At 31.8% G+C, this 71,244-nt stretch overlaps 8 protein-coding genes, 1 non-coding gene and 2 pseudogenes across 10 annotated transcripts; 6 read left to right on the top strand and 5 right to left on the bottom strand.

Annotated features, from left to right (window-relative positions):
- The first annotated feature begins 7,529 nt into the window (after positions 1 to 7,529).
- SPX6 (SPX domain-containing 6) lies at positions 7,530 to 10,888 on the top strand. Of its 2 annotated transcripts, XM_014765189.3 has the most exons (4): positions 7,530 to 7,988; positions 8,902 to 8,979; positions 9,862 to 10,027; positions 10,214 to 10,888. In XM_014765189.3, the coding sequence occupies exons 1-4, from the start codon at positions 7,704 to 7,706 to the stop codon at positions 10,696 to 10,698; spliced, it is 1,014 nt and encodes a 337-aa protein (XP_014620675.1). In that variant the 5' UTR covers positions 7,530 to 7,703; the 3' UTR covers positions 10,699 to 10,888. The 2 variants fall into 2 exon arrangements, with proteins under 2 accessions (XP_014620675.1, NP_001241021.1); NM_001254092.3 differs by lacking the exon at positions 8,902 to 8,979 and having other exon boundaries at positions 7,593 to 7,988.
- Positions 10,889 to 15,072: 4,184 nt separating this feature from the next.
- Positions 15,073 to 19,521, top strand: LOC100782463 (phosphate transporter PHO1 homolog 9-like; annotated as a pseudogene).
- A 295-nt stretch (positions 19,522 to 19,816) lies between these two features.
- LOC100783007 (UDP-glycosyltransferase 74E1) lies at positions 19,817 to 21,985 on the bottom strand. The gene is made up of 2 exons (XM_003543809.3): positions 21,338 to 21,985; positions 19,817 to 20,573 (listed from the first exon to the last, which is right to left on the bottom strand). The coding sequence occupies exons 1-2, from the start codon at positions 21,983 to 21,985 to the stop codon at positions 19,848 to 19,850; spliced, it is 1,374 nt and encodes a 457-aa protein (XP_003543857.1). The 3' UTR covers positions 19,817 to 19,847.
- Positions 21,986 to 25,257: 3,272 nt separating this feature from the next.
- Positions 25,258 to 27,100, bottom strand: LOC100783544 (mogroside IE synthase). The gene is made up of 2 exons (XM_003543810.4): positions 26,328 to 27,100; positions 25,258 to 26,015 (listed from the first exon to the last, which is right to left on the bottom strand). Exons 1-2 carry the CDS (start codon positions 26,970 to 26,972, stop codon positions 25,311 to 25,313), a joined length of 1,350 nt encoding a protein of 449 aa, XP_003543858.1. The 5' UTR covers positions 26,973 to 27,100; the 3' UTR covers positions 25,258 to 25,310.
- A 1,466-nt stretch (positions 27,101 to 28,566) lies between these two features.
- Positions 28,567 to 29,120, bottom strand: LOC106795620 (UDP glycosyltransferase 9-like; annotated as a pseudogene).
- A 6,106-nt stretch (positions 29,121 to 35,226) lies between these two features.
- Positions 35,227 to 40,344, top strand: LOC100527303 (emp24/gp25L/p24 family/GOLD domain-containing protein). Its single transcript, NM_001250916.3, has 4 exons — positions 35,227 to 35,541; positions 35,907 to 36,119; positions 38,261 to 38,337; positions 39,985 to 40,344. The coding sequence occupies exons 1-4, from the start codon at positions 35,326 to 35,328 to the stop codon at positions 40,127 to 40,129; spliced, it is 651 nt and encodes a 216-aa protein (NP_001237845.2). The 5' UTR covers positions 35,227 to 35,325; the 3' UTR covers positions 40,130 to 40,344.
- A 1,326-nt stretch (positions 40,345 to 41,670) lies between these two features.
- On the bottom strand, positions 41,671 to 45,438 carry LOC100785134 (uncharacterized protein At5g39570). Its single transcript, XM_003543811.5, has 2 exons — positions 44,118 to 45,438; positions 41,671 to 41,959 (listed from the first exon to the last, which is right to left on the bottom strand). Exons 1-2 carry the CDS (start codon positions 45,294 to 45,296, stop codon positions 41,879 to 41,881), a joined length of 1,260 nt encoding a protein of 419 aa, XP_003543859.4. The 5' UTR covers positions 45,297 to 45,438; the 3' UTR covers positions 41,671 to 41,878.
- Positions 45,439 to 46,607: 1,169 nt separating this feature from the next.
- Positions 46,608 to 46,680, bottom strand: TRNAA-UGC (transfer RNA alanine (anticodon UGC)). The gene has a single exon. It is a non-coding gene; the product is annotated as a tRNA-Ala (tRNA).
- Positions 46,681 to 51,221: 4,541 nt separating this feature from the next.
- LOC102667965 (plastidial pyruvate kinase 2) lies at positions 51,222 to 52,061 on the top strand. Its single transcript, XM_006595183.1, has one exon. It carries the CDS (start codon positions 51,222 to 51,224, stop codon positions 52,059 to 52,061), a length of 840 nt encoding a protein of 279 aa, XP_006595246.1.
- A 1,588-nt stretch (positions 52,062 to 53,649) lies between these two features.
- On the top strand, positions 53,650 to 57,530 carry LOC100810259 (pectinesterase 31). Its single transcript, XM_003543786.5, has 6 exons — positions 53,650 to 53,967; positions 54,265 to 54,369; positions 54,858 to 54,935; positions 55,497 to 55,684; positions 56,515 to 56,688; positions 57,149 to 57,530. The coding sequence occupies exons 1-6, from the start codon at positions 53,725 to 53,727 to the stop codon at positions 57,309 to 57,311; spliced, it is 951 nt and encodes a 316-aa protein (XP_003543834.1). The 5' UTR covers positions 53,650 to 53,724; the 3' UTR covers positions 57,312 to 57,530.
- Positions 57,531 to 64,467: 6,937 nt separating this feature from the next.
- Positions 64,468 to 66,087, top strand: LOC106794137 (uncharacterized). Its single transcript, XM_041008693.1, has 5 exons — positions 64,468 to 64,799; positions 64,883 to 64,972; positions 65,076 to 65,225; positions 65,563 to 65,763; positions 65,851 to 66,087. Exons 1-5 carry the CDS (start codon positions 64,641 to 64,643, stop codon positions 65,953 to 65,955), a joined length of 705 nt encoding a protein of 234 aa, XP_040864627.1. The 5' UTR covers positions 64,468 to 64,640; the 3' UTR covers positions 65,956 to 66,087.
- Positions 66,088 to 71,244: the final 5,157 nt, after the last annotated feature.

Raw genomic sequence — 71,244 nt, 5'->3', positions numbered from 1 at the left:
TTTAATTAGATTTAAATTTAATTTTATTTTAAATATAAAATAAATTATATCAAAAAATACTCATATTATTTATTATCATAATCTCTAATAAAAATTAATCACAACTCTTTTCACATATTCTTCTTAAAAAAAATTCACTTAAACGACAAATTAAAGTGTTTAAGCACGTGCTTGGGAGGACACTGACTGATGGCGCGCCACGCTAAAATTATGATAAGGGATGATGCGTCGGAGAAAGAAAGAAAAAAAATTAGATAGATGTGTATTTTCATATAATACTACAAATATTTGATAAGATATTTAAATTAATTTTTAATTTTTTTATTGATTAAAAAATTTACTTAATTATTTAGTAAATGAAAATTTTAATAATTTTTATTATTTTTTGAAACGAAATAGTATTTTTTAAAATATTATATTTTTTTAATATTTATTATATTTTCTTTTTTATTTTTTCTATTTAAAACAAAGTTTTATTATTTTTATTCTTTATGTAGTTTTATATTTTTTTTCTATTTCAATATATTATTTTACTAAACACTTAAGATTTAATAAAAAAATTTCACTTTCGGTAAATAGTTATTATTTATTTTTCTTTTCCTTATTATATTATATCTTATTATTTATTACTCTTATGTTTTTTTTTCCTCTACTTTTCTCGCTAATAAAAAGAAAAAGAAATTTTTGTTAAATAAATAAGAAGCTTCAATAAATCATTTTTGTAAAAAACACTACAATAATTCATTTTTGTTTGTATTGCATTGTGACCTACTTTTGTACGCTTTGATCTATGTACTTTTGAATCATAATGTCGGATATCATAACAGCACCATGAAGTATATTGTACCTGCAGAGGACCCTCGCTCTCATCAGAATAAGGCAGCATTTGAGAACGTGATTAATTATTTTCCCATACTTGATTTATTGAACATATTATACAACATTTCATATAGACATGGCAAGAAAATTCATATTTGTGGTTATCCGTTCGAATCCGTCTCGACTTTGATGAATAATACTCGAGTTGATCGGGTATGGGTTCGGGTTCGGGTTCAGGTTTTCCTCGATAACTAAAAGTCGGGTATGGGTATGGGATTACTAGACTCGTCCCGACCTCGAACCCGAACCCGCCCCGTCACTTAAAATCTTTAGAATTTTTGTATAATTTAATCAAAAGACATATAATTTTTATTACTAGTTAATTTTATTTTAAAATTTTTACATAATTTAATATTATTTTCTTAACTATTTATGTAGACACACGCGTTATAATAAATTTATTGATATATAAGTAGTTAAAAATAAATGTTTAACAATCAATTTATTTTTTTTCTAAAATCAAATTTTTAATATTTTTTTATAAAAAAAATATTTTTCTAAATGGTGTGTGGAACGGGGTTGGGGATACCCGATGGGTACGGGGATGGGACAATAAACTCAAACCCGTCGGGTATCGGGTACGGGTATGAGGATATATTGAGGAGTCGGGGTAAGGGATTGAGGAGACAATACCCGTACCTGACCCGCCCCATTGTCATGTCTAATTTCATACGAACCAGCAAAGCTAACGTAAAAAAATTCTTCAAAAATTAGTTAGCTATGTGATTCATCATTTGAATCGTGATTTTTTAACCTTTATATACTAGATAGGTATTCGATAAGGTTAATAGTTCCTATTCGATTTCATTGAATACCTATTCGATAATAAGAGAACCTCAACCACCCCGCCGACAAGATAATTAAACCCTTGATAAAGTAGGACAACTTAGTTAAGAAAAAGGAAAGATTTAGTCTACCTAGTAAACCTCATTTATGAAAGAATCACCTAGATGGTAATTCTTGCATGAAGGTCCAGATTCTAAAGCCCACGAAGGTTTATATAAAAAGAGAAAAATCTCCTTGGTAAAAACATTGTTAAACTCTTAAGCATTATGTGTACTCTTGACTAATTGTACATATTGTTCTCAATTGAATCCTGATTGGGCGTCGGAGTGCCTTTTACAGGTATCTCCCCCTTTGTTTGGCTACCTTATTCGAATCAGATAAGAGAAAAGGACAAGTGTAACAGCCCCTCGATAGAAGAGATATAATTCAATCATCATTTGACAAAAATATTTTGGTGCTGCACATCGTGGGATTGAGTAATATATTCCACTACTCCAAGAGTTATGGCAATCATGCGTGCGAGAATCAACACGACAACGACAAATCTACCTAGAAATCAACGTGAGGAACCATATGTTGAGGATCAGACTAATTTATCCTCCATGGTCAGGATACTCTAGGCCAAAGTGTCAGAAATGCATTGGCATCATATTGAAGAAATCATCACCCTTCGGCAGGAGAACTCACAACTGTGAGAGGCCAACCACAACTGAAACCTAAAGGTGACCCACTTGTGGGAGCAAAGGCAAAGTTGACGGCGTGTCAAATTTCAAAGGCCACCAAAGCTTGTGTGCAACAAGACCACACCCACAGCCTGTGAATATGTTGGGAAGACAATTACAATAGTTCAAAAATCATTTCATATTCAGCATCATGGAAGCCACTCTCCCTTCCAATTGGAAGAACCTTAACATTGAAAAGTACGATGGCACTACTGACCCAGACAAACACCTTGATGTATACATCACGCAAGTCAACTTGTACACTACAAATGATGTTGTATTATGTTGACTATTTCACACCTCCCTGAAGGGCCAAGCCCTCCAATGGTTCACCCATCTCCCTCCCAATAAAGTTGACTCCTTTGATATGTTGGCGACTCGATTTGGAATGCAATTTAAAACCAACCGACCTCTTCATCTGGCATTAATAGCTTTGGTCAATATTTGACAGTACAAGAGAGAGTCACTTCGAACGTTCAAGGAACATTTTGGAAAAATTGCATTGAATATCCGAAACTTGGATTCGACAGTTTCCATGCACCACCTCATAATGACACTCGGGCTAGGTCCTTTTGTGAACAGTCTATGCAAAAAGTCTACGTCTAACATGGATGAGCTGCTTAGGAGAGCATCCAAGTACATGCAAATGGAGGAATTGGCTAAGTACAAGAACCAGGCACGAACTGAGGCTACCTCAACCAAAAAGAAAGCCGACAAGCCAAACATCGGTAGGGAAAGAGACAACAGGCGATGGGATTGACAACCTCGAGAACCTCACTACGCTCATTATACCCCATCTCATCGTAAGTAAATCTCAGATCCTGGATCAAGCTCTGGCCAACAAGATCCTCGTTATGCCAAAAAGGGAAAACACCCCACCCTAGGCCGACTTTTCCCAACATCGTTGATACCATTGCAAACGAGGAAACTGCACTGAGGAATGTAGTGTTTTAAAAGACAAGATTGAAGACCTTATCAAATTCAGATACCTGAAGGATTTATTCACAAACCTTAATCCTAGTGGCCTAATAATACTTACAGGCAGGTCCTTGACAAGGGAAGGGAGGAAAGTTTCACTTGTCATATACCAAAGTCTAACAATCCATTTCCATCCTTCAATGGTGCATGCGGTCGGTCCCAAAGCCTTATATTTCCTTGCTGTGCAAAATAATCGAAGTTTTTAAACAAAAGCAAAGGGACGAACCCTAGGATCAATATTTCAGTTAATTGATTAAATGTCAAATGACTCCACTGTTGTCATCCAAAATTGTCAAGTGATTAAATCAAACAAAACATACACTCTAAGGGAGTCTTCGAAGAGATATGCAAAAGATAGGATGAAGTTGCATGAATTATCACATCTTTTAGAAAGAGACAGTCAATTTAGGTTTTTCACACAAAAAAAAAGAGTATAATAAGAAAGAAAGAATATCTTGAACATTGCACACTTTTCATGATTCAAAAACCTTTTGTGTTGCATTGTTGGGTACAAAGCCTACATTTACTCCGCTTCAGGGCAAAGTTTGACACATACATGTCACATGTGTGAATAAACGTATCATGTATATGTTCGTGTGAATGATACAAATATTTTGACACAAATTTCAGTCTCTGATGTAAACATTCTTACCAGGCAGAGTCGCAAGAACCATTTCCGGTTCCTTGTTGAGGGTGCTTAACCGTGATGGCCATGGAGCAGAGCCTACACTCCGAACAAACCCACCGTTGGGAATTTCAAAATCATATCTGACCTTAGAGGAAAACCCTTCGCATTGTAGCATTTTAATTTCCCGCAGAAACCCAAAACTGTCTCGGTAAAACTATGATCTCGGTTTCGTTAACCGTTGCATTTTCATGCAATTTGGATATGTTGTTAGAAATTCAATTTTTCACAATTCCACCGTTGGGATTTTTGAAATAATATTCGTGAAGGAGAAAAAGAAATCGCATGAAGACAGTACAAGTGGAGGTTTAAATCTCTTCTCCGTCTCTCTGACGTTTGGGAACTCTATCGGAGCAATCGGAGGAATAACTGAAGGAATCTCAGGTAACCGCTAGAGATGTTACTATCGCTGGCTGAAGACACGTGACTCCGCTCAGAGGTAAGGGATGAGTTATTCACAGTTGGGGATTAGTGAGAACATGTGTAGGGATCCTTAGAGGATTAAATTTGGGTTTTATTTTGGGATGTTTGTTAAATTGCAATTTTTCCTTTATGATTATAAATAAAATATTGATGTCCTAATGAAAATTGCTTGATAAATTGTGCTCTTGATATTTGTATATTTCGACCTATGATTTTGATATAATTGTGTAATATTATTTGAGGGGTTTTAGTCCCCATGTTGTGATAGTCTTTTATATAAATTGTTATATTGAGGATATGAAATGATGATTCAAATTGTGAGTATGTGATGAATTGTAGAATAACATGTTGCTTTGAGATTATAATATTGTTATTGAGATTGAGTATAAGTGTAAAGTTGAACATGTGTTAATTTGTGAGATACGTGTAAACATGTGATGGTGGATTGTGACACTATGAGATGTGAAATTGTGAATGAGTTTTAGTTGTGGATAAGTGTGTAGTTAACACTTGATGTGAAATTACTTGTGTTGTAAGCTATGAATTGTACAATAACCCGACCAGCGTTATCTTGAGAAAAGCGTTGATGCGCAGTGTTAAAAAGAAAATGTAGGTTTCCTATTTAGGAACCAGTGTTAAATCGTAGCGCAATTGTGTTGAACGTGTTTAAAACACGAGTGTAAGGTCGTGGGTATTGTATAATTCATGAGCAGTGTTTGCATGCAAAAATTATTTTAGGGGTTGGACCTGAATCAGGAGGGAGAGGCCCTGACGGACTCTTCGGAGTGTAGGCCTTGGGGGTCACTGGATTTGAGTGCTCCTTTAAGCCTATGCTGATCCTATATGGTTGGAGCATTCTCGCAAAACATCGTGACCCTGACTGGTCTCCCTATGATCTTACTTAGTGAGAGTGACTTGACAAACCCATTGTGTGGTGTGTCTTGTTATGTACTCCTAAGCGCCCCAGGATGGTTTTTCACTGACATGGTACCACATTGCATATATGATTGAGTCTTAGCATAATTGTTGCATATGCTTGCTAATTGATGTGTTATTATATCTTGATCGGAGCGTGGGATTCTTGTGTAATGTGATTGATGATTGAAAAGTGAATTTTGAATGATGAAGTGGTGAAGTTACGTGAGCTATGTTTAAGCAAGTGGTATCTCATTTATATAATATGTATATTTAATTGTCTTGTTTTCTCTATTAGCTAGGAATGTGATAACTCATTCCTTGTGTGTTGTTGTGTTTTGATCCTGTGATGATCTTGAACTTGTATTCGGGGGAGCAGATGAATAGGTGGATGACTATGAAGAACCTCATGCTAGAGGACACGGGAACACAACGCTCTGATAGGATGTGACATTAGGATATAAGTTCCATATTAATTGTATGAAGCTTAGACGACCTTGTTGAGTCGAGAATACTTTATTATTTATTTGGACAAGTTTGAATATGGTGTAAAAGAAAATGAATGTGAGCCTTTTTCCTCTTCGAAAGGCTTGTAAAAAAAATGTTTTAAAAATACTTTTAATTAATATTTGAATTTTTTTTATTCCTTATTAGTATATATGTGAGGGGTAGAGGGTGTCACATGGGCCATATGGATCAATACGAATTGTTGATCCGTATGGGTTTTTCCCACAAAAATTGCGTTTTTGGAAGCCAATTCAGAACACATCAAACAAATACTTTGATTAAATACAACGAAGCAACACATTGATTCATTCAATCAACCAAAACAATGAATCAAGCAAAGTGCATGACAAAAACAAGCAGAAAATGAAGGATATACAAGATGAAGAAGAAGAAGATGAACTAGGAAGAAGAAGAAGAACCAGAGGAAGCAGCAACGACCGTGAGAAGAACCACGTGTGCGAAGCGGAGGAAGAAGAACCAGACGACTAAGAAGAAGCAGAAACAATGTGCGAAAGGCAATGACTTGTACAAACAAGTCACCATTCCTATTTATATTAAATAGGTGAAGGGTATTTTAGTCCTTTCACCTAAGTTGCTGGGTGTCCCAGTAAAAATGTTAGGTGTCCAAAGCAACCGCCGAGAAATAATTGATCAAAGACTCTGATTCTCCTACTAGAATGTAACTATCTCATCATATGGAAGATAATTACACTATTTTAACTTAAATTCTATATTAGAAAGGGCCTATAAAAGGTAATAAGACTCCACATTTTAGGTATAACCGGAATCTTAGCCACCCTTTATCTTTGACTCAAACTAACTTGAGCGTTAAGAATCTTTGCATATAATTTCCCCCATTGGAAATCCCTTGCTCTTTTTACTATCACCCAATCCAATAGAGCAATCGACTAGACTCTAATTTAAACGTCTATGAAAAACATGTATGGACTAACTAAAATAAATAAATAAATAACATTGATCAATAGAAAAAGAAAATAACAATTATTAACTAAGGTTACAAATACAACACCTATGTTATTATTAGTAACATGTACACAAAAAGAAAATCTTCTTAATAATATAGTTAAAACACTTTTCTTTCATCCATTATATTTTTGAGTCTATGAAATTATGATTTGATGTCACTTTAATTTTTAAAATTAACAAAATTAAAAAAGTCTTTAAAATTGTAATTCATCACTTATTTTAGTCCAAAATTACATAAAACATAAGATTTAAATGTCTTTAGAAAGACATTTAAGAAGCTTATAAACTTGTTTCACTAAATTTATAAACTAGTTTGATTAAATATATGTTCATGTGATCAAAATGATATTAATTTAAATAATTAAATTTAGAGAATTACAATTTCAAAAACATCCTAAGATTTCATTAAATTCAAGGACTTTAAATCACAATAAAATCACAATTTCAAAGACTAATTTAACCATTTATCCTATAACTTATTTATGAAACTTCCATTCACAAAAATATTTTAGTCCAACCGCTAAACCGGCCGTCAAACGTTCAAACCTAGCGTCTAGGTTACCCTGTTCTGTTGTGTCCACATCGGACTTGGTGTCGTGTTAAGTGTCATCATTATGGGCAGAAAAACCAATTCATTTCCACCGTTAGATTCCATTAAACATTCACATAAAAAAAAAAAAAGAAAACAACACATTCTATAGATTCCTTCGCACTCACAAAACATTCTTAAATAAATATGCAAACTCAAACCCAAATCCAATCGTGGAACTTTCAACTGTGATCATCATAACATCACAATCAATTCATCACTCACCCCAGCAATGAAATTTGGGAAAGAGTTCAAGACCCATTTGGAAGACACCATCCCTGAGTGGAGGGACAAGTTCCTTTGCTACAAACCATTGAAGAAGCTTCTCAAACAGAACCTTCCTTCAATCACTACCGCCATCACTGATATACCCATCAATCTCCCTCTTCACCTTCTCCAACAACCCTCTTCGCCACAACTTCTTCAGGCTTGGTTCGTGAGGATTCTCAATGAAGAGCTTGAAAAGTTCAATGATTTCTATGTGGACAAAGAGGAAGAGTTTGTTATTCGCTTCCAGGTTCTTCCCCACTTTTTCTTTTTTGCTTTGAACTTTTTTTTTTGTTCTTGTTGGTTTCTGTTCAAATGGATAACTAGTAAATTGCGAAGGTTTTAAATTGCGGTTGCGGTCGCAGTTTCATTGCCGTCCTTGATATCTAGGAAACGGAATTGTACCTAAAAACCTTGAAATTATGTTTGCACAATTGGGTATTTGAGAAAGCTCTTGGCTTGATCAAACCCTAATTTTTATTTGGTATATGTATAGGCACGCGTTGTTATGGGTATATGGTATGTTGGAATACTAAGTGCCCCTTTGTTTTAAAGTTGTAAAGAATTCATTTTTAAACTGTTTAACCTAATTAGAATATGTGTGTAACTTAATCTCAACCATGAATTTTATATGGGTACATGTGCAGAGTGTGGAGAATTGTTTTTTTTTATGTAAAACAAACTGACCCCAAACCACTCTTGTTGATTTCAATCAAAATGGGTAATTGGTAGTTAGAAAATCGTGTTTGCACAATTGGGTATTGAGAAAGGTCTTGGTTTGATGAAGTTTTAGGTAGATACACTGCAAAAACTCCGAAGTTTCTGACTAAATTAATATGAAACTCTGAAATTAGTTTTGTTGGGTGTTCTCCTGTGCAGCATGCTTACGGATGTCTGGTACCATGTGGGTTATTTGAGTTTTTTTAAGAAATATACAAAATAACCTAGTATGAGCATAACCTTGGTAAAGGTTCAATAGAATCAATAGCTTCCATCTGTCTGTTTGTAATCCTACTATACATGAATACAATAGTCTGTCATTTTTTAGGTTTTATTATGATATTATCCTAGCCATCCAATATGTTCCTATATCCAGTTGCTGAATCAATCTATTAGTAAATTGAGTCTGTTAGATTTGAATTTAACTCAAATTGCTGGGACAGGGAGTAGTAGATGAAAATGATATGGTTTTGCAATTAAGACTTATGAGAGGCACTCTTGTGGCACTGACAACTTTCAAGGTATACTTATATGGGCTGTTGCTCATTGTATAAGCTCAAACTGCCTGTTGAAAAGGAATGCTTCATGTGTGATAAATTTATCCAAATCTGATGATTTATAAAACTTGTAGCTATGTGAGACCAAGAGTCCATACTCCTAGCTGCTAACTAACTAACTCATTGGAGTCCAAACTACATCAAGGAATGTAATTAGGCTTCCAAGTTTTGCCCAAGGTGTGACATTCATCATAAGGCACTCTTGGTGATTAATTTATGATGTCGGTAAATGATAAGTATGTGCCTTCATGGATGGGTTAGAATTGAGATTCATTCTCTGTTTTCTCTTTAAAGTCTTATGCAGCTCCTTACCAATTAGAGTGATTTTTCCACAAACAATTTGATTCTCAAGTTTTGATTAATATGATGAATAATAAAATGGCATAAAAAACTGTTAGGAATTAATGTGACAAATAGATATATTCTTCTTCTACAATGTAGCAGATCTAAATTTACTCAATTTAGTCAGTTATAATGTTATTAGTACAAGATTCCTCTATATGTTCTCCCTGCAAGCTGGATAAAACCTCTTTTCTAGTGCAAAATTTATCCTAGTGTTAATGTGAGACACGGAATCTGCAATGGCATAGCTCACTCACAAAATTTGATTGATGATGTTCAAGAGTGGATCTAGCTATTGTTGTCTGTTTTTCCTACTCTAGGGAATTAATTATTGACATTTCAGTCATGTATTGTATACTGAATCCAACTGTTAAAGTGCATGGATAATAGATCGATATAAAGTATATTGCCTAATGCCTGGAGAATATCTTTCAATTATAATACCATTGAGTGACAAAACATAGCTCTATTTCCTCCCTGATTTTTGCCTGAAACTTTGAACAGGAGCTGAAGGAGAGAATTGAGTGTCTTAAAGAAAAAAGCAGCCAGGGTGAAGTGTACACTTCTGACTGTGAATTCAGTGAAGAAATGATGGACATCAGGAAGGACTTGGTCACCATCCATGGAGAGATGGTGCTCCTCAAAAACTACAGTTCATTAAACTTTGCAGGTACATCATCTAATTAATCTAATCTTTTCTTTTGATCTAAAGTATGGCTGTCGTGGAAGTGTCATTTCTGTAAGGTTTCTTGATATTGCCTAAAAAGATTATATGATTCATATATTTCACACCTGATGGGGTTTCAGTTAGCTAATTGTTAAGTCTCAAGACATTAACCTATTTCCATTTCAACAGGACTAGTTAAAATTTTGAAGAAGTATGATAAAAGAACTGGTGGGTTGTTGCGTCTGCCTTTTACACAACTTGTTCTTCGTCAACCTTTTTTCACGACTGAACCTCTCACAAGGTTAGTCCATGAATGTGAGGAAAATCTAGAGCTGCTCTTTCCCCTGCAAGCAGAAGTAATCCAATCTACTCCCCCTCCAGAAAATCAGTCTAGACCACCGGTAGATAGCGCAACAAATGCCTTACCTGAGGCATCCTCAACTCTTGGGGATGAAACTGTGTACATATATCGTAGCACTCTTGCTGCTATGAGAGCCATAAAGGGTCTTCAGAAAGCAAGCTCCACCTCCAATCCATTTTCGTTTTCATCCCTTTTTAGCAACCAAGATGGTGATGGTACTGGTGCTGTAACTGCTGAAAACTCTGCCGCAAATTCTCCAGCTACCTTGCAGAATGAAGAAAGCGTTGGTAAAGAGGAAACTGATTCTGTGTAGGAAAATTTTTCTTTTATATCTGCTTCCTGTATCTTCTTCTGGGTTTCTGTTTCAGCCTTGTTGGTTGAAACTAAATGAAATGTAATCTTTTTGTTCGTATATACAATCAATAAATACAAGTCAACTAGTAAGATGTACTTTCTTTAACATTTAACTTGGGAAATAATACCTGAGCATTGCCTTTTTCTTACCTTTCACTTTTATATCACTATGCTCCCTTGTAAGGCTTGCTGTTTTAAGTTTTAAATTGTGACGACTGACGATAAGTGATAACATTAATATATAATAGAGTAAATTACACTGTTATTATTTCTTGAGGATGTTTTAGATTGCATATGACCCCTCCTGCTTTTTCAACGTATATAGCAACTCCCTTATAGTGATACATAATATAATGTTTTTTTTTTGGGTAATAAGGGGTGAGTGTAATGTATTGAATATCAATGTAATATATTTCAAACAATTAAGGGAGGTTCTAGGGATGAAAAAGGGAGAGGTATCTGGGGAAATTTGACGAATCCTCATAAAGTGTTAATCAAATTTAATCTATATAACAAATTAGATGCAAGTATGAGGAACAGAGGAAGTATGCTTAACATTCAACTTTACAATATGATATTTCACCACTGTTTTTTACCTTCCAATTTTACATGGGACCTCTCTATGCTTCCTTGTACCTCTTGCTATTTTATGTTAATTGAGTTTGAAATTGTAATGGCAAGAAGCTGGCGTTACTAAAGGGTAATAAGTAGCATCAGTGTCTAGTGTAACATTAAAATTGGATGTGCAAAATATTGCTTAACAATGCTTCTGGATTATGCTGTTAAAATTATGGGACTTCTGAACTATATAGTATGTGTTAACCGTTTGGTAAGTATACCAAATATTTAAGTAGTAAAGACTCGAAAGTTTGAGTATCGATTTTCACTAGGACTTTGTTTTGTACTTGTGTTGGATAATTTTTAATTTATAAAAGAAAAAGATAAGATGAGGTATAAAAGATGAATTTAAAAGAACAACAACTAAATAATAGATATTAATAGAAAACAAAAAGAAATAATAGAGAATTCAATGAGAAAGGAATATTAGGATCTAATATGCCTTATTTGTCTAAGATGTATTAATTGAGATTTTTCTAAATCAATTAGCTGAATTTTTTCTACCCACATCTATTAGAATACTTGTCCCTGATGTCTTACGATGACAATCTTACCTATCTATCTCCCAAATGTCTTTGCAAAGATTCAATAGATAAAATGCATGAAGTTCTAATTCTAGATGCTTGCTTTGATGCATGGGCACAATGCAATCTATCTATGTGTAACATTCCATTTTTCGTAGACTAATTTGAAAGGAGTTGTTATTTGTAAATAAATAGAGTTTTATGATAAGGTTTTTGTAATTAAATAAATAAAGAGAAATAAGTGTATTAAAATAATAGTTTGAGAGAAAATAAAAAGGTATTTTATTTATGCATTTGATAACAAATAAAATAGAGTTTGTTTTATAAAATAATAAAAATAAATAAAATAATAGGTTGTGAGTATCTTAGGTATAAATAGCGATATGTTAGGTCAGACGGTAGCTTTTACGACTGTTCATCTTTTCAATTTCGTTTTCCCTTTCCTTTTTCCCAAAAACTCTTTCTTTTTCCCGCAGCCCACCAAATCTGTCTCAGAAAAACGACGATCTCGGACTCCGTTGGATCGTCGTGAAATTTGAGCACCATATTCGCAACCCAATTCCGAGCATTCTCACCATTGTGAATTGCAAAAAGACATTTCGGAGCTAAGAGAAATACCCTTCGCATCGTAGTTTTCTCTTTTCCCGCAGAAATCCAAAATAGTCTCAGTAAAACTACGATCGCGGTTTCGTTAACCGTTGGATTTTCATGAAATCTTGATATGTAGTTTGCAATTCAATTCTGCACACTTTCACCATTGGGATTTACGAGATAATATTCATGGAGAGAGAAAAAGGAATCACACGAAGACAATACATATGGAGGCTTCAATCCTTTCTCCGTCTCTCTCACGTTTGTGAACTCTATCGGAGTAGTCGAAGGAAAAACTGGAGGAATCTTAGAGAACCGCTAGAGATGCCACTATCGCTGTCGGAAGACACGTGAGTCCGCTTAGAGGTAAGGGATGAGTTATTCACAATTGGGGGTTAGTGAGAACATATGTAGGGATCCTTAGAGGATTAAATTAGGGTTTTATTTTGGGATGTTTATTAAATTGCAATTTTTCCTTTACTATTATAAATAAAATATTGATGTTCTGATGAGAATTGCTTGATAAATTGTGCTCTTGATATTTGTATATTTTGGCCTATGATTTTGATAAATTGCGCTCTAGTCGCTTGGTGCGAGTGTCTGTATTCGCGTTTAGCACGCCTCTTCCTTGCTTAGCGCCAGTTCTTGTTTTCGCGCTGAGCGTGTCTTGGGTTGGTCATTTTTTAAATTTTTGCTATTTTCTTCATCTTTTAGGTTTTTAATCCCTTCTTTTCATATCTGCAAGCCATGAATAGGAAAAACATCAATTCTTAACAATTAAGCATGAATAACTGCTAAATAATCATTTTAAAGGATACTTTCATTATGGAAAACAACTAATATTTAGCAATTATCAAAATCCCCCAAATTAAGAACTTTGCTTGTCCCCAAGCAAAAATAAAGATGAAAGGAGGCTCTATATGCTCCAACACTTTCAATAGCTGCAATTTTTCAAATTCCCTCAACTGGACCTTCTTGCGTTTGCCATGATTTTGCAATGGAAGCATAGATAAACATTGAGATAGAATTGGTCAGTAGTAGAAATCAATTAGGTCGGCTTGCCTCACTTTTCCTCACAAGGTTTTAGTGTTTCTCTCTACACACAAGTGTCTTGGATGAGTGTTTAAAATTCCTACGACCTGCGATTAATGTTCCCAATTTTGCACTTCATCTTAGTTAAAGTTATCTTGCTTACACTTGGTGGATCACTAAGGACTTTTATTGACTAGTAATGTGGCCTGGCTAATCAAAGAAATTATGATTTTTTTGGGATTTAAAAAATTAGGATTATAAGATAGCATTTATCTTAGAAAAATTTCTACTTATTTAGCCTAGGCTTATTTGTTTTTCAGTCTCAATTTATTGTTCTAACAACACTTATGACACCTATTTATTTTCTGCCCTTATCTTTACCCTAGACCTCCCCCAAATTAGGGGCATATCATGACTAAAACCCTTATGCTCTCTTAAATCCTAAAATAAGGTAGGAGATAATTAAAAATAGGCTTAGGGGTTTTTAGAAAAACATTATCATTTTTTGGCTCAAATAAGGTGCATGGGATAATTTCTTATCAAAGGTTGGCTTTTTGGCTAAGAATAAAAAGAAACAAGGCCTTGATTATTTCCATCTTATGTAATTAATATAACAGTTTAAGAATGATGCAAAATCAGGAAATTAAAAACAGACGTTCTCTCACAAGCAAGTTTCACACAACTCACTGGGACAAGACAAAGTTGTTGGCTTATCGCACCATGATTTCTTTCAGACAGACTAACATTTTCTCTCTTTGTTGTGATTCATACTCAACTACTTGGACTGACGCTTACCTTCGTGGAACCAATATTTTCACAAAATTGGTAATGAGCATTTCAAGTATATGAGTCATTTCAGAAAAAACCTTAGCAACAACAACTTCATACATATTATGCAATTATTTGAGAGAGAGCAAATAAAATAAAATAAAATAAAACTAAAGACATAATGACTGAATTTAAATATCAATTATTTATAGACCAAGTTCTTAAAAAAATAAAACATAAAAATAAAATCCTACTTCTTCAATCCAAGTCTGGCCATGTGCCAAAACCAACTCAACATAATATATTAAATGTTACCTCAAATATTTCTATCACATCACTTTAGAATAATAATCAATTCTTATCCTTAAAAAAATCATCAAAGTATGATACACACTTAAATCAAGATACCAATCCATGTAGGGGATATGAATTTTGTAGCATAACAGGTAATATAACACAATGTTTTATATTAATATATAACAAGTTCCCAATGTAACACAATTCAAGTCACATTAACAAATTAAATTCAAATAAAGTTATCAAACCACATTCAGTTATAATGATAAACAAAAATTCACCGCAGCATTATCAATCAACGTATAAGCTAACATGCAGCAAGTGGATTATTCAATATATATATCCATTGAAATTGGTTGCCAGCGAAGCACCATGAAATACTCATTTTACCAATAGTAACACAATTATTTATTCGAAGATACTCAATCAATTGCTTGTCACTAGCTACCTCCTCGTAGCATTTTTCTCACTTAAAGCATCTCCTCAAAAGCAAATAAACGAAAATGCTAATTGTCAAACCAAGTATGTGGTAGCAAAATTGTGAGAAAACTTTGAAACCCATATCTCCAAAACATAGAACTGATATGCTTAACACCTCATAAGGTGATGGATACTAAGATAAAAACATATTGGTCCAAAAGTGAGTCTCATCTCATTTCAAAGAGCTAGTATTCTCGCTATTAAAAAAAAATATATTAGTTCTCCTAAAAGGCTTTCAATCAACGCACATATAAATCCTCTCTCTCAATGCCATTCACAAATGCCACAACAATGCTTTCGGAACCTTTCTATCCAAGCATTTTCAAGACAATTAATTTATCTAGTCCAATCTAATTCCAACATCCACAAATCATGAAATGTGGTATCAAAAGGTGGAACTGCAGTAGAGGGTTACGAATTTTAATTGCGTATTGTTAGGTTCAATCCCCACAACTGTAACTCCTCTATTTTTCTTTATAAAGTTAATTTTTTTCACATGTACTTAAAAAAAGAAAAAATACATACGCATATACTATGTGCATACTGTAGGTAAAGATCTTTTATAATTGCATAATCATATATATGGACCCACACGTTGGTCTTAAGCACTTGTAAGAAGACCCGCTTTAGAAAAACAAAGATCAAAGGTCTCTTCATTAGCAAGTAAGCTTATATTTTGTATTCTCCATTGATAAGCACTCAAAAACCATGATCTTATAAATTAATATACGATTCACCAAACACAAAAAAAAAAAAAAAATCACAGCAAACATTGTTATTTAGTGTCCTCAAGCTTCTCTTTCATCCTATTAAAAAACTTTCAATTCTATTTAAGAGAGGCTGAGACAGCTCATATAATAGGTTCTTCCCAAGAACTTATCCGTCAAATATGTCCAAGTCTCCCAGAATATAATAGATTCTTCCCAAAATGATTTTTGGGACAACAAAACTGACAAGTAGTTTTGTGAGACTAACCTAGGAACTCGCAGGAAAAAAAATAAAGGTTCTGAAAAAGATATTTCCCTCGTGATTGACTGAACCTTGTTTTATAATCAGGTTAATCAATCAAAATAAATATTGATTAATACTATATATTAAAATAGGTAACAATACCAATTAAAGTATGATACTAATACACATTACAACAGGAAATAAAACTAATTAAAATATGACATTAATATATGTCATTAATACAGAAATAATTTTATATAATAATTTAAGATTTTAACTTTTTAAAATATTTAATTTAATAAAAAATATACAACAGGATTCATAAGAGTTTTAGTGTTTTACCAAACCATGTTCCTCAAGTATGTTGAAGAAGGGGGAGAAAAAGATTTTGTGTTCTTTAAGAAGCTTGATAGTGAGTTTAACAAGGTCAATGCCTTCTACAGAAAGAAGGTGAATTAAGTCATGGAGGAGGCTGATGATTTGAGGAAGCAAAGGAATGCTTAGATTGCTCAGAGAAAAGGTGGTGGTAGGGTTCAAGAGTTCAGCTACCACCAACGATTCATTTGCTAGCACAACTTCAGCTTCATATAAATGATGCCAGGCCTCGTTAGTATAAATGTCGAGCAAATTAATCCTTCTAGCTCTCTCAACATTTAGTCATTTAATACTCTAAATTGTATAATTTTCTCTTTTTGATTTTTTCTCTCTAAAACACAAAACTTTACAATAACAATTTATTTGGGTATGACATCGGATACATGAATCGTATAATATCATCAGGTATAGTTAAAGACCAAATTCTCAAAAGTATTTTTTGTAAGATACTTTTCAAATTTTTCCTTTCTTCCTTGGTTTTCCTTTCCTCCGGTTATGAAATCATAGAGAGTCGCCCAAGAAAAAATTAGAAGAGAGGAAAAAAGACAACGATATTTAGATTTTTTTATTTTAAATACCTCATCAACACTCACTTCTTTTTTTTTATGTCTTTCTTCCTTAATGTCAATATTTTAAACAAACTTATCTTCATTTATCCAACTCACTAAATTATTTAGATATTATGAATTGTTATATAATTAATTTTTTTATTTTATAATCATTATTTTAGAAGTCATATCTAAGATTTTACTTAATTTCATGGTGTAAAAATTTAAATTAACATTGTACCAAAATTAAACTCTTATTTTAATATGGATATTTTATTAATATATAGTCTTTATACGATGAGTATGTAACATAAAAATTAGATGATGAATCATGATGTTGAAGAAACTATGGAACAGATTATGAGAAGAAAAGCACACTTTGGTTTCTTTAGAAGGGAATGCCATTTTACAATCTACATTCTAATGCATATATGTTACTGTTTTGAAGGTCGCTCAAGTTTACTGATGGATTTGATTCATGAAATTGAGATGAGCAGTGAAAGTCATTTGAAAGATGGAAGTGGTACTGTGGTAGTCATGTGAAACAACCCAATTCTACAGCAACATCCTTTCAGGGCTTTAGACCAGCACATTTGGAGATCCTTTTCTATGTAAAGATCAATGTGGTCACACTTGAAACTCCAGTATCAACATTAAGAGGCTTGCTCTTGGCTTCAAATCATGATCACTTGTCTTTCAGCAAGAAAGAGCTGTGGAAGGTAGAGGAACAAATGAGCAAAGTCTTGAAGGAATTCTATCACAAGCTTCGACTTGTGAAACGCTATAGGAAACTTGGCTCCCTCTTTCACTTTTTAACTTAAAATTGGACAAAGCATGATTATCGTTACAAAACTAACGAAGATATTCTCAATTGATTTGCAGCTTCTTGAACTTGATGGCATTCTCAAAAATCATGAGGAAGTATGACAAGGTCTCATATTTGGTTCTGAAAGATTATATATGGAAGCAATCTTTTCAGTTATGTTCTTCAGTACTGACTATTAATTACCATTTACCACTTCAGGTCACTGCAAGAAATGCATCAAAGGAGTACTTAAAGGTGGTTGGTATTTCATACTTTGGCAACACAGATGAGGTTCTACCTTCAAAACATATGCTCTCATCTTTCAATTCATCAAAACTAACTGTTTTCCAATACTAAATTGCTTCCTGCTACATCATGTTTTGTACAGGTTAATAGACTCATGGATAAGGTGGAATCAGCCTTCATTAAGCACTTTGGAAATGGAAATCGCAGAAAAGGAATGTAACCATTGAGACCAACTTCTAAAAGGGAACGACACAAGGTTACATTCTTATTAGGTGAGGACTGAGCTCCAATAAGTGGTTGATTTTTTTAAGAAATTGTAGTGATATCTACGTAACTCCGTATCTGTAACAATAATTTGTTTATAAAGAAAAACAACATTCTGTTTACTTTCTCTCATAAGCATTTAACTGTTTCTTATGCTATAGGACTGCTGACTGGCTGCTCACTTGCTCTCATTGTGACCCTTATGGTACCCATAAATTCAAGAAAACTTCTAAATACAAATAGCGCGGATCGTTTTAGATATATGGAAAATATATTCCCTCTACAGGTAGAAGTTCATCTGAATCTTTATTGCATGGTCACATGTTTCTGTTATGTGTGTTTGTAAGTGATGCAGCCTACTTGATGGGAAAAGAAACGAGGATTTCACCATCTCGTAAGAATATCTAGAGTAATTTGTTAATTGCTAAGAATGTCATGAGATTGAGATAGGATTGAACTATTCATTGATTCAAGAAAATATCAAGAGTTGAGAAAATGAAAAAATCTCAATTTTTAATTCAATAATAATCTTTCTCTTTTGATCAGTACATATGTTTTCTCTATGTATAAGAAAAACTAAAACTTCCTAGAATCTAAATAAAAGGAAACAAGAAAATATTATTTATTCCAAATATCACTAATTAACTTATTCGTAAATTAATACTATAAATATGATAAAAATATATGATATCTTTATTAAAAAAAAAAATATATTAATATTTCTAATTTTTCTAATAAATCATAACTAATTTTGGAATGACACATTCTTTAAGTGATTTCTTCATTTTTAAACTTTATATGAATATTTTGGGATATTGAATTCGATATTAAATTCCTAACCGCCTCCTCTTTCACACCTTAATCATGTTTAGTCCATGGTTGCGTCACACTTCTACATCAGTAAGCAACTTAAAAATTTGAGTTTCCATAATAAATAGTAGTTAAGATGATTATTGACTACTTGGAAGACCTATTTTGGCAAAATGATGTCAAGAAATATGATTAATGAACTTCATGCATGTGTTTTACTGTTTATTTGGATTCATCATCTTGCATATGATCATGTACTCAGAAAACATGTACTTCTGGAATCATCTTAAATCAACTACCCCTTTATATTTGGCTTCAACCAAGGAAAAGAATTGGGGTATAGAGAAGTCCTTCTTCTTACTTCTGGCTTTGCAGTACTAGCAATGGTTGTTGTACTCTCAAACTTGGACATGGAGATGGACCCCAGAACAAAAAGTTTCTCAAAATTAGTACCTTTAGCCTTCTCGTGGTAAATTTTTTAAGAAGACATATATCTTGTACCAGATTTAGTCATGTACTATATATGCTTTGCAAAGCAATCATTGTAGAAAGTACTAGACTACCACAACATATGTTAATGTTTTTTTTTTGTTTGTCTAATAATATACTGTTTTTTGAGAGAAATTATTATATATAACAAAAAAATCAAATACATTAAAGTAAACACATTACATTGGTAGATACATTAATATACTAATTATAAAACATTTATTACTTACTATCAATCACACCTAGATTCATGAAAATATAAACAAAGAACCACCTGCTTGATCGATCAGGAAGCAATTTGGAGTTTATGTCATGAAGCTTGTGAACAAAACAAGTTATTTGTAAATTCTATGATATTTTGATAAGAACTTCCACCTTCACCAATAGCCTTTAAAGCCAAAGTCTTCCATTGAATGACATTGCTCTTTATCACTTTGCCTTCCTCGCTCTCCATTACATCCCTTATACACTGCTTTAGTGTTTCTCGCCGCACAATCTTTTTCTCATTAGTTTGAGCTCTAATTCCAATTTTCCAAACATCTGCCATAAGCTTTGCATTTGTGGTCTGATCTGACCAATGTGGTATTGCAATTGTTGGGACTCCTATGCACAAAGTTTCTAATGTGGAGTTCCAACCACAATGTGTCACAAAGCATCCTATGGCCTCATGAGCTAAAACTTTTAATTGGGAGCACCATGTCACTATCAAGCCCTTCTCTGATTTCTTTTCAAAACCTCTGGGGAGCTTAATCTCTTCAGAGGCTCTGACCACCCACAAAAAGTAATTTGAGCACTCATTTAAACCATAAGCTAGTTCCTCCATTTGCTCTCCACCAAGCATAGCTATACTCCCAAACGATACATAAACAACAGACCCTTTTGGTTTATCATTGAGCCATTCTATGCATTCTTCACTCTCAAATTGTGCCACACCATAATCTTTGTCGTCCTCATGTCGCTTGTCCAAGAACATAGATGGTATGTTTGGTCCAATATTCCTAAATTTTGGCCAAATCTTTGTAATCCAATTTGCTACCTAAAGTCAAATTCTAGTCAGCAATCATTACATGTTTAAATGCCATAAACAAATATACATACTTATTAAGGAAACTAAGTAACTTCAATAAATAGTCATTTTTAATTAAAAGATAAATATTTTTCTTAAATTATCATTCATTAAAACTTAACATTATGTATAAAAAAAGATTATGAAAGATATTTTAGAGATGATCTGATTAAATAAGAGATAGGTAATTAATATTTGTTTAAATTTGAGATTAAAAAATAAAAAAATTTTGTTGTTTATATTTGAGACCGAAGTAAATATGAATTGAGTTTTAATATATCTTTTGTTTGTGTGAATTTAGTTTTAATATATCTTTAATTTCTATAAATTATTTCAAGCACTTTTAATCTCTGTATTTTTCTTTGTTAGTGACATAATCCTCCTCGTTAACTTAGTTGCTGATATTTTTTAAACACTTTTAGACCCTATAAAATTTAATTCTTTTGAGTTTAGATCCTAAAATTTTTTTACCACTTGTTTTCCCTACATTTTCAATGATTAACAAGATAAAATGACGATTAGGGTCTAAAAGTGCTGCTACTAACAGAAAATGTAAGAACTAATTATTGATGCATGAGATAATTTTCTGCACTAATTATTTAAGAAGTTTGATGCTCCACTTTTTTAAATAATATCACAATACATGTTAATTTAAAAATTTACCACTAAAAGTGCATTCAAATTCAACGCCTATGTCTAGAATATTGTACATGTATTAATCGGTTTCTTCTTACCTCTTTATCCAGCTCATAGAATGTATTGCATAGAACCCAGTCAGCTTTGTCTATATTGGAGAATTGATCCACAAAAAAATCAAGATAATATGGATGCTCCACATATGTAAGCAAGAAAGAGGGCATGTCTTCAAGCTGAAGTTTTGGCAAGGAAGGAAGAGAAAACTCATGTTCTGTGAGGGGAACTTGTAGCTTTCCTAAGTGGACATGATAGTATATGCTATTGACAGTCATATTTTGAGTGAGAAAAACAGCCCCCATTATCCCAAAACTCTTCGCAACATCTAGTGCCCAAGGAAAGAATGAATCATAAATAACACAATCAACATGGTTTTTTGATTGACCAAGTTTCTCAAGAAGTTCAGCTAAAGATTCTGACCCCACTTGAGTAGAGCGATCCATGTAGGCCTTGTGGCTCTCAGCATGTATTGGTCCACCTTGGTCAAACCCATCAGAGATGGTTTCAATTGCAAAAGAAGGAGGCACTCTTTGCAAGTTGTTTTGATAGAATCGGTAGGTAACAAGTGTTATTCTTGACCCTTGATGTTCCAATAGCTTAGAGAATTGAAGTATGGGATTAATGTGGCCTTGAAGTGGATATGCTAAGACCAAACAGTGTGCTCTCCTTGCCATGTTTTTCTCCTCCATTTCTCTCATGAGGGTGTGATGAGAGTGATGAAAAAGGAGCTAGGAGGGGTTGACTTATACACGAATAAATAACAATTTGTGGACGGCAAATCATGTGCCAAACCTTAAATATTGGTGTTGCCGGCTGCAGTACTAAAGTCCACTTCAATGTAAAGAATTTTTAAACTTCGGTATTGTTTCGATAGATTTTTCTAAAACACTTATAGAAAAGGAAAATAAGAATAAGTTGAATTTCTCACAAAATTAAACTCAGTTTTTTCTTAAACAAAACAAAAAATATATTAAAGAAAAGAAAGAAAACAAGAAAATCATGAGAAGACCTTATGCATTTAATAACTTTTATAAAAAAAAAAATCATTCGTCTTCTCCGGAAACTAAAGTGTAAGTTGATTTTAAAGAGAAACTTAATTCATTTTATTTTCCTATACTTATTTATGTCCAAGTTTATCCAAACAAACAAGACCTTTGTAAACATTGTATTTAATGCAAAGGCCTTTGTTGTAGCATAGATGGATTATTTACGTTTCTTATTTTATATTATGTATTTTGAATTTGAGAATTGATATTTTGTCCTGCCTTTGGCTAACATCACTGAACCTGACAAAAGGTATGTATTTGACAGAATGCATATATGGCCTAGCTCAGTTGTACATAGGAATATGTTTTGACCTTTCATGCTTATTTTGCAGCAGATAATGCTAAACCGGTAGATATATGTAATGATAAATAATTTACTAGCAGACAAGAGGTTAGGCCTGATATGAGCCTCTTATTGAGGGTGCATGGGTTTGATAATACAAACAACATTCGTCTCACTTAAATGATTTGGGCATATTTGGATAAATTTCACCATAAATACTAAAAAAAGAAAATCAGAAAGAAAAACGAAAAAAAAAATTGTATTAGTAGTTAAAATTAGCTGTTGTTACTGTAACCAAATCAGAATTTATTCATAGGAAGTAGCGGAGGGATGTGCATGATGGACCTTGAGATTTTTGGCTATGTCCTCGTAATTATTTAAATATTGATATTTTTGTATTTTTTTAGTACAAAACTCATTAATAATTTGTCATTAATTATAATTTTTTCATAATCAAGATTCTTTAAAAAATAATTTCAATAAAAATCAAAACAAAAGTATTTAGTCTACCTTATGATGAAATAATAGATCACAAATAAAATTTTAATATTATCAATTTCGATAAACTTCTTTTACTATATGCAACAATAATATAAATAGTTAATATTATTTTATAAATTATAAATGCATTAGAAAAACAATTCCAAAAACTCAATATCGTAAAGTTTGAATTTGATTTAATTGTTGAAACATCTCTAATAATTTTTAATTCTTCAAATAAAATTTCACCATCAAAATCATAAGAAATATCAAGTTTTAGAGAAATTTTAATTTTTATTGTTTTCTTTTATGTTACTAATTTATTCATTTTTACATTTTGAAACTCAACTTAATTAACAGAAACAATTCTCCCCACATTCACATTGTTACATTATAACATTACTTAAAAAAATCCAGGGTTAAGATATTTTAAGTCCATAATAAATTAAAGAATTCTTTTAGGATCTAATAAAAAAAATTATTGAGTTGCTAATAAAACAAAAATCTTATTTTTGACCTTGTTATTTTGTTTTATTTTTTAAATATATGTATTTTCATTTGTCTTTAAAATATTTTGTTTATGTTGTATTAGTCCATTTTTTGGTCTTAACTCTCCATTTTATTAGGAAAAAAAAAATTTGACTAATCTATAATTTAGTCGAGAGAAAGACAAAATCTAGTTAAAAATTATTTTCATCAAAGATGAAATTTGGATATCATCCAAACGATTTAATCTTAATTTTTACACATTAATCACTTAAGTTCAATTATTTGATTTGTATTAATTCTTCTAAAAAATATTTGATAATAATTAATAATAAATGATCTACATATTTTTGGAACTTAAATAAAAATATAAATATATTAGAAGCGTTAAAAATATAGCCTCGTGAGCCAGAACTTCTAGCCGGAAGCACCACGTCACTACCAAGCCTTTTTCTTTTCTTTTTTTTCCCTCAAAATCTCTAGGGAGCTTATAATGCCTACATATAATGAACGATTTGGAATAGTTGGAGCTGCTTAATTATCTTTGTCAAAATATGACTGTTCTAGTAGTAATATATATATTTGGATAAATAGTTATTTTTGTTTTTAAGTATGTAAAGTATTGATAAATTTATCATCGAAATATCAAAATTCAAATTTTAATCTTCAAAAATGATGAAAAAAGTACGACAAATTTATCCATCCATTAACTTGTGTCCGTTACTGTTAATGAAAGAGTTTATGTGAGACGACTTTGTCAACGCATTACACATCTAGGGACAAAAATGACTATTTGTCCAATATATAATTTAATTTTTATCTTTCTCCCATTTTTCGTTGAAAACATAACATTATGATAAACACTTTAAAAAATAGGAAAACAAAGATAAGTTAGAACAAACATAATAATAAGCATAATATTAATTAATAAACATAATTTGTTAATTGCTTTAAAATTTCTAATATGACAATACCTTATAAAAATATGAGACTCAAACAAAAATGCACAATCATTAAATTAATCTTTACAAAAAAATCAGACACAACTTGATTTTGTCATTACTTAATGTTGTCACAATAAAAATATCAAAACAACAGATAAATTATGCTTATTAATCAAGATTATGTCTATTATTATGTTTCTTCTAATTTATACTTGTTTTTCTATTTTTTTAAATGTTTATTGTAATATTATACTTGCAACAATTAAAAAAGGGAAAAAAATGAAAATTAAATTAAATTATGGGTAAATAGTTATTTTTGTAGAGTGCTGCCAGTTTCGTCCTTGAATGTATCACGTAAGCTTTTTCATTAACGGTAACAGACAAAAATTAATGAATTATGAATTTTTTGCACTTTTTTTACTTTCAGGGATTAAAATTTAAATTTTTATTTTTCAAGGATAAATTTATCAATGTTTTACATATTTATCAACAAAAATAATTATTTACCCTATATATTATATATTATATATTATGATGTTCACTTGGGAAAGTTGCAAGTTCGCCCTCACAGACCATGAGAATTCCCTTTCGGCGATACCTAAACTTCAACATAAGGATCTGCCTTCTTTCTTATTTACATGTGCAGAAAATCAATTTAGGACATGGAGCTATGCAATAAGTTATTCATCAAACTCTTACGTAAAAATAAAGAATAGAAATTGTTTAAGTTCGATCATAAAGTAATTTCTAATTTAGAACATGAAGCTTATGAATGTTATAATAAACTATTCACAAATTCTACAGCATTTTCGTAAGAACTTCCACCTTTACTAACACCTCTTACAGCTAAAGTCTTCCATTGAAGGGCATTGATCTTCATCTCTTTGCCTTTATCCATTATCTCCTTTATACAGTGTTTTAGAGCTTCTTGTCGCACAACCTTTTTCTCATCAACTGGGGCTCTAATTCCTATTTTCCAAACATCTGCAATAAGCTTAGCATTTGTGCTCTGATCAGACCAACATGGTATTGCAACTATTGGGACTCCTAAGCACAAGGTTTCTAATATGGAATTCCAACCACAATGTGTCACAAAACATCCCACAGCCTCGTGAGCAAGAATTTTTACTTGGGGACACCATGTCACTACCAAACCCTTGTCTGTTCTTTTCTCAAAATCTTTAGGGAGTTTAATTTGTTCAGAAGCTCTAACCACCCACAAGAAATAATTCGAGCACTCTCTCAAACAACAAACTAGTTCTTTCATTTGTTCCTCACCGAAGGTAACTAAACTCCCAAACGATACATAAACAACGGAGCCTTTTGGCTTATCATCTAGCCATTCCATGCATTCTTCACTCTTAAATTGTGTAATCCCATAATCTTGGTCATCTTCACATTGTTTGTCTAAGAAGTAAGATGGTATGTTTGGTCCAATGGTCTTAAATTTTGGCCAAATCTTCATAAACCAATCTGTAATCTAATATAAAAATAGTTTTTAGAGACACATTACAAGAATGTGAGCTATAAATCTGAATCACACATCATACATTAATAACCAAGATTAAAAGTTAGTGATTATTTGCATCATTACTTAAAAAATCATGTACATTTTTCTTTTAATCTTAATCATTCAAATATGATATAATAATTTATATTTATAGTTCTCACTTCCTACATCAATAAGATCAAAGAATTTATATTTAATATCCTCCTAGTGTACCTTGACACAAAAACCAGACATTTAAGTTAAATACAAAAGTATATAATGTATCTATATTTTTTTTCTTACCTCTTTATCCAGATCATAGAAGGTGTTACATAGGATCCAATCAGCTTTGTCGATATTGGAGAACTGACTCACTACCAAATCAAGCAAAGACAAATCTTCATAAAAAAAGAAAGAAGGCATGTCCTGAAGATGAAGTTTGGGTAAGGCAGGAAGGGAAATCTCTTGTTCTATGAGTGGAGCTTGCAACTTCCCCAATTGAACATGGTAATATATGCTATTCACAGCCATATTTTGAGTAAGATATGCAGCTCCAGCAATCCCAAATCTCTTGGCAACATCTAGTGCCCAAGGTAACAATGAATTATAAATCACACAATCAACATGGTCATTTGATTTACCAAGTTTCTCAAGAAGCTCAGCAAAAGTCTCTGGCCCAACTTGCCTAAACCGATCCAAATAGGCCTTGGACCCTCCAGCCTCTCCAGGCCCACCTTTGTCAAACCCATCAGAGATGGTTTCAAGGGCAATAGAAGGAGGCACTCTTTGCAAGTTATTGTAGTAGAAACGGGTTGTAACAAGTGTTATTCTCACCCCTTGATTTTCCAATAGCTTGGAGAATTGAAGCATGGGATTGATGTGACCTTGAGCTGGATATGCCAACACCAAACAGTGTGCTCTCTTCTTAACCATGCTTTTCTTCTCCATTTTTGTGATGAACCTCAACTTCTGCTGAGCTGGTTTGGGTCATGAGTAAGTGCATGTGACATTGGAGAGAGGAAGGGGTTGATTTATTCAATGTTAGAGCCAAGAAAAGGACAATTTGTGGACGGCATGTGAACCAAGTGATAGAAATGAAATGTTTAATTGGAGGAAATAACATAGAAGACACACAAGACTTCTTTATTATTAATTAATTTGTGCATTGGATGGATTGATCGAAGGTGGTATACGACAATATCAGTTCTAGGACAAAACTTACATATAATTTCATAGGTGTCGTATGTATTGTTGTTCAATTAGAATTAGAATTTTATATTGATAATATGCATAATTTTTTAATGTAAATCTTTTTTTGCGTATTACCGAAGTTAAATACTATTTAATTTACAAAATTCTTTTGTAGCAAGTCTTCTATCTCACAAGTCTTGAAGGTGTTACATTGAACTGAACACTTTTAGATTGAATTGCACTCATATTTGCAAGTGCTCTTGACAAAAGCATATTAAGGGAAAATAAATTTAATACCTTGATCAGGTCTTACAAGTGACGACAAAAGCATGAAGCTTGAATTTCTTCTCTTTTCGTTCTTTCTCTTGATTTTATTTAGTAAATAGTATATTCTTATGGAGAAATAGACCTGTTTAAGGAGATTTTTTTCATCGTATATTACGATACATATATATGCTGAGTTTGTCACCTTAAACTTTTAGAACATTTTATTCGGTAGTTGAGTTATTTGAAAATTCATTTCAACCGGTGAGATTTCATCGTGCGGTCTACCTCTGTTGATTACCCATAATACGTATTTCCATATAATAGAACTTTATATAGAGATATGTCTCATAAAAAAAACTTTGTAGAGATATATAGATCTATATTAATTTAGTCTAGAATAAGTCTCAAAACATTGACAAGGGAGGACAAGTTAAATATATCTTAGAACGATATACCCTAGGGGATACAGTTGGTTTCTGGCATTATAGTTTGTTTGTATTTTGTTCAAATCCACTGGTAAAAGCACCAACACTTTTCCTATTGTGGGGACTAAAGATCTACGTGTTGGTATTAGGATTGTCATAGTAGTGAGAAATTGGAGTAATATGCATAATAATAAGTAATAAAAATGTATAGTGTTCGCTCGGGTTTTAAAGGAGAAAGGAGTAGGTCAAAATCATCATGTTTCAAAATGATGTCAACCTGACTAGTGACTAACATTTTATTTTATATTTTTGCCGGCAACAATCTGGCTTGGAGTGCTTACTTAATTAACATTGGGGTGTGGTTCAACAAGTACTACTGCAAATTATTAGCTGTACATGCGTTACAAGACTTACTAAAAACCTAAACACTCGAGACAAAGGTGGATTTAAGACCGAAGTCCACGAGGCAATTTATTTAAAAGAAAGTGATAATAATAATAATAATAATAATACATATGTTGTACAACGAAGTAATTTTAATTTAGGACATGAAGCTTATAGAAGTAATAATTATCCATCAACTTCCATCTGAAAATATAAAATAGGAATTGTTTGTCTGATCACGAAGTAATTTCTAATTTACAGCATGATCAAGCTTATTAATAAAATAAATTATTCGTAAATTCTATAATATTTTCATAAGAACTTCCACCTTCACTGATAGCTCTTATATATAGCTAAAGTCCTCCATTGAATGACATTGGTCTTCATCTCTTTGTCTCCATCCATTATCTCTTTTATACAATGTTTTAGAGCTTCTTGTCGCACAATGTTTTTCTCATCAATGGGAGTTCTAATTCCTATTTTCCAAACATCTGCAATAAGCTTTGCGTTTGTTCTCTGATCTGACCAACATGGTATTCCAATTATGGGGACTCCTAAGCACAAGGTTTGTAATATGGAATTCCAACCACAATGTATCACAAAACATCCCACAGCCTCGTGTGAGCAAGAACTTTTAATTGGGAGCACCATGTCACTACCAAACCCTTTTCTGTTCTTTTCTCATAGGTAGTTTAATTTCTTCTGAAGCTTTGACCACCCACAAGAAATAACTCGAGAACTCTCTTGAATAACAAGCTACTTCTTCCATTTGTTCCTGAACAAAGGTAACTATACTCCCAAACGATACATAAACAACAATATTAACCATCCTAGTGTAATTTGAGTTAGTTATTAGTTATCTAACTAACTAAGTCTGTTATAATTAGTTAAAGGTGGTTAATTTTTTGTTATGGTAGTTATAGAGAGTATATAAGTAATGTAAAATACTTTATATTCATCAATCAACAATAAACACAATTCTAATTCATTTTTCTATGATAAGATATTCTCTTTATTCCAATAGCTTCATTCACAAGATATCTCTTCTTCTTCATTTGAGTTCATCCATGACATTTCTTCATACCTTTGTTATGGTATCAAAGCTCTTCAATTGAAGAGCTCTGTTGCGCTACTCTATCCTTCATCTTTTTCTCATTTGTTTGTTCAATCTATTTAGTACTCTGTTGATTCTTCAAGATGAGTGAAGAATAAGATGAATCTCTTAGTGTTCATAGCCCTAACTACTTGCACCCTAGTGAAAATCCAGCTACCTCATTAGTTTTGCCTTTTTTGGATCCAACAAATTACAATTCTTGGAGCATATAAGCTCTCATGGCCTTGAGTGCAAAGAACAAAGTATAATTTGTCGATGGTTCCCTTCCTCAACTAGCCTCGAATCATAGATTGTACGCAGCTTGGAAAAAAGCGAATAACATGGTGGTTTCATGGCTTGTACACTCAGTTGCAACTTCCATTCATCAGAGCATTTTATGGATGGACAACGCTGTTGATATCTGGAAAGATTTAAAAGCACAAAACTCACAAGGTGATTTGCTTTGAATTTCCGATTTACAACACAAATTAGCTTTGATTAAACAAGGACATGGATATTACTGATTATTTTACAAAGCTAAGAACAATTTGGGATGAGCTTGAGAGTTATCAACCCAATCATGTGTGTACATGTGCTTCTAAATGTGGTTGTGATGCTCTTGTTGATGTAAAGAAAAGGAAAGATTAAGATAGAATAATGGAGTTTATGCGTGGTCTTAATGATCGGTACAATCATGTTAGATCAAACATACTCATGATGGATCCCTTGCCATCGATTAACAAAGTTTTCTCTTATATGGCACAACAAGAAAGGCAATTCGCAAGTTCTAATGCATTTCACAATCTGAGTTTGGTTAATGCTACTGCTAATACACGGTCATCTAATTCTTGCAGTTACTGTGGTAGAGATAATCACACAACAGAAACATGTTATAGGAAAAATGATTTTCCACCTAATTTCTTCTCCAATAGAGGTTTTGGTAGAGGAGGGCTAGGAGGCAAAAGCAACAATGGTAAAGTTTACACCCACTGTGGTATCACTAATCATATAGTGGATGAGTGCTATAAGAAGCACGGTTATCCACCTAGTCACGAATTGTATAAACCTGAAGGAGCTTTAGTTAATAACACTGTTATGGAAGAAGAAAATGTTTTGAGTTCAGAGACTAGTAATGGTGGTCAAGATATTAAAATCACTCAGCAATAGTATCAAACACTTACGTCTTTGTTGGCTGCCAGCAATAATAGCTCTCATGGATCACAGGTTAACCAGATTGGTACAAGTTCTACTTATACATCAAGCATAGGTAATATACTATCCCTTGTTTGTAATGTTCAAAAGCCTGAAGCTGCAACATAGATTTTGGATTCTAGTTTTATAGATCATATTGCCTCCTCATTGACTTGTTATACTACATATAGAGAAATAAATCCGATAGTAGTTCGCCTACCTACTGGTCAACAAGTCATAGCCACACACTCTAGAACAGTCAAATTTACGGAGTTTTTACATTTAGAAGATGTGCTATACTTGCCATCTTTCAATTTCAATTTAATCTCTATATCAAAATTGGTTTCTACATTAAATTGCAAGTTAACCTTCTTTTCTAATTCATGTTTGATTCAAGATATAAGCAGCCAGAGGATGATTAGTGCAATTAGTGTAGTGGAAAGTCAATACAAGCTTAGAGTACATGCTATCAATTCAGTTCCCAAGGCTAACAATAATTTCATTTATGTTAAGTCTGTGTTGTCTTGTAATAAAGAAATCATTGATGTTTGGCATTTTCATTTAAGTCATCCTTCATATGATAGGATGCAATTGTCATAACAAACTTATCCTATGTTGACTTGTGATAAAACTTTTGTTTGTGACACTTGCCATAAAGCAAAATAGAGAAAACTTCCATTTCCCAATAGTGACTCCTATGCTTCTAGTCCTTTCTCTTTGATACATGTAGATATTTGGGGCCCTTGTGCCACAACTGTTTTGAATGGACACAAGTATTTTCTTACCATTATGGATGATCACACTAGATTTGTTTGGATTTTTATAATGACTTCTAAAGCTGAGACTCAAACTCATTTACAAGCCTTTGTTTCCAATGTTGAGAGGCAATTTAACACAAAAGTGAAAGCTATTTGATCAGATAATGGTGTTGAGTTTATCATGAAACAGTTTTATCATAGTACTGGTATAATACACCAGACTTCTTGTGTTGAAACTCCACAACAAAATGGAATAGTAGAGAAAAAACATCAGCATTTATTAAATGCTACTTGAACACTTCTTTTTCTGTCCAAGTTACCACCAATTTTTTGGTCTTTTGCTTTACAACATGTTGTTTTACGTATCAATTGTTTACCAACTCCACTTCTTAATAATATGTCTCCTTTTGAAAAATTATATGGCACTGCATATGACATTTCTTCCTTAAAAGTCTTTAGTTGCTTGTGCTACACTAGCACTCTCACTAAAGGGTACATTACCTTTGATCTTTCCACTAAAGGGTACATTACCTTTGATCTTTCCACTAGAGCCACAATGGTATCTAGACATGTCATTTTCTATGAAGACTGCTTCCCTTATGCCTTTCCTAGTGCCTCTCAATCTTTTCTATCCTAGTGCCTCTCAATCTTTTCCCACATTCCCTATGCATTCCTATCCTACCATTTATGATCATGGTAAGAATTTGGATTTTTCTTCACCACCTTCACACTCTACTATCCCTGATAATTCTCAATCACCTAACATTTTTGTTGATCATTCGCAATTGGGCTCCTCAGACACTTTTTTTGATCCATCAAATTCACCAATTTTACTCCTAGAAGATTTGACAGGGAAAGAACCAGACCAAAGAAGTTTCTAGACTTTCACACTACATTCACATCAACTATTATTGGTCAATCCTCATGGTACTCGCTATCCTTTAGCCTTTGTTTTATCTTACAAAAGTTTGTCTCCTACATACCATAGTTTTATCATGGTTGCATACTTGCATCCTCTAAGACAAAACCTAAGTCATTTAAAGAAGCTTCCCAATCAAACAAATGGATCAAAGTGATGAATGCTAAAATTGAGGCTTTAGAGGCTAATCATACTTGGATTTTGACTGACCTCACTTCTAACAAATTTGCTATTGGATGCAAATGGGTTTATAAACTTAAACACAAGGCTGATGGGTCAGTAAAAAGATATAAGGTCAGGTTAGTAGTAAAGGGGTATACTTATTGAAGGTTAAGACTACCTTGGTATTGTGCTTTAGCTGCTATTAACAACTGGCATTTAAAGCAATTAGATGTGAATAATGCCTTTTTTCATGGAGACCTTCATGAGGAGGTTTACATGACTTTGCCTCCTGGTATGCACTCAACCAAATCTAATCAAGTTTGCAGATTACAAAGATCTTTGTATGGCCTTAAACAAGCCGATATACAATGGTATGCTCGATTGTCCATTTTCCTCATCTCACACGGTTATAAACAGTATTCCTCCGATCAATCATTATTTCTTAAACAACATCTTCAGTCTTCTACTACTTTACTGGTTTATGTAAATGATATTGTCTTGTCAGTCAATGATATTCTAGAGATTAAATCCATCACTTAACTTTTGGATGAAGTTTTTAGAATCAAAAACCTTGGTAACTTAAATTTTTTTTCTTGAATTTGAAATGGCTCGCAGTAAACAAGAGATCAATATTTGTCAAAGAAAATATGTTCTTCATATATTGCATGATGTAGGCATGTTAGGGAGTAAACCTGTTTCTACTCCAATTGATTACAGTGTAAGACTACACTAACAATTTGGTACTCCACTTGATGATATAGAAACTTTATCATATTGCAGGCTCATTGGTCGTCTTATTTACCTCACTAATACAGGACTTGATATTACATATGCAATTCAACATGTAAGTCAGTTTGTAGCGTATCATTCTTCAGCTCATCAACAAGCAACTTATAAGATTCTTAGATACTTGAAAGCAACACCAGGTTCTGGTTTATTTTTCTCTGCTTCCAGCATATTCCAGCTCAAAGCATTTAGTGACTCTGACTGGTCAGGATGTATTGACACCAGGCGATCTATCATTGGCTACTCAGTTTATCTTGGCAGTTCCTTTATTTCTTGGAAATCCAAAAAGCAGGACACGGTCTCTAGAAGTTCTTCTTCAGAGGCTGAGTATTGTGCACTAGTTAGTGCTACATGTGAATTACAATGGTTAACCTACTTGCTTGATGATTTTGGGATTGTTTACACTTGGCTAGTTCTTTTGTTTTGTGACAATTGCGTCGCACTTCACATTTCTACTAAACGAATACACAAAAGATATTACTGAGATAGACTGTCACATTGTGCGAGGGAACCTACATTTAGGCCTTATCAAGTTGCTGCCCATTGCTTCTGCTCAACAACTTGCAAACATATATACTAAAACACTTTTTCTAGACGCTTTCAATTTTCTTTTTCTATGATTAGATATTCTTTCTATTCCATTTTTTTTTATCTATATTAAGATATTCATGTTATTTATAATAATATAGATAAAAAAATAATGTCAATAAATCACATACATAAATATTTTAAAAAATAGAAAATGCTATCATTTTATTTAATTAAGTATCTTTATTGTATAACTTAATTCTTTAAAAAATTACATACCTGACTAAATAAAGTTAAATATAAATAAAAAAATACTACTATAATAAATAATAAGAATATGTATACTTATATAAGTTTTGTTTTTATTTTATATATTCTTGTTATTTATTATAATAGTATTTTTTTATTTATATTTAACTTTTTTAATCAGGTATGTAATCTTTTAAAAAATTAAATTATATAATAAAGATATGTAATTAAATAAAATGATAGTATTTTTATTTTTTAAAATATTTATGCATGTAATTTATTGACATTATTTTTTTTATCTATATTACTATAAATAACATGAATATCTTAATATAGATAAAAAAAAATATTTTCACTATATCAAAAACATTATTTTAAAAGATAAATATAATATATAAAATAAAAATAAAACTTATATAAATTTACATATTCTAATTTATTTGAAAATAAAATTTAATCTTACATATTATATTTTAAAAGATAATGTATATGATTATAAAAATATAATAAATTAAAAAAAATAAAATTTGAAATATATGAAGACTCAGATAATAAATTAAAAATAGAAAGACTTAGATAATAAATTTTAAAATATAATAGAAGAATCGATTTGATGAAATAAATAATATATGAAGACAAATTTTGCAATTACGTTTTTTATATTGTTCTAAGTTATTTTTATTAATATATTGGAATTATTTTTTATTTTCATCTCTTTTATTCAAAATAAAATACAACAGACATGATTAATCTTTTGATTGTTAGTTTTTTAATGACTGTACTCATAAATTTATATCAACTAAATTTTCAGTTAATTATGACATATCCATATGTAATAATGGATCTATAATAAATAGACTTGGAATATGTTTGAGATAGCTTAAAAAATTAAATTATTTTAATAATTAATTATATGTATAATCGATTATTGTTATGTATTATTAGTATACAAGATTTTATACAGATAACTAATTAATAAAATACATAATGATTTTCAAAATAGTTATTACAGAAATTAGTAAACTTATTATGCCTAATATTTGTAATTAAATAAGAGTATAAAAGTGTGCATATATTATTATTCATGTTGGAAAATTATTTTTAATTAGAGATTCTATTTTTTTTTTCTTTCTAAACTCTAAACCATAGAAGCTCCTAGTCCCAGGGAATACCGTCGAACTGTTAGTACTATAACAAAACCAAATCCTGGTCGTTACTTTTCGCATCTTTCCGTTTTGAGTTCACTGTGGCTCTTCTCCACTGTCGTTTTGCTTCTCCCTTTTCCGTTCTCATTCAAACCCTAATCTGTCCCTCAGATCCCAAAATTACCCCAAATTGAGAACTTGCCATGGCAGCAATGTCCGATTCGGTTCGTTCCCTCGCACTTCTCTCCCTTGCAGTGATGTGTAGCGTCGCGAATTCGATGCGGTTCGACCTTCAATCGGGTCAAACCAAGTGCATTTCAGAGGACATTAAGACTAACGCGATGAGCGTGGGAAAGTACAGTGTCGTTAATCCCCAAGAAGGTTACCCACTTCCCGATTCCCACAGGATCATTGTCAAGGTAACTTCGTCATTGAATCACCGCCAAACCCTTGTTTTGACAGTGAAAATGCAGCATTTTCCCAAGGTTTTAAATTGCGGTCGCAGTTTCTATCGCGTTCTTGATATTGCGGGAAATTGCAGACAATGCAGCTAATACGAGGTTGTAGACACCCCCAAAAAACTTGACTTTGCAATAAATAAATAAAAAAACTTGCACTTTCCAAAATAGAAGGAAGAAAATTGAATCTTGTGAAAAGCATTGAATCTTAAATGGGACAGTCGTACAATGTTTCTTAATCGTTTGTGATTTGTTATGAGGCGTCCTGTGGTTTGTTATCTCTGTGGGATTGACTTTGAGATTGTGTTTGTGTGTGTGTTTGCCAGGTGACGTCGCCTCATGCGCACACATATCACTTTGGAGATCATGTGGATTCTGGTAATTATGCATTTACGGCATCTGAGGCTGGTGACTACTCAGCTTGCTTTTGGGTACAGGATACCAGGGATGCCCCGTCGGTGGTAACTATTGAATTTGAGTGGAGAACTGGGGTTGCTGCCAAAGATTGGTCAAAGGTTGCCAAGAAAGGGCAGATTGAAGTAAGTAGTATTCTATTGTTCTGTGACTCAGCATTTGTTTGTACTTAGTATGTATGTGATCAGTAATCTGTTATCATTATTATAGTATTTTTAACTCTTTCTGTGTTGGTTCTTTTTTGAAAAATCATTATGCAGCCTTCCCAAGCCTGAATATTGAAGAGGGCTGTATTAGACAGCTTTGTTCCAATGTAAAACTTTGTTGAATCTCTATTACATTGATCACCAACTATGAAGCACGAATACTTCAATTTGCTTCACGTATCTGTATCCGTATCCGATACCGATACTCTTGGATACTTCGCCAATACGTATTGGTGAAGTATCCAAATCTATGAAGCACCGATAACTCAATTTGCTTCACGTATCTGATACTGATACTCTTTGGATACTTCACCGATACACGTATCGGTGAAGTATCCAAGCTTTTAAAGCATTTAATGAAAGTCCAATACAACTACAAGAAACATGTAAGCATGTATAATATAGAAACACTTTCCGTTAATGAACCAAAAATGAAAATTGATTGTTCTCTTTATGAATGATTTCAAGAAAGGAATGAGATTGATAGTATTGTTCCTATATGTAAATAATAGAAAGTAATTTATGATGACAATGATTTATAATTTTATTTTTAGTAATGTTCAAGAAGTATGTTTTTATTTTAGAATTGCAAAATTACAATTATATATTTATCATGTTTTATGAATTCTTATATATTTTTAAATATATATTTTACACATATCGTATCCATATTTTAAAATAAATGTACGTATCCGATACACGTATCGTATCTGTGCATCATAGATCACCAATGTAGTTCTACTAATTTTTATTTGAAACTATTGAGAAACCTTGCTCTCTAGATTTGTTTCCCCTGAAAATATAGGTTTCTGACAGAGCCCAGTGAGCTTTGAACATGTAGGCGACCCCATTTAGTAAATTCATTTACAATTGCCTTAGATATATTGCCTAATAGTATTTCTTTTCTATATATAAGATATTTTGCACTATGCAAAGATAAGTTGTCGTGTGCTCTTTTCCTGGTTATATAGCAGATATATATAGCTAAATTGCGCAATGCACAGAGAAGTTATCTGTGCCCTTTTCATGGTTTTGCATACCTGCAGGATTATTAACTGATGTTATGATTGTGTTTTCCATTCTATCTGGAAAACTGATACAGTATAAGTTTGGTCTTGCTTTGATTGGCTACTTTTTGGAGATGTGGCTAATATAAATATAGGGACAATATCATAATGTTCTTGTTTTCCCTTATCTCTCTTTTAAAATCTTTAACAGTCCAACCTTTTTTATCCAGCAATTTTTTCTATGCTAAGATCATAATTATCAATCCAGGGTAGCAACATGTAATGCCTGACCTTGAAAACTCTATGATTGTATAAAGGAAAGCGGGATGGTTGCTCCTAGTACAAACTAAATAATTTATACCACACATAAATACTCACTCGAATTTATTTTTTTTACAGAAATTCGTGATAAATAATAACTCAGTTTCCTCACAATCACCATCAATCTAGGAGCATAAGAACATATGAATGATGCGAAATAATGAAGGGTTCCGAATCCTATAATGTTTCTAAAGCAAAAAATGCATCAGAGTAAATGTGCCCGGGTCTGCTCTTGCTACTCCACTATAGCATCATAATAGTGCATTACTAGAAACACAAAATCTGTTTAAAAGCTCAGTCAATGGAATTTCCTGAAATTCTAGTTCTGGTTGTATTCATAGAGAAATTAAGGAACCGGCATAACCTGGTTGAGACATGATATACCAGTAACCCAGATTTAGCTTTATACCACAGTTTTGGATCCATCTTATTTTATCTATTACTAAGTGGTTAACCCTTTTTTTTTTTTTTACTTTTTTGTGTGTATCTTGCTTAAGAGGTCAAATCCAACAATTATGAACATTTGTTATGTCATTGTTCATTTGTTATTGTTCCCTGTTTAGTTCCTACTACATTTTATGGTAATATACACAAAGTAGTAATATGAATCTAAATACCATCCTAATTTCTTTCACCTTTCTATGATATAGGGATAGGAACCAGTATTTTATTGATGTAGGTGATTTGGTCTTTTGTGTTTATTGATGTGTTGTTTTCCCCCCTATTGTCTAGGTAATGGAATTTGAGTTGAAGAAGCTATATGATACTGTCCTATCCATCCATGACGAGATGTTTTATCTTCGAGAAAGGTATTAATTCACTGACCTCTGCCAACAAGTCTCTTGATATTGTTATGCCATTTAGTATATAATGGTTCTCGGTTCTCCATATGATCCTTTGATGGAAAAGATGTTTTGCTGAGGTAATTTCTTTTAAATGGAAGATAAAAGGAATATATAGCTGTCAGTGTTGTTAAATGGCGGCCATGGCGGCGCCATGGCGGAGTTGCGTAGCGGTTTTTTGAAAAAACGCCACCGAATAGCGGTGGCGTGACGGGTTAAAGATGGCGGCGCCATGGCGGCCGCCATAGCCATGGCGGCCATGGCGGATGTGGCGGGGAGGCGGAAAATGGCGGAATTTATTTTTTTTTGTCCGCGGTAGGAGTTGGGCTGACCCGACCCAACCCTACCCGGAAACTTAATGAAAACCATGACCCCCCCCCTACCTTTCAGAACGCTGCTGCAACCCTCGAAGCTTCAACACAGCGCGACCTCGGAACCAGCCAAGACCCCTGCAACCAGCCTCGGAACCAGCCGCGCGTGACCAGCTGCACACAGCAGCCAGCAGCGATGACCCATGGCGTGAACGGCAGCGACGAGCACGGCAGCGACGAGCACGGCGTGAACGACGGCGACGCGAACGGAGAAGACGACCCAGAACCGCGACCTCGACTTATACTGGTGGGTGGGCCAAAGCCTTTTTTTTGTTTTTGCTGCTTGACACCCCTTTTTTATGTCTGCAGCTTTTTTTTCCGTTTTTCTATTTGACACCCCCCTTTTACTTTCGACAGTCCCATTTTTAATTTTTTTTTCTATTTGACACTACAATTTTTTTTTTCTGTTCAGTCCTCTTTTAAATGGCTGAACCATCATCCTCTTTAATGAGTTTATTTGGTGTTGGTACTTGATTATTGTATGAACTCATGAAACTTTTTTAGTTTATTTGAATGCAATCCTTTGTTTTTTTCAATTTCAATGAGTTTATATATATGTTTTTTTTTTTTTTTGGTCCGCCATGACTTCCGCCATTTTCCGCTACGCCATCCGCCATATTTTTATGGCGGATTTTTTACTTTCCGCCATGAACCGCCATCCGCCATTAACAACATTGATAGCTGTTGGGTCAGAAGAAATTGGAATCTTTTGCTGGGAGGGATCTCTCTCTAGGTGCAGCTGTGTATATTCCTCCTAACTTTTCCATATACTGACTGAAATACATGTATAAACTATACAATTAATTTTGTCTCTGTCCCTGAGATAGAGATGAACGTAATCCCTGGCATTATTTTTCTTTCCCCCCAGGTATAACCTACATTATTCTGTGTCATTCACCACATTGTCTTTTCTAATCATTTAATGGGCTGGAGTGAATCAGAAATTTGTTGTCTGTTATGCCTGCAATGTATTTGTTCCTTGTGCTCCACTCCACCCTTGTGAATAAACTTCTTTGCTTACATGTGATGTTGTATGGTTCATGAGAGTGATATGCCAAGGAAGGAAGCAATTAGATGCGTATATAACTGACTACAGGCTTCTATTTTATGTTTAATTTTTGGGAGGTTTGGCTTTGGCTTTACATGGTCATGAACACTACAGCAGCATAAGAGTTTCTTTTCATTCTAATGGTGTTTTTCACTGAATTTTTGGTGACCTTTTTTATCCATGTGGCTTGTATAGGGAGGAAGAGATGCAAGATCTTAACAAAGCAACAAACAGCAAGATGTTTACCTTCAGTTTCCTTTCGATTGTGGTTTGCTTGTCTGTGGCTGGTTTGCAACTATGGCATTTGAAGACATTCTTTGAGAGGAAGAAGCTCCTCTAAGTTCATCACACGAATTTTGTTCATCTGGCTTCTGAATTTTTTATTTTCTGTACCTGGTTGTTCCTTGTGTATCCAAATGTATGATTAGTTCATCTTTCACTTTTACATTTTATGGTAATTAGAATTGTTGCCCATCGCAAGTCATATTAAATGTATGCTACAATTATGAACCGGTATTAACTTAGAAATAATAGTTACATTTCTTAACAGGCCCTTAAATTTGTGATTTGAAAGTTATCCTTTTTCATTCAATCTGAGCACTTAATGTTATTTCTTGATGATAAAAGCCCATAAGAAACTTCAACATACAAATGGTCAAAATTGGCAATGTTTATATCTTGTCATCGTCGTGTTATAATTGAAACCTATGACTACATTACACTCTGTTCGTTATGAATGAAAGATGGGGTGAAAGTGAAAGTGGGCGTGAAAGTGAAAGAGGGTTGAAAGTCAGCATGAAAACAGATGAAATCAACAGTAATAGTAATACTGTTAATGACAAAAACAACCCTCTTTATTTGTGACTCCCGTGAGCATCTTATTTTTTAATTAAAATAAGGGTCTTGAAAAGGCATACAACCGATTATTCCTAGGGCATAATCAATTATATGCCTTTTATTTTAAAAAAATCATTTAAAAAACCAAAAACAATATAATTTAGTTGGGGTAAAATGAAAATTGGTTATATGTTTAAATTATTATTTTTCTTTTCTTGTTTCCATAATCGCTTTAATTCAAATATTTCTTTTCTAGTTTACATAATCACTTTAATTTAAATATTTTTTTAAAAAATTTTATTTCATCTAAATCAAACTTTACTCTTCCCTCTATAATATTTTTCATCTCTTTTCAATCCTCACACTTTCATAATGTTTTATTCAACTGTACCGAATACTATGTTAACATTTGAAAGACAGCAAATGATTCCAAAAATGTATGAAGTGACAATTCTGTTATGTGAAGCTTCGGAAGAACTTAATTACTAGTTTAGGCAATTTCTGCTGACCAACACAATGACAACTCTTTCTACCCTGGATTTCCTATCCCATCTCACTTTGGTACTATCATTTTGACATTCCACGTACCTCTTAACGATAATGTTGCTTTAAAACTCATTTTACATTACTTGATTTCATTTGGTGTAGAATTTTGTTATTAATTTGAACCGTTTAACGTTGGTAGAATTATTTAAGAAATAACGTTAAAAAAATACATTTAGAAAAGACATTTTAAGAGTGAATAAAGTAAAATCACTGTGCAAATATCAAATGTATTTTTTAAAAACAATGGATAAATAACTCACTCAAATTCTACTCAACCCAAAATACAAAGTTTATACTTGTGCAACCAATTTTGACGTATTATACCTTCCGGTGTGTAAATTATACGAACACGGGTGTTCTTGTAGGATATGATTATCATATCGAACTTACCATGCATATATCAAGGTTGGAATCTTCCCTTAAAACTTAGCCAGTAATAATTAGAAGGTAAAATTACATGATGCAGGGCACATAAACTCATTCAAACTAAGGAAATAATTTAACACACTCAAACATAACGGATATTATTAGAACTCCAAAGCCAAAGACCTCACATTAAGCTTAGACCAACAGTTCATAAAGCTCAAGACTTCACATCACAGTAATAGTCTAAACACACTGGAAGGAAGGTATAATACGTCAACCCGTTATTTAGTAGGTAATTATGGGATGACTTTGATTCACACAGCACGCACTGGCATTTTGATTACTCATCATCATAACTCTTGTATTGGTGATGCTTGTGGTGATGCTTCTTTCTCCCATCATCATCATCTGAGTCATCTCCCTGCGATGGTAGGAAAATATCATAAAATGAATACCAACTTCAATCCGAAGAACTTTATATAGCATGCAAATCTTAGTATTCGCAACTATTTCATAGCATTTTTATTCTGCTAGTAAAATCTGCTTTTTTTTTGTGCAATGCTAGTAAAATCTATTAAATGCATGCGCACACTATTGGAATGTTGGACATGGGAAGCACTGTATAACGATTGCAATACTTAGAGAAAGAATCCTCTCATATACATGATAGATCCTTAAATTTTGTGTCTATTGATCTCATAATAAATATTAAGATATAATCCACATATTTAATATTTATTAAGAAATAGACACAAATTTAATTTGATGTTGTCACGAAAATTTAACTTGAGAAGATTGATTCCTGCAATACTTGTGAAATGGTTAGTAGAATAAGAAAATTCAGAAATCCAAATATTGTTTGCCAATCCATGCCAAGGAGTTTCCAGCATAATCTATACTCATGGGTGCACCCAACCACAAAACTTACACATGCAGATGCTTATACATGCATAAACCTTGCACCATTAAATGTAATGATGGCTCATTTAACAAAAACAGTAAAGGTCCAAATGGCCTAAATGCAGATATTCTTTCAAAGGTACACAGGGCATTAGGGAACAAGAAAACCATTAATAATGTCCACTCAAGAACTACACGGAGAACTAGATGATTTGGTCAAATAATCAGAATATCAGTGCAGTAATATCTAAGGTCAACAAAGACAAAAGCACCATCTAAAGGATTAATCACATAAACTGAAGTACAGAACAGAAAATTCAACCATTCATCTATGTTCTGTTATATCTAAATTCAAACAGAAGTACAGGACTTACTTTGATAGTCACAATTTTGTAATCTCTCCATGTGTGTTTTTGTCAGTGGCAAAACACACGTTTATGGGTTGGATAGTTGGTTGTATACTCAGTAATCATATTAATTTAATAATTTAAATAACATTAAAAAATTTAACACCTGATCCTTCTTTTCATGCATTCATTAGAAAGTAAGCTCAAAAATATTCATGACCTTTTAAAGCACAATACCAAGGATCTATGTATACTACAATGCATCAGGGTAATCCACTCAATCATATCAACTAGAAGAAACAATGCAATCAAATACCAACACAAGGTTTTTGGAGTCTAAACATAAAGCAAATCAAATTCTAGCACAGCCAAATCCATACATGGTATCCCATAACAAAAAAACTTAGATGCAGTTCCTTGTATGAATATGATATTGTTCTACAATTAGAATTGGAATTTTATTTTGGTAATCCCTGTATTAAAGATTTGCATTGAAGATTAGGATAAGTTTAATAATGTGAAACTCCAATTTTAACAAGAGAATAACACCAAAACCATATAATGAATTCCATCCAATGTTATCAATGGAGGATGGTGGAATAGAGCAGAAGGTCAAAATTCCGCCATATAGATATGCAATTGTCTCTGGCAGTTGGCGAAAAATCCGCCATGCCATTCTGCTATAGTGGTCATGACGCCACCATTTGACAACACTAATTGCATCTAAGTTTTCTTCTATCAATTAGTTCAAGCAATTACAGCAGCATTGCAATGCACAAACAATTCAAGAACTGAATCATACACATAACTCAAATCACAATGAGAAGCATTACTTGCAATGGCAAAAATACCATCTTACTTAAGAATTAAAGTACACCAAAATACCAATTCCACAATTCGTTAAGAGTTTTAATTTTGGTGCACCATCAGTGTAACTATCAACTAATCAGAAATTATTGTGAGTACAACATCTAAGGTAAAATCTCTCTACACTATCAATAATTTGACAATTCGTTAAAAGTTTTAATTTTGATGTACTATCAATGTAACTATGAACCAATCAAGGTAATAGGAGATATAAAGTGGGTTAGGTGGTTAAGGGAGAAGGGAAGAGGGGAAAGGTCGCGAGTTTGACCTCCTCTGCGGATAAAACTAACAATTAACATTTGTCAATAAAAAAGAAGAAAAGAAAAAGACTCCTAAGGTAGTAATCAATAAACTTATTGTATATGACAGTTTGTGATCAAATAACAAAGTAAAATCTCTGTACACTATCGATCATAGGCCATTCACTCATGAGTAAGGAATGGAAAGAGTAGTACTAGTACTCACATATTTCTTACGACCATAGCCCTCATCATCATCATCATCAGCCTTCCTCTCATAGGAGGGCTTGCGGAACCCCTCCTCCTCCTCCTGCCGGGGTGGACGCCCCTCATAACCATACTCAACCCTTCCTCCTCCTCCTTGGCTCTCATAGTTGCTCCTCCCATAGCTAGGTTTCTCCTCATACTCACTCCTCCCTCCATACCCGGATCCATATTCACTCTCCTCCTTTCTTCCACCATACCCGGATCCATATTCTGATTCTTGCTTCCTTCCTCCATATCCTGATCCATATTCAGATTCCTCCTTCCTTCCACCATATCCGGATCCATATTCTGGTTCCTCCTTCCTGCCACCATACCCGGATCCATATTCAGATTCTTGCTTTCTCCCACCATACCCGGATCCATATTCAGATTCCTCCTTTCTCCCACCATACCCAGATCCATATTCAGGTTCTTCCTTTCTTCCACCATACCCAGATCCATATTCAGACTCCTCCTTTCTCCCACCATACCCGGACCCATATCCTGACCCGTATTCACCCTCTTCTTTCCTACCATACCCGGATCCATATTCCGGTTCCTCCTTTCTTCCACCATATCCTGACCCGTATTCACCTTCTTCCTTCCTTCTACCATACCCAGATCCATATTCCGGCTCCTCCTTTCTTCCACCATATCCTGACCCGTATTCACCTTCTTCCTTCCTTCCACCATACCCGGATCCATATTCCGACTCCTGCTTCCTCCCATACCCGGATCCGGACCCTCCGTACCCGGACCCTGCGGCGGGGTTGAAGCCTGCAGGAGCAGGCCTGGGCTTAGGGCGAGAGTAGCTGCTATACTCAGTAGCTAGGGCTTCATCACCATAAGCAGAGGGTTCAGCGTTAGAGGTGTATTGAGGGCGATCATAATCGAAGTTGTCATCAGAAGAAGAGGCTCCTAGAGGGTAGCAGGTCTCATCGGAGGGTGGGATGGGGCGGCCGTAGGTGAGGGCGATGTCGTAGCCGCCGCCGTAAGGGGTGGGGTCGTACTCGTCGTAGTCGTCCACCGTGTCGTCGTCGCGACGGCCCCTTGAGAAAAACGACATTGTTGATTGCTGAGGTTTTGGTATCGCGAAATTGGGAAAATGAGAGTGAAGAGTGGTGATTGTTTCTGGATCGGAGGGGATCTTATATATCATAGTGCCTTCGGCTAAACGACATCATTCAAGGAGTCGTTTGCTCTTGATTTTTGTTTTTCTGGACCCCACAGTTTTCTAAATTGTCAACTCCCCCCAAATTCCGTGTTTGGTTCCCCGCAATGTTCTAAAACCTTCCGAGCCAATGGCAGTCACAATGTGGTAAGAATTTAATAAGTCCTTATGGTTGGACTGATATTGGAATAGTTGCTTTAAATAACATTTTAAATTTAAGTTTTATTGTTAAAAAAATATAATTTAAAAAATCACTAAAAATTATTAATCAAATTAGTGAGTGAAAATTAATTCAGTCAAATCAACTCATATTCACATCAATAATATGATTTAAAAATATGTTTGAATTAATACATTGAATGAACGTTGTGATCTACTTGTTCCTAACGTATATTTTGGCTTCAAAGAAATTATTAATTAACCACCAACTTAATTCAGGATCTAATTGTTTCAGCCCTAGAGCTCGCCTAAATTTCATTTCAATTGAAATAAAAAGCCTGTTTTTTGTGAAACTGTGAACTTAACATTATAAAACTTTAGCTGATAAAGATATATTAATATACATTTATACTTTTTATCCATGAAAATAAAAATTGTGTCAAAAAATTTATAACAACTCATATATTATTATCCAATCAACTCAATTAGTCTTTTGATGTTTCATATATTAAAATTTAAAAATGACAACGAGATGAAAACATTTAACTCTTCCCGTCCCCCACAAAATAAAAGGTGGGAGGAAAATGAATTTAGATATAAAAGAGATGAGTTAAAAAAATTTAATATTCATTCCCGATAATTCATTACACTCTTTCTTATAATCTTAATTTACTTATATATTAATTTTTAATTCAAATACTATATAAATATATAATGAATAAAAAAATTAAGAATTTAATTATATTTTTAGTTGAATATATGTTTTTAACTTTGTTATTTAATTGTTTAAGTACTAAGCTAATTGATTTATATTTTCAGAAATTATAACAATAAAATATTTATATATATATATATATATATATATATATTTTTTTTTTTTTTGTGACAAAAAGTTATAAAAAAAAAACGTAATATTGAGTGGAACTATCTGTGTGAAAAAGTGTCTTTCTTTTTTTTTTCTTTGTCGGCAGTCATGTTTATTTTCTCAATTGATTGGTTCAACTGTTGGCCACCCTTTTGGTTGGGTCCTATTTAAGTGGGTTGTTGCTTCCTGCACCTCTAAGTTGTTTCTTTCACACCAATAAAAATAGAAGTTGAGAAAAATGCTCATAAAATAAAATTCTAAAAGTAATTAAAAAGTGGAGATGCGGGGGATCGAACCCCGTGCCTCTCGCATGCAAAGCGAGCGCTCTACCATTTGAGCTACATCCCCTTTGAATTTATTGCTACACGATTCTTGGTAAATTTCAATATTTAATAGAATCGATGTTTCAAGCTCAAAGTGCCTTTAGTATCTTAAGTGTGTTTCGTGAATTTTGTATTAGAATCTGACCAATTGAAACCTAAATATCAGTAAGTCATTATTTTCGCATGATCAATTCATCAAATTGGGAGGCATCACTCATCAAGCATGTTTCACGTCCACTATTTTGGTTGATGATTTTCTGACAAAGGATAAGATCAAGTTCAGGTGATATTAGTAATTGCATGTTAAGCGACATTTTTTTTGTTTAGGACTTTCCAAATGTGAGAAAACTGTATATAGCACGGGTTCTTGAAACTAAAAACAACTCATTTCATGTTTGTTTTAGTTAGGCTAGATTCACTTTCTCTTGGTGTATATTAAGCCATTTTGTTAGGAAGGAATAATGGCTCAACAAGATACTATAGGCATAGGCACGAATGAAAGGCCTATAAGGAATATCAATCCACTAAAGCATCTTAAAGATTTCATGTAATAGATTCAGTTATTGATTACTGAACTGGCTTGATAGCATTGGTTAGCTAGAAGATGTTGTCTACCTATTCTCTGTCATTTTCCTTTTTGTTATACCTTTTCTATTACTTTCTGCATTTTTGTTATTGTAGTATCTTGCACACAACACCCTATATGTTGCTTATAAATACCTATGTACCGTATAAGAAGGTAGACAAGAAATATAAACTCTCTTTCTCTTCTCCTTTGTGCTTTGAAGGCTTCCTAGACCTCGAATTCTAGGTCTCCTTGTTTTGAATTCCAAACATTTGGTGTTTTCATTGAGTTTCATGTCTAAGTATACTCGTTCCAAGTCCAATATGGACCGCATCGAAGTGGCCATTGCGAAACTCACATTCAATCAACTTAACCTCATCGCTACTCAAAACACCATGTCCACCAATCTAGACGAACTTCTTCAGAAAATGACCCATCTCAAAACCAGTCAACATTCGCCCATTGCTTTCACAATGCCCGATTCAATCGTCGTTATAACCACTCAAAACAACTATCCCCCACCAACCACCCTTGCATTTATACTACCCTCCACATGACCTTTTCCCTTCGTTACCATGCCCACACCTGTCTCCACAACCAATTTTAGAATCATCATCATAGTCTCAGAAATTATCTCATCTTTGCCCTTCCACCCAAAAGCTCAAAGTCCACTATATCAGGATGAAACCATTTCGGAAAAACCACATTGACATTCAATTGTTGTGCAATGATGAAACCCCCCACTCTTATGTTTGTACCATGTGGTTCCTCAAGCAATTGGATGTCTACTTCATCTTATTTGATGGTTAGGTAATTGATGCATGCCGACTATTTGATGATACAGGTTGTGTAGTAGATGTGACATTAGTCTGCCCCTTTATCAAGTGATTCTGTTCTGGTGCTATAAGGAGCAAAAATTTGGCACATGCCTAACCCAATCCACATGAAATGCTTATATGACATCCTCTACCCTAACATGCATATAAATGAAAAAATATAAATTGTGGAATCTAATTAAATCAATTTTATTCAATAAAATTAAAGTAAATCCATGTGGGTAAAAGATTCACATTTGCTTCACAGTTACTAAATAAACTTATTAGAAATATTTTTGGCTCACAACAAGGCCGTTCAAGTTTACAAAAAAACTCAAGTTAAGCAGCGGAATAAAATAAAGTAAAATAACATGTTCAGAACATCATGCAATTAAACAGAAATCTATGCCCCAATGTCAAATTCTATCAGAGCATTGTGTCCTGGCATCCTCCAACACGAGGTTCCTTAAAGCAATCTGCCTAATCATATGCTCCCACGAAAACAAGGTTTGAGATCATCACAAGGTCCAACCACAAACAATACATAGGGAGTGAGTCATCACATTCCTCGACGAATAAAGATAAACATAAGCATATAGGTATGATATAAATATAACAATAATATAATTATAACAACAATATAGGTATAACAAGACTTAACTTTGGCATAATTCACATCATTTCAACACTTAACACGTACCATCACTTGTCCTAGAATTTAATCACAAATCACATTTCATGCCTTCACAATTAATCACATATTCAAGATAACACATCTCAAATACAATATTGCATCTCACACTTATATAATTCATTACACACCATCACATAACAGGTCACAATGATCATTACACAGGCGTTATGCAACAAATACACTAAGACTCAATCTTATATGCAATCTGGTATCATGTCAGTGAAAAACCTCGTCAAGTGCCTAGAAGTACATGATAAGACAGACCACACATTGGTAAATCAGGTTACTCTCACTAGGTAAAATCATAGGGAGACCAGTCAGGATCACACTATTTTGCAAGAATGCTCCAACCGTGTGGGATTAGCACAGACTTAAAGGAGCACTCAAACCGGATGTATTTACTCCCAAGGCCTAGACTCCAAATAGTCCGTCAAGGCCTCTCCCTCCTGATTCAGGTCCAACTCATAAAACATTTTAACACACAAATTCTATCTATGAACTATACAAAACACACGACTAATCAATTGTTCTCAAAATAATTTTAACTAGTCACGTCTCAAAGTGATTCAACTCATTGGGTTCTAACAGTAGATCCCATCACAATACTCGCCACGCATTAACTCATTGCCCTTAAAGGGTCTTACAGTTATGTGATTGTACGATTCATAACTCACTACTCAATGCACACATCTCAATATATGTGTGATCTCACAATTTAACACATACTCAACTTGTCACTTACACATAGTTCATCACACTTTCATAATCCCAAGACATCACATTATCACGCCTCATGCATCATATAGATATCACACACTAATAATATAATATGTTATGTTCATATAACTAATCATTTCATTAAAACATGCATTTAAAATCATATATGTGACTGGAGTTTGAACTATACAATACACACAATTACTTAATTGTTTTTAAAACTATTTTAACTCGTTGCACCTCAAAGTGATTTAATTCGTCAGGTTCTCATACTGGATTCCATCATAATACTCGTAGCGCATTAATTCGTCTCCCTTAAAGGGTCTTACAATTGTGTGATTATATAGTTCATCGCTCACAACTCAATATGTACAAAATCTCAATACATGTGTATCTTACAATTCAACACATATTTGATTTATTACATACACTCAATCTCAATCACAATGTTATAATCTCAACACAACATGTTATCACACCTCGTGAATCATATAAACATCACACAATATTAATATTTACATGTCACACAATATTTATGTATTAAATCAAACTATATTATTTTCAATTAAAAAGAGTTAATAAATAATTAAACTGAAAATGCATTGAAAGTATTTATCGTTGAATCTTAATATATTAATTTCCTTCAATTTAATTTTATTATTTGAACTATTAATTCCTAACTTATTTAACAATTTATGTACATGTGTGTGTGTGTTATAATCATCAACATGTAGTAAGCATATGAGACCAAAACATGACAAAAAACTTTTCCAACAATCTAATTCTCACGCTAATCTAGTAAATCTTGTCCAAAATATAAACAAATTATACAGAAATGCTTCTTATAACATGGGAAGTAAAACCTCTCAAACAATTTCACATAATCATATCAAATCAAAGAAATCAAAATTATAGGTTCAAAACACAAAAATACCAAGAACACTCAATTTTATCAACCAATTCGCATTAGGGCATCAATTGGCCAGTCAAACATAACAATCTCATGATTATAATAGTAAAGGCAGAATTACAATATAATAAACATCTCAAAATAAATTCCAATTTGATCATCTAATGATCCTACACATGTTCATTCTAACCTCAATTGTGATAAACTCATATCTTACCTCTAAGCGGTCTCACGTGTGTAGTATGATAGCAATAACAACAACTCTAGCGGTTCCCTAAGATTTCTCAAGCTTTTTCCTCTGGTTGTTGTGCTATAATTTCCAAGCATTAGAGAGAAGGAGAATGGATTGAAGCCTTAATTTTATTGTCTCTATGCGAGGGGCATTTCTCTCTCTACAATGAGTCTGGGGTCGTGGTTTTATTGGGACAAATTTGGGTGTATGCGGGAAAAAAGAGAGTTTTGGGAGAGGAAGAAGGGAGAACGAGTTTGGGAGGAAGAAGAAGTGTAGAAATGTATCATAAATGTAAAAACTCACCTAATATGTCTTTATTTATAACTAGGGTACTCGAAGCCTATTATTTACTCCATTTTTCTTTATTTTATAAAAAGAAACTTTATTTTACTCTTTCATTAAATAAATAACCAATCAAAACATCCCTTTATTTTCTAAAATATCGTTTTACTCTATTTATTTTCTAATACTATGAAATACTTATTTTAATTAACAAAAACCCTTTTCTCTCATTTATTTAATTTCTAAAAACTCTATTGAATTTTAAATAAAACTCTTTATTTATTTTAAAAAAACGGGGTGTTACAACTTCCACAACATCCTGCATTTCATGCTTCTGCTTATCCAAAAAGGATGTTGGATAAGAGAGTTGCAATTCTATTTTATGCCACATGGACATGTGTGCTATTTAGGAAAGGTGGTATGATGTCTATGACTATTAAGTCTAAGACTGAGGATTCTGTGAAATGTGACATTGTTGATGGAGGAGAGCTCAAGTCAAGGAGACTTTTGAATGTTAGAGAAAAAAGTGCAACATTGTCTTCAATCACTAAGAAGGATTGGGATGATATCACATTTGAAGTGGATAACAAAGTTTACTTCTATGTTGCTTCCTTTGTTAAGGATGCTGAATTTGTTCATGAACTAAAGAATTATTTGAAGAGTTGTGGTGTTGATATACATGTCATCGTAAAAATTGAAAGTGCAAACTCTATACCAAATTTGCATACAATTATCACTGCATCTGGTGGCACTATGGTTGTCAGAGGAGATCTTAGCGTTGAGCTCCCTATTGAAGAGGTTCCACTTTTGCAGGAAGAGATAATCAACTTGTGTCGTAACATAGGAAAGGCTATTATTGTGGCAACAAATATGCTAGGCAGCATGATTGTTCACCCAACTCCAACCAGAACAAAGGTATCAAATATAACAACTGTTGTTCGAGAAGGTTCTGATGGAATAATGTTGTCAGGAGAAACAACTCATGGAAAGTTCCTACTAAAAGTTGTGCAAGTAATGCACACAGTAGCATTGCAGACAAAAGCAACTATACTAGGTGGTAAAATTCCACCTAACATTGGTCAAGTGTTGAAGAACTACATGAGTGAGATGTTTGCCTACCACGCAACCATGATGTCTATCACCCTTGGAACCTCAATTATTGTCTTCATTGGAACGGGTTTCATGGCTTAAGTGGTGTTTCTTGACCACATACTTATTGTAATAGACAAAGTGGCTGCCACAAAAAATGGTCTTCCCCTCACACAAAACACCTTTGTTTGATAAGCTTGCATTTGAGAAGACACAATAAGCACTAGGTGGACATGTTCCTATCCTATTACTAAGAAACTTATGAAAGAGATTTGTTTCTCATAAATAAGAATTAACAGCCTTGTCCTGTATTTCATCCATTGTAGCAGTGGTGCTTATTGTTCTATATATATAGTGAGGGGTTTGAACTTGGTGCTCATTTGGCAGCTTGACCATAACTATCATCTTGAGGACAAAGTGTTTTTCGATGGCATAGGGGATGTTAGGAAGGGAATAATGGCTCGACAAGATACTACAAGAATAGGCACGAATGAGAGGCCCAAAAGGAAGATCAATCCACCAAGGCATCTAAAAGATTTCATTTAACAAATCCAGTTATTGGTAGTTGAGCTAGCTTGATAGCATTGGTTAGCTAGAAGATGTTGTCTACCTATTTCTGTCATTTTCCTTTCTATTATTTTTTGCATTTATGTTATTGTAGTATCTTGCACACAACATCCTAGTTATATGTATCGTGTAAGAAGGTAAATAAGAAATATAAACTCTTTTTCTCTTCTCCTTTGTGCTTTGGAGGCTTCCTAGACCGCAAATTTTAGGTCCCCTTGTTCTAAATTCCTAACACATTTTTATTACAAGTAAAAATATGTACTATATTTAATTTTGTCGATTTAGCACTTACCTAACTGCTCAAATTTACATTCAAGTAAATTTGATTTTGTTTATGTTTTATTATTTAAATTGGTAATTTCAACATATTGATGCAATTATTAGAGACCTAAAATAAAAATTAATCATTTATCATATACCTAAAATATTAAAACCTTTAAGGTATTATCAAGAAATGATATAATTAATTAAAATGTAAGAAAAACAATTAAATGTAAAAAAATTGAAGATTAATTGAATCAAAATTGCACAATTTGAAAAATTAAGAGACTAAATGTTTCTAATTTTGAATAAGAATATCAAAATTATCAATTAGATAAAATAAAGGAATCAAAGTTGTATTTTAGTCTAAAGAAAAAAAAATTAAAAATTTAAGTTGTCTACATCATTTAACTGAAAATTACATAAAGAATGAAATTTAGATGCAGTTTTTTAGGTATTAATTTGTAGTGTTATTTTTCAATAAGAATTAGAGCTTTGTCTTGATAAACTGCATAATGTAGTTTCCAATAAAGTTAAGTGATCAATATAGATTACTAGATGCAATTCAAATTCTAATTAGAGAAACATCAATTATAAAACTGTATTTAAATTTTGTCCTTTTCATAATAATTTAAATATAGTGAAAAAAGAAATAAGAACAAAAAAAGTAATGAAATAAATATGTAAGAATAACATTATAATTTAAGAATTTAATTATTATATATTGTCTGTCTAAAGTTTTTTATATTATTTATGGAATGTGTGACCTCTATAGTATCAATTTATTAGGTGTGCAGAGACATGTACGTATCAATTTATTGATAAGAAGAATCAATACGTAGCCCGAATATAATAGTAATGCAAATGGACACGATGCGTGCAACATGCAACGAATAAAGCAACGGTTATTGATAGTGGAGAGCTCGAATAGGTAACAATGGCAGCTCTTGTAATAACTGTGTCACAAGATGGAACCGGACAGTACAGGACGGTGCAGGAAGCCATAGATGCTGTGCCACTCGGCAACACTCGCCGGACGGTGATTAGGGTGTCCCCGGGAACCTACCGGCAGCCCCTCTACGTGGCAAAGACTAAGAACTTCATCACCCTCGTTGGTCTGCGCCCCGAGGACACTGTTCTCACTTGGAACAACACTGCCACCTCAATCCACCACCACCAGGTATGACATGCAACATGTTGCTCGAGAAATTATTACATGGTTTAGGACCATTACCTGATCATCGTCTCGGTCAATCTCCTGACACCTAATTAATTTTTTTTGTTTACAAACTACATTTAATAAAATTGGATTGTGTCACATGAAAATTAACGGAGACTATGGTGACCTAGAACCGTGCCATAATTTCTCCATGTTTTCTACCTTTGGGGAAGTGGGTTTGTGTCAAAATTCAAACTTGTTTTGTTGGTTGGTGGGGGTGAGTCATGAGTGGTGTGAGTTTTGTTGTTTTCTTTGCAGGATGCTAGGGTGATAGGGACTGGAACCTTTGGTTGTGGCACCATCATTGTGGAAGGGGGGGACTTTATTGCTGAGAATATTACCTTCGAGAATTCTTCCCCTCAGGTAATACGTGTCAACAAAGTTTAGGGCATATTTATTTGTTTTCATTTTAATAATTACAAAATTGACAGATTATTTCCATTTTCACGGATTGCTATACAAACATTTGAAAAAAGAAAATAATGGGCTTATATAGTAAAAACGTGAGAGGTGAGAAAAGTTAATCTTAGTCATATAATCATAAATGAATGATCAACATTCCCTTTGTAATTTGAAGGTCTTTTGGATGATTCCCTTTGTAATTTGAAGCTTCTCCTTTATGAGGGGTTTGCCGATTGCCAAAGATAGAAATCTATTGGCATTTGTTGTAACTAGTCTAAGATGTATGTGATTGTTATTTGTTATTAATTAGATGCTTTATTATTGTTGCTTTATGCATCTATAAACTACTTAGTAGTTAGTATCTTCATAATAAGCTTTATGCAGATAGCTTTTGACAGGCACAAAAACCTTATACGCTGTTTCTTTTGTTTCCTTCTTTCCTCCATCAGGGTGCAGGGCAAGCAGTAGCAGTTAGAGTAACAGTAGATCGTTGTGCTTTCTATAATTGCAGGTTCCTTGGATGGCAGGTACTTCACTCACTTCATATATTAATCAAGCGTTTAATTTTTACGCATTTCCAGTGTCATGTTTTTTTTTTACATTATCAACTAATTAGAAATTGCATTAGATTTGACTTTTAAAATAATTATTACAAAAATCAATAATCTTCCCATATATAAAAATCTATGATTAAATGATTTTGATCTGTCAGAATTCTAATTATGAAACTCTTTTAAACTTAACATACAACTAATTAGGCTTCTTAAAATAATTTATATGGTGATTTAGGCAGGTTGAATTGCTGAAAAGAATTCGATGACTCTCAAAGATTTCATCTTTGCATATGAAACTCTTTTAAAGTACATTGGTCAAGTGATTCCTTTGTTGGATATGGTGTCTTTGTGTAAGTCATAGTGTGCATGTATCCTTTATAGCCTGTTGTGTAAAAATAATGATATCTTCAATTAACAAGGTACCATGATTTGTAGACTTAGATGATTTTGTACACCATTTCCTGTTCTGTTTCATTTGAGGATAATCAAAGGAAGATAAGGTATTGATAAACTTTTTTCGTGATTATGTTGCAGGACACACTATATTTACATTATGGAATACAATATTTGAAAGATTGTTATATTGAAGGAAGTGTGGACTTCATATTTGGCAATAGTACTGCACTCTTGGAACATTGTCACATCCATTGCAAGTCCGCAGGGTTCATAACTGCTCAAAGCAGAAACTCTCCACAGGAAAAAACTGGTTATGTATTCCTCAGGTGTGTGATCATGTCTAGTATTTACAACCTTATCTTCTTCCAACATATTTTAGTCATTATAACATGTTCAACAAGGAAACACACATTTCCAAAGCATCATGTTTTCCCTACAACAATGTGAATTGGGGGGAAAATTATAGTGACTCTTGCTTTCTTTCCCAATTTCCAAGGCAGAATTTTTGGCTCTGGGCTCTTGTGATGTGAACTCAAGGTGTTAGGTGCTGAAGTTTATCCTGACTGTGTTTTGTTTATGATAAATGGTTCTGATCATTAGAGCTTGCTATTTTAAAAAATGATCATGCTTATAAAGAATATTGTAGAGTGGCTAGCAAATGTTTAGAAGTACGGGAAATATGGATCCATGAATTATAATTTTTTTAAATAAAAACAGAAATCCATGGTTTTTAAAGTTTAAACAAGAATCTATTTCCCTTGAAGCATGGAGATCTTATCCCTTTAAGAAGTCTATGAATTCAGAAATCCTATATTAGAATGTTCAATTGATTTTAGAGTAAATATAAACTTCAAGATGATAATAAGAGAAACAATTGCATATGTGAAGATAAAAATCTTTGAATCTCATACTACTTTCTTTGTATCACCTGACTTATTTACTTTTTTATCAAAGCAACTGCTTCCTTGTCATTTTTTCGCTCTTCTGCCTTTCACAATATTTGTTTGTTATGCTAATTACTTTGTTACAACTTTTAAGTCCTTTGAGACTTGGAATTGAATTGTCCACGAGTACTTTCATTACTGATTACAAATAAACATACATTTTCTTACGTTCTTAACATTTTGGTTCCTTACATTTTCGGGTGTCATTGCAGATGTGTTGTCACAGGTAATGGGGGAACTTCATATGCATATCTTGGAAGACCATGGAGACCTTTCGCAAGAGTGGTCTTTGCATTCACTTACATGGATCAATGTATAAAGCCTGCTGGCTGGAATAATTGGGGGAAAATTGAGAATGAAAAAACTGCTTGCTTCTATGAATACAGGTAATTTATTTTATCAGTTCTTTCATATCAAATAGTTGTAGGTACTGCATATATATATATATATATATATGACACAAATCTTCTTCATACTAAATCCATGGATCTGACTGCAATCAGTAGAAATTTAAGTTGAATGACAGTGAACTACAGTGTATATGTAAAAGAAAAATATATATTTTGTAACCAAAATATTCAAAAGTAAGTTTGATTTGAATATTTAATATATATAACTAAATTAAGTAAAGATAAGAGAATTTAATATATATATATATATATATATATATATATATATTCTAACCCGAACTTTAGAGGATTATAAAAACATTTAAGGCATAAGTTGAAAATTGAAAAAGTGGATAAAGTGTAATTTATCCTGCATTTAATTGAAATAATTTTCACCTGCCTTCAATGCAAAATTGTTGTTTATTGAGTTCAATAAGTTTGGTAATATATATAACAGGTGTTTTGGACCTGGTTGGTGTCCATCCCAACGAGTAAAATGGGCTAGAGAATTACAAGCTGAAGCAGCAGAGCAGTTTCTCATGCATAGCTTCATTGACCCAGAATCAGAGAGACCTTGGCTTGCTCAAAGAATGGCTCTGAAGATTCCATATTCTGCTTAAAAATTGTTGAGGACATTGGATTATAAGGTCCCAAACAAAGAGTTAATTAATTACATTGCTCGAGTGCTTGATGTCATGCTAATATCCAAATAAGGGAAAAATTGTTTTCCCAAGAAGTTCTAAGACACTAGTCAAGAAATATTTAATAAACCTACTTAAAAATATAAGTCTTAAATAATTTATATTTTTAATATAATAAATACTTTCTTTTTCGCTAAATATTTCTTTAATCACCGTAGTTAGAATTTTTTGACTTTCCGGAGAGACCTTAAAATATTTCCACAAGTTTTAATCTTTTAGGTCAATTATAATATTAATCTTGAATTTAAGATTTAGTCAGACTTAAAATTTTATTGTCTCTCCCCAATAATATATTTTTGCAATGATAAAATCCAAATATATTTTCTTGTTTGTTTAATATGGACTTTATCGACACTGGATAACATTTTCTAAGAAAATAAGCAAATTTGTATATTTCTATTAATTAAGGGCATGTCATGAATCACAAAGAAATATAGATACTTTAATATTGTAAAATCTATTTGACACGCTTTATTTTTTTATTTTTATAAAGTTATATCATTTATTATATTTATTATTCTTCCAAAAAAGTTATTCTATATATTTTCTCTTTTCTATTTATATTTCTGTACAGAAGTAAATGATAATTATAAAATGTCCACAAAACATTTTCCATCAGAAAATATTTATTATTTGGGAAATCATTTATCCTTGAGCGGATTTTATGACGAGTAATTTTTTTTTTTGAAAGGCTTATGACGAGTAAATTGACATTTGGGTCTTAAACTTGTATGTCATTTTCACTTTATTTCTTAAATAGAGGAAAATTAAAATAAGAAATAGATTGAAAACAAAATAGCAGTTTTGTAATTAACAGTGAAAAAATTGAAAATGAAAACTTAAATAAACAAGCCCTTAGGATTCGGTTTAAGAAGAATTTATAGGCATCAAAACAACAAATGACAGTTACAAGTAACATAATCTATCTATTTTATGTTTCGTAAACCTTATGAAGATTTTATGATTAAATAAAATTTAAATTAAATTTAAAATATTTTAATCATAATCTTTTATTTTTTTATTTTTGTCTATATTAATTCGAAATTAAATAAATTAAAATAAAAAATTTATTATTCTTTGTTTTTGTTTTAATATTTATTTTTATTTCTAATAAAAATAGAATTATATTGTATAATACTAATATATAGAGAGAGAATAATATGAAAGATTTTTATTATCATTTTAATCTGACTATTGAAATTAGTCATTTTCATAAAATAATCATTCTGATATGATCTTTTATATATACATATATATAATTAAATTTTACTTAAAAATTTTACAATTGTTAAATTAAAATTTAAACTCTGTAATAATAGTTTATTTAAATCAATATGATATAATATTATTGAAGGATTAAATAACTCACATTAGTTGTCTTTATTATAGAATTTATGCAAATATTTTTTTATACAACTACCAAAAATATAACATGATAAAATGTCTATTTATATCATTTATGCACATATTTAAAATATGTAACATCATTATAAATACAAATGTATTAAGTGTCATTTTTATATTATAAGATATAAATAGGTGTATTGAAAAAGGAATCTGAAAATTTTATTCAATAAATTTATATATTTTTAAGATATTACTATGTTTATTAAATAGATTAAGGGAAAAATAAAAAAAATGAAATCAAATAAAATTAAAATGTCCTAAACTAAAAAATATGTATGCTTACATATAACCATAAAGTGATGTTATTTTAAAAATATATTTCAACTATTATTTTAAGAGATATTATTGTTAAAAGAATTAAAAGGTTATTAAAAATTATGTGCTATATATATATATATATATATATATATATTAATAACTTTACAAAATTATATTTTTTATTACTTTTTTAATTTCTTACGATTAATTAGTTATTGTGTTTATATATGAGTATATTCTATTTTTAATTTAATTTTATAAAAATCTATAATAATAATAATAATTTTTACTCTTATTATTTTTTTCAAATGAAAAAATATTTAATGAATATTTTATTTTAAAATTTAATATTTACAAAAAATATTTAAAAATTCTTATTTATAAGCACACAGAATTCAATTACATGTAAACATAAAATTCACAGTAAAAAAATAATACTCAAATCTAAATAACTATAAATCTATATTTTTTAATTATACATTTCATATACTTTTCACATCAATTTTATTTCTTGGAGAATGAACAAATCAAAATAAATTTCATTAGACTTAATATTTTTTAATATAATATTTTCTCAATTAAAAATATGATTAATTATCTTTCTCAAATTTGATATAAGTATATTTAATATTCTACTAAATATTTTAAAATTTAATTTTATTAATATACACATATTTTTTTATATAAATTTAAAGAATATATAGTAGTATTCTATTATAAAGAATCGGTTACTTTTTTTTTCCGTTAAAGAACCGGTTACTTAAAGAAAAACATATTGAAAAGAAAAATAACAGATGAGCTAAACATGTGCAAATAAAGACAAACTTTCTGACAACTAATAAAGAAAAATAGGGATTACATTTTTTTTAAAAAAGAAACATATTCACTTTTAAATTATACCATGAGACTATTATCCTGCATTAATTTAAACTAATGTTTTTTTATTACATAAACATTTTAATAATTTATTTTGAAGCATTTATTATGATATTATTATATTTTATATACTTATTTTTATTTGTACTAATTTATTAACATATAGTAGTCTTTTTTCTCTTTTTTTCTTATGTTGGTTTTGCTTCTTTTTTTTTTATCTCTTGTGACACACACAAAAAAATTCTCTGCAATACGGGATTTTTATCTAGTAATATCATAATCGAGGGACATAAATGGAATATTTTACAAGACTTGAAGCTTGATCATTATAGTATTTTGATGTCATTAATAATTTGTGAAGTTATAATCGTACTTACTATCCACGATTCAGGTTCAATCATTCTGTATATTAATTGAAGGGTACAAAATGACTCCCTTCCTATTAATATTTTATTCTACATTAAATATTAATATGAATATGAATTTTCTTCTCCTTAAAAATGAAAGACGATAATAAAGAATTTATAATAATCATGCATTCATCCCGTACTTAATTATCCGAGTTAGATTCATTCCATTGGTATAAATATGAATTTAATTTACTCCAGTCAATTTTTTTACTTTATTCGTAAAATACAGTTTCCCGTATACTTATTACTAAGATTTAGTTATTTTATCACGTCATTCTCTTGATGAATAGTAAGATAAATTTCTATTACACTCACTACTTATCTATAAAAAAAAATTAAGAGAAGAACTGCTTATCTAAATTAAACTCATATAAATAGAAATATTAATTTACACAGATATCTGGCATTCTTTTTTACAAAATGATTATATCTTGCGTTGATACAGTGAAAAATTGAAAATGAAAACTTAAATAAACAAGCCCTTAGGATTCGGTTTAAGAAGAATTTATAGGCATCAAAACAACAAATGACAGTTACAAGTAACATAATCTATCTATTTTATGTTTCGTAAACCTTATGAAGATTTTATGATTAAATAAAATTTAAATTTAAATTTAAAATATTTTAATCATAATCTTTTATTTTTTATTTTTGTCTATATTAATTCGAAATTAAATAAATTAAAATAAAAAATTTATTATTCTTTGTTTTTGTTTTAATATTTATTTTATTTCTAATAAAAAATAGAATTATATTATGTATAATACTAATATATAGAGAGAGAATAATATGAAAGATTTTTATTATCATTTTAATCTGACTATTGAAATTAGTCATTTTCATAAAATAATCATTCTGATATGATCTTTATATATACATATATATAATTAAATTTTACTTAAAAATTTTACAATGTTAAATTAAAATTTAAACTCTGTAATAATAGTTTATTTAAATCAATATGATATAATATTATTGAAGGATTAAATAACTCACATTAGTTGTCTTTATTATAGAATTTATGCAAATATTTTTTTATACAACTACCAAAAATATAACATGATAAAATGTCTATTTATATCATTTATGCACATATTTAAAATATGTAACATCATTATAAATACAAATGTATTAAGTGTCATTTTTATATTATAAGATATAAATAGGTGTATTGAAAAAGGAATCTGAAAATTTTATTCAATAAATTTATATATTTTTAAGATATTACTATGTTTATTAAATAGATTAAGGGAAAAATAAAAAAAATGAAATCAAATAAAATTAAAATGTCCTAAACTAAAAAATATGTATGCTTACATATAACCATAAAGTGATGTTATTTTAAAAATATATTTCAACTATTATTTTAAGAGATATTATTGTTAAAAGAATTAAAAGGTTATTAAAAATTATGTGCTATATATATATATATATATATATATATTAATAACTTTACAAAAATTATATTTTTTATTACTTTTTTAATTTCTTACGATTAATTAGTTATTGTGTTTATATATGAGTATATTCTATTTTTAATTTAATTTTATAAAAATCTATAATAATAATAATAATTTTTACTCTTATTATTTTTTTCAAATGAAAAAATATTTAATGAATATTTTATTTTAAAATTTAATATTTACAAAAAATATTTAAAAATTCTTATTTATAAGCACACAGAATTCAATTACATGTAAACATAAAATTCACAGTAAAAAAATAATACTCAAATCTAAATAACTATAAATCTATATTTTTTAATTATACATTTCATATACTTTTCACATCAATTTTATTTCTTGGAGAATGAACAAATCAAAATAAATTTCATTAGACTTAATATTTTTTAATATAATATTTTCTCAATTAAAAATATGATTAATTATCTTTCTCAAATTTGATATAAGTATATTTAATATTCTACTAAATATTTTAAAATTTAATTTTATTAATATACACATATTTTTTTATATAAATTTAAAGAATATATAGTAGTATTCTATTATAAAGAATCGGTTACTTTTTTTTTCCGTTAAAGAACCGGTTACTTAAAGAAAAACATATTGAAAAGAAAAATAACAGATGAGCTAAACATGTGCAAATAAAGACAAACTTTCTGACAACTAATAAAGAAAAATAGGGATTACATTTTTTTTAAAAAAAGAAACATATTCACTTTTAAATTATACCATGAGACTATTATCCTGCATTAATTTAAACTAATGTTTTTTATTACATAAACATTTTAATAATTTATTTTGAAGCATTTATTATGATATTATTATATTTTATATACTTATTTTTATTTGTACTAATTTATTAACAATATAGTAGTCTTTTTTCTCTTTTTTTTCTTATGTTGGTTTTGCTTCTTTTTTTTTTATCTCTTGTGACACACACAAAAAAATTCTCTGCAATACGGGATTTTTATCTAGTAATATCATAATCGAGGGACATAAATGGAATATTTTACAAGACTTGAAGCTTGATCATTATAGTATTTTGATGTCATTAATAATTTGTGAAGTTATAATCGTACTTACTATCCACGATTCAGGTTCAATCATTCTGTATATTAATTGAAGGGTACAAAATGACTCCCTTCCTATTAATATTTTATTCTACATTAAATATTAATATGAATATGAATTTTCTTCTCCTTAAAAATGAAAGACGATAATAAAGAATTTATAATAATCATGCATTCATCCCGTACTTAATTATCCGAGTTAGATTCATTCCATTGGTATAAATATGAATTTAATTTACTCCAGTCAATTTTTTTACTTTATTCGTAAAATACAGTTTCCCGTATACTTATTACTAAGATTTAGTTATTTTATCACGTCATTCTCTTGATGAATAGTAAGATAAATTTCTATTACACTCACTACTTATCTATAAAAAAAAATTAAGAGGAAGAACTGCTTATCTAAATTAAACTCATATAAATAGAAATATTAATTTACACAGATATCTGGCATTCTTTTTTACAAAATGATTATATCTTGCGTTGATGCTAATGTTTTTGGAGTTTTGTGGGCTTGCGTCTAGATATTCTAAACTTATTGCCCAACATAGTTTGCCAAATATCTTACTTTCATTTGCTTGCCATTTGTTGTTGCCGACACGCAAGAACACTAACATTCAAGTCATCAGCCCCAAAACCAAATTAGGGTTTCCCGGACCACATATTTCCTTCTAGAGTGGTGCTATTTAATAAGAAAATTAGCTATATACCAATTCATACGAATTTACAAATATCCAATAAAAAAAGTTATTGCTAACATTCAGGTAGGATAGAGAATGGAAATTGTCTCCAATAATATATATAGAATTATTGGCTTATATATATGTACTGATTTTCATTTTCCTTCCACTAAATCGGCTACGTGGACCACAAATTAGGCAGACATTTTAAAAGCAAACTGTTATCTTACTTGCAAGCTTTTGTTGCCATTTTAGCAAAGGGAAGTGATCCCTTAACCAATCCGTAAGTAATTCTGAAAAGTCTTAGTTAACATTTTCTTAAGTATTGAAGTCACACACTCTGAATATTATATATATAACGAGTAATTCGGTATGACTAATTATAGTATATGTTATACTCCTTAAACACAGCCAAAAAAAATTATTTTTATGTAGATATGATGTTTATGAAATTGACTTGTGTGTATGAAATAACAGCAGAAAGAATACATTTATATGTCCCTTTTACCAACTCATTAAATAAATTTTAGTATTTTGAGACATTAATTTTGACTTTGGTCTAGGGACACAAGTTCCAAAAAACAAGCAAGTTACAAGAAAGATAATTATATATGTCTTTTTTATCAAAGGTAATTCAGTTAGTTAAATAAAAGACATGAATTATTATAAATTTTTTAACATTTATCTTTAATTTTTATGAATAAAAAAAAATATAGCATGTCCCCCGGAGTTGATCTGTGACTTCCAAGGTCCTAAGGTAGCAACCTTACATTGTACGCACTAAGTATTGACCTTGGATTCGTTCAAAAATAATTAATTTAAAAAGATAATGATCACTAGAATATTAATTGTATCCCATTATTTTATTACAGTATATTCTTTGCCTAAATAAACTTATGATTAATTAGGATTACAAAACGAATTGAAACTAGCCCAATTTAGTTAAATGCCATGAATACATATATATGAGATATACACATTAACAAAGGAAAATAGTGTACCAATAGAATACCGTGCTCTATTGAGAAGGCATCTGATTTATAAAGCTAGGTAGATATATTCAGCGTCAAGTGTCAACTATATTATGGCAAGCCTTCTCATGATTCCTTGCCAGCATCTATTGCTAAAGAAGTTGCAAAGGCATTGTCATAGAAAGGCAGCATCAAACTCCATTAGGAGTGAGAAAACTTCCTCATTCAGTTTCAGAAGCAATGCCAATGTTCCTTTTCATGAATTGCCTGGGGTATATCACATTCTCACCCTCTCCATCCTTCCCTTCTATGATATTGATGGTGAATGTAACATATATGTTAATGCTCTTTTCAGGCTTCCTTTGATCAATACATGGATGACAAGCACAGAGTGCTAAGAGCTGTGTTTTCTGATGACAAAGGAACAACTAAACAGCTCAATGAGGTACTTACTTGCACATGTTTCCCTCATAATCTAGAATGGGAAAGAAACTAGGGAATATTTCCCTGTTATCTAACAGTGCTTGTGGTGTTATGTATGTGTGCAGGAAGAGTGGAGGATCAAAATGCCTCCCATACAATGCTTATTTTTGAGTGTCAATCCAACAGCAGATGTCAGGTTAACATTCAGGTCTAATGGAGAAGATTATCCACCTGAAATTCCTCATCATGTCCCCAAAGTTCTTGAGCTTCACTTTGTAAGCATTTCCATTGTAACATATAGGTTCTGTTTCGATATATAAACTTGTCACTAATTAAGGACAGAGAAGAAAATTCGAAGGTAAAATAAATTAAGCTTCTCCCAGAAGTTAAAATCAACTTTTGGAAAAACTAAATAAAAGAATTTCCATAAATTAATTTATATATAAGTTAATTTTAACTTATGAAAAAGTTTAATTTATTTTACTTTCATATTTTTTTTCTTCTGGAAGTACTTGTTTAAAAGAGTATCCAAATAGGGTCATATAGCATGGTCACTTTGTAACTTGTTTCATTTTTATTAAACTTTGTTGGGATAATCATTTTCTTTGGCAGATAAGGTGGGAGCTACAGGGCCTGAATAGCTTCTACAAGGATCCTTACCAAATCAGCATAGATGTTAGAGGTTCTTTATACCCAGAAAGGAAGGGAAAACATAGTTGGCTCAAGAATCAAATGGTGATGACGATAACCTTTTGTGCTTCTCCAGCAATAGCTTTCATTCCTGAAAATGTCTTACAAGATGCCATAGAGCTGGTTAGATTGACTTTGCTCACTTCCTTAGTTCCTTTCTTCTAAGTTTGTTTAAACCAAATTATTGATGACTTGCTGATTAATTAACAGATTTTCAAAACAGTGTGGGATGAAATGAAGCATGAATTCCATGGTAGACTATTGGAAGATTATAACAGGTTCAAGAGAAACAAATCCAAGAAGAACTCTGTATAAACTTGGTTTTTCATTGTAATTGTTAACAACTTGTTGATAGCAACAACATATCAATTATGATTAATTGTCATGATTCTTTGAAAAGGAAAATATGATCTTTTTTTATTAATAAATGTTAGGTGTTGGTTTTCAGTTTGTACTTTGTTCCAAGGATGAATCTTTTTTTTTTTTAACGTTTTTATGACTTTAAATTCTATCTTGTGTTAGCGAACCAATTAAAAATGTGATAGATATGATTTTTAACGTAATTTGTGATTAGATGACTTTTAAGCCTATTTTTTCCACTTTTTCTTATTTTAACAAAATAATAATTTGAATTTTAATAACAACAACTCACAAGGTGTTTTATAGAATATGAAAGGAAAAACGTAGAGATGAAATAAATAGAAATACTTTGGAGTGTTGGTCAATAGTTTTCTGTTTAGTTCAAATATACAAGCAACATATATAGTAAGATGGTTCTTAATTTCTTTTTCTTGCTTTATACAGTTTGACAAGCAACAAATTTGATTAGTTAATTTTGCTGGATATGTTCTGAAAATCGTTAGACTACAACTAAACGATAAAAAGATCAACTACCACTCTTCCAAACAGGACGTGTCAATGCATATCGTGTGGTTTTCAAAAGACGTTTCTGTTTTGATTTTCTTTCTAACACGTTTTTATTTTGATTTTCTTTCAAACTTCAAAATTGAAAACATGCTAAGGTGCATGCACTGGTTACATAGGCTGTGTTATATGTCACTTAGAAATACGATATAAATACTTCTTTTAAGAGTTAGATAAATTATTTGAGTTAAACTCAATCCATTAGATAAATTATGATATCGATCCCAACGTTGTTCAATGCTTTCGAGATATTAAAATTGTCCATTTTAATGTTTTAAGTTTGATTTGATAATTACCCCACCTACCTTCAATAATAATAATAATAATCAAAAGAAAGGCAATGAATAGAATAGTATTGAATTTGTTTGACTGAAAAAATTGTACTAAAATATAGTATTTTTATAGTTCAAAATAAATATATAATTGTTAGTTTATGAAAAAAAAATACTGTAAAATTTAAACATGAGAGGGTTGGGTTTGCGCATTCCGGTTTTGTTTTCTTCTTCTGCAATAAGGAGCATTAAATATAGATATAGATATTTGCTAAATTCGAAAACAATGCCTCTAGGGGATAAGGAAATATCTTAGGATCTTCTTATAATGTCTGCCTTAATTGTAAAATTTGTCTCTTTGTTTTACCTATTATATTAAATCAGTCTTTTTATTTTTTAATTTACTATTTAAGTATCCTTATATCTTAAAATACACTATTTTAGAGTTAATTTCAACTATTGAATAACCATTAAATTTTCAAACTAGAAAGTTAATCATTGAAGTAAGAAGTACACTCTTTTACCACTACACCTAAATATTCATTTGAATATTTAGTGCAAAATACAATATTAATATAAATTTTATGCAAAAATAGTTCAAAATTCAAATTTTATTCTTTTTTAATTTATTATATTTTTATAATCTTATAATTATCTTTTAAAATATAATATTAAATTATATTTTTACATAAACTAGAATATGTATATTGTCCATTGGTTAACTACAAGTATAACTAAAAAGAATTAACTATAAAGCAAAGAACATGAAGGTTGAGAAAACAAACACTCAAAATTGTGAGATGGTGTTGTGGTGATTTAAGGAACGTGTTAAGGGCTCTACTTGCCAAAACTTCTCTTGAAGTAATCTTAATGGATTTTTCTCTTCTCAACATTAATATGGTTATTACCCGCATTTATGTTAGTGTTGGTCGGCAAGTGTACCGATTCGCTCAGGTAGTATAAAACAGTAAGACCGAGTATCGTATCCTCAAGGAATTTGTTTCACTCAGACATTGTACATTCAGTATGCAAACATTTGTATTGATTAAAAGCAGAGTAAATATCAAGTTGGATTCTGGACTAAAATCTATTTGAACATAAATTAAATATCTAAATTATGAAGGTGAAAACTATCAAGTAAAAAGCGTTGGGTCGTTCTACTGAATTTCCCTTGATGTTAATATGTATTTTTCTCTATTTAACGTTATCCTAGTGTTCTTATGCTAAGAAACTACTCAAACCAAGATCCTTCTAGTGAATGAGTCTAACTCTCTTTAAACTTTGTCCTTGATCCCTCAACAAACTTAGTCTAAAAGAGTTGCATTAAGTCTACAACATAAAATGGACTAGATCACTGCACTCCATTCCTAGACATACAGATTTCTAGCTTGCTCTACCAAGTTCTAAGGATTTAAAGCATTTCCCAATGCTAAAAATCCTAACTATACATACAAATGGGTGATCAAGCCACAAGCATGTAAAATAACCATAGATAGAAGTAATGAACACATAAAAATAACATTAAATAGATAGTGAAAGAATGTTACATAAAGGTTTTCAGCAGAACTCCCCAACAAAGAGGCTTAGCCTTCCATTACAAGCAATGCAATCTCATAATACAAGGAAGGAATAGCTTTGAGTGAAAGAAAATGGCAAAAGATGGTTGAGGATGTCTCCTACAACCTCTAAACCCTAAACTTCACTCCTTCTAACCTAAGCTCTCTCTGATGCTCTCTTTCTATCTTCTCTGCTTCCTCTAATGCGCTCCTTCTTTAAATTCTGCCAACCTCAGTGTTATAAAGGCTCTTGGACCTTTCAACTTCCGAAGGCTCGCTTAGCGAGACTGGCTCGCTAAGTGAGAGTAAGCGAATTTTGACTTAATGAGACTGAGCGTGCTAAGCGCGAGAAGAGACAACGTCCTCGCTGAACAGGCTGGCCGCGCCCTGGGCGAGCACATCTCTGACTTATCCTCTTCTAGGATTTCCCAACCCATTAAGCAAGTTGTATGCCTCGCTAAGCGGATGCCACTCACTGAGCGAATCTGTCTCGCTGAGCGAGTCATCAACTACTTGAACCTTCTCTTCTTTGGCCTGAAACTGAGTTGGATTCACCATTAACACACAATGGGAGTATCTACTCTATAAAATCACACTAAACATAAAAATATGTACAATTCCTACAAAAAGAACCATAAATTAGAGGTAAAGTGCTATTTCCATGCAAATATTCAATATCAAACTAAATCATGAATAGCAACTAACAATCTACTAGTCTATTCTAACCAAGATCCCTTAAGTGAAAGAACCTAAACTAATTAATATTTCTCTCAATCCCTTGGTGATTGATTACTAAATGATTTGCATTAAGAGCAGAGATGCATGAACATGCTAAAGGAAACCATTCTATCCCTAGATATGATTCACTTTAAATATTCTTCCCAAGTTCTTAGCATACAAACATTTCCCAATATTTATATCCTAAAACAATACAAAAAGATGGATGATCAAACCATAAGTATGTAAATAAGCACATGAATGAATAATAATAACAACATTATATTAACAGATAGTTTAGAAACATTACATCATAGAGTTTGGTTGACAAAGCTCACAACAAAGGGTGGTTTTAGCCTTTCATTGTCATGAAAGACTTACAAAAATAAAGGTGGGATGAAAGGGAATAAAAATGGAAGAAAAATGGCTTGAAACATATTGTCCAGAGCTTCGGAAAAGGATTTTCCTTGCACTGGCTGCTTGTTTTCCTTTACTTCCTTGTTCCTCTGCTTCCTTGGTTTCTTCGTTGATAAGGAAACAAAATGTTTCCTATCCTTTTTATATGCTTCACCAATTAATTGGCCAATAAGAACTTTCTCGTGCGCTTAGCACGACACTCATGCTGAGCGTGCATGTCCAATTGGATCAAGTGCCCGTGCGCTAAGCGCACTTGCTCGTGACAGTTGTCTTCAAATGTATCTCCTTGCGCTAAGTGGCTTGCTTGGGCTGAGTGGTCCTAACTCACTGAGTAAAGAGGTTGCACTGAGCCTAACACTTTTGTTCCTTCATCCTATTCCATGTCTCTTCTACAACTCAACTCTACACAAAATACAACAAAAATTACTCTAAAATCATTAACTTTAGTATCTTTTGAATAAAAACTCAAAAAAAAGCTAAGTCCTATTTTTTAACACAAAATAAGAAATAAAAGATAAGAAAAATGAGATAATAACTGTGATTTCAATATACAAATAATGTATGCATAGCACTTATCATTATCTGATGTAGCTCCAAGTCATAATGGGCTACCTATGCCATGATGTTCTTGAAATAATCTTTTTGTGAGACTGATGAAAATGTCTCTTTATAATCAATTTCATTTTTCCGAGTAAATCCCTCAGCAACAAGTCTTGTCTTTTAACGTTCAAGGTTTTCATGAGAGTTACATTTAGTCTTGATGACCCACTTATAACCAACTCTCTTACAACCCTTTGTCAATTCTACAAGGTGCCAAACACCATTATGTTCCATGGAATTTAGTTCTTCTTTCATGGAATCTAATCACTTCTTAGAATTATCCCAGCTTACAGCCTATGAAAACGAAAATGGATCATTATTATTAATGCTTAAGTCTGTTTCTGTTTCATATAGGTATACCACATAGTCATTCGAAATAGTTGGTCTCCTTTCTCTTTGAGACCTCTTTAATGTTAATTCTTGTGGTTCTTCCTCAATAGGTTCATTATTGTGTTGCTCTTCTTCATTGTTGTTTGGAAAAACAACTGAAGGAAAAAACCATCTTATTGCTACAGGCACAAGTTAAAGGGACTTGCATTCTGACTTTAATTTCCACATCTCGTGGAATTGTACTTTCACTGATTTCACCATTTTCAATGAACCTTGCATTTCCAGTTTTGAAAATTCTCATATTATAATTAGGACAATAAAACATATACCCCTTTGTCTTTTTTGAATAACCAATGAAATATCCACTGATTGTTCTTGCATCCAATTTTCTTTCTTGTGGATTATAAATCCTTATTTCTACATGACAACCCTAAACATGCTGGTGCCTTATACTAGGTGTCCTAATCATCCATAGTTTTTGGAACTATCTTACTAGGAATCCTATTCAACAAATACATGGTCGTTTTCAAGGCATACATCCACAAAGATATGGGTAAAGTTGAATTGTTTAACATACTTCTAACCATATCTATTAAAGTTCTATTATGCCTTTCTGATACACCATTTTGTTGTAGTGTACTAGGAATTGTGTATTGTGCACAAATGCCACATTTCTAAAGAAGTTTAGCAAATGGACTTAGGTGTTGCTCAGTTTCATTGTATCTTCTGTAATACTCACAACCTCTATTAGACCTAAAAACTCTCACAATTCTATCTATTTGTCTTTC

Source organism: Glycine max, chromosome 13 (assembly GCF_000004515.6).
Source record: "Glycine max cultivar Williams 82 chromosome 13, Glycine_max_v4.0, whole genome shotgun sequence".
NCBI lineage: Eukaryota > Viridiplantae > Streptophyta > Magnoliopsida > Fabales > Fabaceae > Glycine > Glycine max.
The sequence above is the reverse complement of the archived record's forward strand: the minus strand, read 5'-3'. Positions and strand labels throughout refer to the sequence as shown.

What these genes read in the sequence shown, in the direction of transcription:
- LOC100783007 (XM_003543809.3), bottom strand. Translation starts at nt 21,985, where the DNA reads ATGGAGGAGAAAAACATGGCAAGGAGAGCACACTGTTTGGTCTTAGCA. An exon ending in TCTATGAGCTGGATAAAGAG is followed by an intron (nt 20,574 to 21,337) that starts GTAAGAAGAAAC and finishes ATTTGACTTTAG; the next exon opens with GTAGCAAATTGGATTACAAA.
- SPX6 (XM_014765189.3), top strand. Translation starts at nt 7,704, where the DNA reads ATGAAATTTGGGAAAGAGTTCAAGACCCATTTGGAAGACACCATCCCT. An exon ending in AGTTTGTTATTCGCTTCCAG is followed by an intron (nt 7,989 to 8,901) that starts GTTCTTCCCCAC and finishes TTGCTGGGACAG; the next exon opens with GGAGTAGTAGATGAAAATGA. An exon ending in CAGTTCATTAAACTTTGCAG is followed by an intron (nt 10,028 to 10,213) that starts GTACATCATCTA and finishes CCATTTCAACAG; the next exon opens with GACTAGTTAAAATTTTGAAG.
- LOC100783544 (XM_003543810.4), bottom strand. Translation starts at nt 26,972, where the DNA reads ATGGAGAAGAAAAGCATGGTTAAGAAGAGAGCACACTGTTTGGTGTTG. An exon ending in TCTATGATCTGGATAAAGAG is followed by an intron (nt 26,016 to 26,327) that starts GTAAGAAAAAAA and finishes TTTTTATATTAG; the next exon opens with ATTACAGATTGGTTTATGAA.
- LOC100810259 (XM_003543786.5), top strand. Translation starts at nt 53,725, where the DNA reads ATGGCAGCTCTTGTAATAACTGTGTCACAAGATGGAACCGGACAGTAC. An exon ending in CCTCAATCCACCACCACCAG is followed by an intron (nt 53,968 to 54,264) that starts GTATGACATGCA and finishes TTTTCTTTGCAG; the next exon opens with GATGCTAGGGTGATAGGGAC. An exon ending in ACTGGTTATGTATTCCTCAG is followed by an intron (nt 55,685 to 56,514) that starts GTGTGTGATCAT and finishes GTGTCATTGCAG; the next exon opens with ATGTGTTGTCACAGGTAATG.
- LOC102667965 (XM_006595183.1), top strand. Translation starts at nt 51,222, where the DNA reads ATGTTGGATAAGAGAGTTGCAATTCTATTTTATGCCACATGGACATGT.
- LOC100527303 (NM_001250916.3), top strand. Translation starts at nt 35,326, where the DNA reads ATGGCAGCAATGTCCGATTCGGTTCGTTCCCTCGCACTTCTCTCCCTT. An exon ending in CCCACAGGATCATTGTCAAG is followed by an intron (nt 35,542 to 35,906) that starts GTAACTTCGTCA and finishes TGTGTTTGCCAG; the next exon opens with GTGACGTCGCCTCATGCGCA. An exon ending in CCAAGAAAGGGCAGATTGAA is followed by an intron (nt 36,120 to 38,260) that starts GTAAGTAGTATT and finishes CCTATTGTCTAG; the next exon opens with GTAATGGAATTTGAGTTGAA.
- LOC106794137 (XM_041008693.1), top strand. Translation starts at nt 64,641, where the DNA reads ATGGCAAGCCTTCTCATGATTCCTTGCCAGCATCTATTGCTAAAGAAG. An exon ending in CAACTAAACAGCTCAATGAG is followed by an intron (nt 64,973 to 65,075) that starts GTACTTACTTGC and finishes GTATGTGTGCAG; the next exon opens with GAAGAGTGGAGGATCAAAAT. An exon ending in TACAAGATGCCATAGAGCTG is followed by an intron (nt 65,764 to 65,850) that starts GTTAGATTGACT and finishes ATTAATTAACAG; the next exon opens with ATTTTCAAAACAGTGTGGGA.
- LOC100785134 (XM_003543811.5), bottom strand. Translation starts at nt 45,296, where the DNA reads ATGATATATAAGATCCCCTCCGATCCAGAAACAATCACCACTCTTCAC. An exon ending in GCTATGGTCGTAAGAAATAT is followed by an intron (nt 41,960 to 44,117) that starts GTGAGTACTAGT and finishes CTACCATCGCAG; the next exon opens with GGAGATGACTCAGATGATGA.